Source organism: Staurois parvus, unplaced genomic scaffold, assembly GCF_062004578.1.
Source record: "Staurois parvus isolate SC_StPar_1 unplaced genomic scaffold, SC_StPar_1.0 ptg000334l, whole genome shotgun sequence".
NCBI classification, from domain to species: Eukaryota; Metazoa; Chordata; class Amphibia; order Anura; family Ranidae; genus Staurois; species Staurois parvus.
In genome coordinates, this window is record NW_028318130.1 from 9,174,041 (window position 1) to 9,246,129 (window position 72,089).

General features: G+C 42.3%; 1 protein-coding gene across 2 annotated transcripts; it reads right to left on the reverse strand.

The window, feature by feature from the left end:
• Positions 1–9,995: 9,995 nt before the first annotated feature.
• AGA (aspartylglucosaminidase) lies at positions 9,996–58,612 on the reverse strand. 2 transcript variants are annotated; one of them, XM_089684065.1, is made up of 9 exons: positions 58,458–58,612; positions 56,126–56,279; positions 50,827–50,939; positions 39,402–39,514; positions 28,801–28,918; positions 28,630–28,705; positions 25,749–25,856; positions 21,276–21,409; positions 9,996–10,318 (listed from the first exon to the last, which is right to left on the reverse strand). In XM_089684065.1, the coding sequence occupies exons 1-9, from the start codon at positions 58,576–58,578 to the stop codon at positions 10,218–10,220; spliced, it is 1,038 nt and encodes a 345-aa protein (XP_089540191.1). In that variant the 5' UTR covers positions 58,579–58,612; the 3' UTR covers positions 9,996–10,217. The 2 variants fall into 2 exon arrangements, with proteins under 2 accessions (XP_089540191.1, XP_089540192.1); XM_089684066.1 differs by lacking the exons at positions 9,996–10,318; positions 21,276–21,409; positions 25,749–25,856; ... (2 more) ...; positions 39,402–39,514; positions 58,458–58,612 and adding an exon at positions 42,556–46,739 and having other exon boundaries at positions 56,126–56,149.
• Between the last annotated feature and the right edge of the window lie 13,477 nt (positions 58,613–72,089).

The following is a 72,089-nucleotide window of genomic DNA, read 5'->3' on the forward strand; positions in this document are numbered from 1 at the left end:
CCACCGAGAATTTGCACACAGGCCCGTAGAGCCCCTAGTATCCTTCTGAATGTGCTTGCAAATCCCGATTGGCATCCCACAAATTCTGCAGCACCCGTACTTCCCCTATTCACTGCCCAACCCGGAATACAGGAGGAAACAGCAAATTTAACTACTCCCCTTGATTTTTTGGAGCCGTTTTTCACAGAATGTCTGTGTGCATAGATTGTGGATCAAAGAAATTTATAAGCACAACAATTTATCGCCACCAACCCAAATTTAAACCTTGCCAGACCATTTGCATGGAAACCCAATATGGTTTTCGAATTTACATTTTTTTTAGGCCTAACTCTCAACATGGTGTCACGGATCCACGCCCACAGCGACTAGCTAACCGAGGCGCGCACGTCCGGCCATGACTTGGGGTAAGAGGGAGTAAGGGGGGGGGGGGTAACGTACTTTGAATATATATACGTATATATTCAGGCAGTGATATACACACACAACCCGCACTACCACTGGAAACCACTAGAGGGAGACTCCACTCCAAGCCAACTGGCTGACCACACACACGGGCAGACATGAATCTTATATACAATCTGGTGCACACTAAGGGTTGAGGAGCAGCCAGACACACCACAAACAGTAGCTTGCCACCACCCAACAGTTTTATCTGCAGACTGGCCTGCTGGGCTATCACACACACACACACAGATCTCCGTCTGGCAGATCTGTTACCTTTACAATCTGCATGCAATCTGCCAACACGCTGTGCAATTGCATACAGATTGGCAATGAACTTGACCGAGCATACAAAGACACTGCAATACAATCTCTATAGATATGAGCCCAAGCTTAAGTACCCAGAAGTCACTTATTAATTTTATGATTTAATATCCCGAAAGTGGGCAGTGCATAAAATATGTACAAAGTATAAAAAGTTACAGAAAATACAAGAAGACACACAATTGGCTGACTATAAAATAAAAGGGAATAGAAAACTTTTACCAAGAGTTATTCTGCGACTGAAGCAAGTCAGAAAAAGTCCACAATCCGCCAGTCGATAGAACTGGCTCCATACGAATCAAGCCATCCATATCCCAGGTCCTCAATTTATGGGAATATGGATGTAGGCTGGACATTATCCCTTGGCCAATTGACTCTGGGGGTGTTACTATACCAGCCCACAGGACGTTATGGGTACTGAAATGCCCAAAGTCGATTGGACCAGGAACTGTTTGAATCACCAAGTCAGGGATTGAATTTCCGACACCAGCACATCAGTCCGATTGCAACAGTACCAATCCCTGTTCAGCTGTCACAATCAGGCGCCATATAACCATTTTCTGCATATCTCTGGGATTCTACAGAGGCTTCAAATACAGATTTACATGCAGGTGTAGCCTACAGTGTGTCCAATCAGAAGGAAGTATTTTCATCTCTCTGCAACTATTATTTTAGCTTTTATGAGAGATGAAATATATTCCTTTGATCTGTGTATATATGTCAAAGCTCCCAGACACATCAGAACCACCTCTGGTCTCCTGCTGTGTCATGAAGCCGAACTGTCTAGAGCCTTTTCCTTCCAGATTTCCAGAAGGTGACAAATCTTATTGGCATCCAGGTGTCACCTCCCATCTAGAGGATGCTCTGTCCTTTCAGATGCTAATTGGTGACCATATGTCTCTGACTTAATTCTGAACAAATCACATTATTATAACATGGACTGAAGCTAAACCTACATTGTCATATTTCTACATATCACATCTCAGCTACTCAAATCTTACATGTACGTTACATCTCCCCCCTTCTAGATGACGCATAGCTGAGCCTAAACTAGTCGGCTAACGCGTCTGCCAGGAAAGTTCCCTAGGTTGGGGGGGAGAGTTCTCCCAACTAAAGCTTGACACCGCTGACATTTCAGCTTGTCCCCCTGCAGTTAGGAGATGACTACTGTACAGCTCTCTGAATGATCCTAAAGGGTTTGGATCACAACTGGCCAGCAGATCCCCCTGTGGTTCCACTTCATCCGCTGGCCACCGACGACCTACTGGAAGGGTACAGGCAAACCTGTCATTGTGTGCTGTCATCATATTCAGCCACTGCCCATGGTCATCTGGTGGTTCTCTATTAGCTACAACACCCAGATGCTTGAGCCTGGCATAAGGTCGTTCCTGGGTGATCAGGACCTGGTTCCATGGCTTGAATACCAGAGCTTCCACCCTCTGACCTGTCTCCCACACTTCTGCTCTTTCTCCTTCAGAAAGAGACTGGTCAGCACAACCCCTGAGTTCCTCCGGGCTGACATTAAACCCATCAGCCTGCAAGAATGCAGTGTTGTCAGATGCAGTCTCTGAGAAAGCAGATTCAGAGGGGGTCAATGTTCCCCCATTATCCTGTGATCCTCCCTTTGCTGTGCACAGCAATGAATCCCCAATCATGATACTCATGGCTGTGGGGACAAAGGATAGATCCACAGAAGACTTTATTCCACCAGGGGTCATCCTCTGACCTGTGCCACACCCTTCTACTCTGTACTCCTCAGCAGAACATCTGTCAGCACAACACCTGAGTTCCTCTGGGCCAACATCAAACTTATCAGCCTGGAAGTGCTCAGTGATGTCAGCTGCAGCTGCTGAGGTGGAAGACACTGATTTGGCTGAATTTGCCCCAACATCCTGTAGACTTCCCTCTGCAACACACAGAAATGAGTCTGCACTGGCAGCACCCGTGACTGTGGTGACAGAGGGGAAAGTTACAGGAGAAAGGATTTCACTAGGGGTTGTCCTCTGACCCACGTCACACAGTTTTACTACGTCCTCAGCAGAGTGTCTGTCAGCACACCCGAGTTCCTGTGGGGTGGCATCAAATGTAACATCCTGTGGAAACTCAGTGCTGTCAGCCACAGCTACTGAGGGGGTAGAGTCATATTTAAACACTCACCCTGTAGTCCCTCCTCTGTGCTCCACAGCCCAGGATCCAAAAATGGCATTATTGGTATCTGTGGGGACAGGGGAGCAAACAAAAGAAAACTTCATCTCGCAAAGCGATTGAGGCACACAACACCGGTCTTTATCAAGACTTACTGAAACACGATGTGCCTTTTCACCAAGAACTTCAGAAGAACATTGTTTCTTTACATATGGGCACAAAACAAAATTCCTTTTGCCTTTACAACCTTATCCTGCCATTCACCGCTAGCGGTCCTTCAGCCAGACCCCTGAGATCCTCTGGGCTGCCATCAATTTTTACAGCCTCAGGGGACTTAGAGCTATCTGCCACAGGTGCCAGGTGGACAACAGTCTGAGGAGACCTTAGACCCTCTGGGCCAGGTTCACAAGGGTCCAACCCAGCTAGATTGGGCCCTTCCACAGACAGTTCCTCTGTAGCAGTGGGCAATGACTGGTCTGGGGCCCACTGGTGGGCACCCCGAGTCACCACTGCAGCAGAGGGAAGGTCTGCTTTGCGCATGTCATTACATTTGGCATCACATAACACATTGTCAGTTGCAGAGTCCTCTGTGACTTTAAGCTCTTCTCCAGGCCTTGACTCCAGAGAGCCACTAGAACTAGGCCCTGGTACACAGTCATTCACCCCCTGACCCTCCCCAGAATTCCCAGTCTGCACTGAATCACTCAACAGAACATTACGTGAATCTGAGGCCTCAGGTGGAAATGTAGACTTAAGGGGTGCTGACTTTGACTTGTTCTGGGTTACCAACTGCCCCAGGTCAGTACCCGATAGTATGTTAGTGGTATCTGCTATGCCCACTTCTCTCACTTTGCTCTGGATCCTTGGGGCAAAGCAAGACAAGCTGTAGGTAGTACAGGGGTGATTCCTCCAACCCCTACGATAACTGGCTTTCTTTGGGACCACATCCTCACGACTCCTCAATCCTGGAAGAGCTAGGACATCCTCGGGTCACTTATCTCGGAGTCCAACTGAAACTGTTGCCTGCGGTAACTGGCTGCAGGCTATCCACATGGCCTCCTTTAGTGGGATCTGTTCTGCCCACTTCTTTCACTTGACTTCCAGATTCCTGGGTCAAAGAAACACAAGCCATAGGCACAGCAGGGATGGCTCCTCCAACCCCTGTGACAGCCATGGCTTCCACTGGGATCACATCCTCACAGCTCCTCAATCCTGGAAGAGCTAGGATATTCTCTGATCCTGTACCTTGGAGTCCAACTGTAACGCTGTTACTTGCAGTAAATGGTGGCTGGTTATCCACCCGGCCTCCTCCATTTTCTCCAACGAAACACAGTAGAGGGTACATTTTCCACACTTGCTGGTGGGCTAGATATCCTCATCTTTGGACAGGGCCATGAGTAATGTCCCACTTGGTTACAGATAACACACTTCCAGGTCTCCATAAATGTAGGTCTGGCTCTTGTAGTTCTTGATGTAGATGGAGGTAACAATGCATTCCCCTGCTGGATTTGGGCCCTCTTGGGTTTGTGCCTTCTCACAATTTGCTCCATCCACTGCGATTTTTCAAGGTGTAGTAACACGAAAATGAGCTGAAACTGCAGCTCGGGGTCATCACTTCCCAAAAGCTGTAGGCTTGTTCCCAGAGAATAATCCTCTCGGCGTGCCGATTTCTTGTGCAGAGAGCTGGTACCTCGTCTTGCCAACTGTATTGATGTTCTTTAGATCACAGAGGTCAATCACAGTCTCATCGGATTGTCTCAGGTACCAACGTATTAACTTATCGCCACGGGTTACCATCTTCACGTTTTTGCCCAAATTAAAGATAGAAAAGAAAAACAAAAAAGTGGGGGTAGGGAGCAAATAGCCAAGTATGTCTTCTACAAAACAAAAATTATGCATTGAGTGAGCTTCTGTAGGTCAGTCACTTCTACCAAGCTTCCAACCTTTAGTACATGAGTTAAATGAATAAACCATGCACTAATGTACTAAGCAGATCCCGCACGCTGCCGCCAATCTGTCACAGATCCACCCCACACGCCCACAGCGACTAGCTAACCAAGGCGTGCACGTGCGGCCGTGACTTGGGGTAAGAGGGAATAAGGGGGAACTAATCTGAATATATATACGTATAGAAGACCGGCCGTGATATACTTTCACAGCCCGCACTACCTCTGGCCACCACTAGAGGGAGACTCCAATCCAGCTGGCTGACCACACACATGGGCAGACACGAATCTTATATACAATCTGGTGCACACTAAGGGTTGAGGAGCAGCCTAGCAATCGGCACACCCTTCAAGGGTTCCTCCAGCTATCCTACAAGCTAGAACCCCAGTGTTAATCACTCTTCCACCGTCCACACACCCTCACACCAGACAAACCACAAACGGTAGCTTGCCACCACCCAACAGTTTTATCTGCAGACTGGCCTGCTGGGCCACCACACACACACAGATCTCCGTCTGGCAGATCTGTTACCTATGCAATCTGCCAACACAGTGCAATTGCATACAGATTGGCAATGAACTTGACTAAGCATATAAAGACAATACAATACAATCTCTCTGGAGATATGAGCCCAAGCTTAAGTACCCAGAAGTCACTTATTAATTTTATGATTTAATATCCCGAAAGTGGGCAGTGCATAAAATATGTACAAAGTATAAAAAGTTACAGAAAATACAAGAAGACACACAATTAGCTATTGACTATAAAAGGGAATAAAAAACAGAAATAAAACTTTTACCAAGAGTTATCCTGCGACTGGAGCAAGTCAGAGAAAGTCTGCGATCCACCAGTCAATAGAACTGACTCCGTACAAATCACACCGTCCATATCCCAGGTCCTCAATTTATGGTAATATGCACATAGGCTGGACATTAGCCCTTAGCCAATCGACTTTGGGGGGGTGTTCCTGTACCAGCCCACAGGACGTTCTGGGTACTGAAATGCCCAAAGTCGATTGGACCAGGAACGGTTTGAATCACCAAGTCAGGGATTGAATTTCCGACACCAGTGCATCAGTACGATTGTGACAGTACCAATCACTGTTCAGATGTCGCAATCAGGAGCCATATAACCATTTTCTGCATTTCTCTGGGATTCTACAGAGGCTACAAATACAGATTTACATACAGGTGTAGCCTACAGTGTGTCCAATCAGAACGAAGTATTTTCATCTCTCTGCAACTAATGTTTTAGCTTTTGTGAGAGATTAAATATATTCCTTTGATCTGTGTATATACGTCAAAGCTCCCAGACACATCGGAACCACCTCTGGTCTCCCGCTGTGTCATGAAGCCGAACTGTCTAGAGCCTTTTCCTTCCAGATTTCCAGAAGAAGGTGACAAATCTTATTGGCATCCAGGTGTCACCTCCCTTCTAGAGGATGTTCTGTCCCTTCAGATGCTAATTGGTGACCATATGTCTCTGACTTAATTCTGAACACATCTTATATTATTATAACATGGATTGAAGCTAAACCTACATTGTCATATTTCTACAGATCACATCTCAGCTACTCAAATCTTACATGTACATTACACATGGGCATTACTAAAAAAAAATTAATTGCGTTTGTATTGGTCCACAGACCCGATTCATCATATGCCCGTGTTCTCTGCTGCCATGGCCAGGCATAGATAAGAGTGTATAATGTGTTTTATGCATTTCAACGACAATACACTCTGTCGTCCTCTGGGTGACCCTGAATTTGATAGGCTCCACAAAATTCGGCCGCTCGTAAATCACCTTAACCAAAAATTTGCAGATGTCTATACTCCCCAGCAAAAAAATCTGCATTGATGAGTCCCTCAATTTTTCTGGCTGCCTTGCATTCAAACAATTTCTCCCCAGCAAGCATGCCAGATATGGGATCAAGATGTAGAAGACCTCTGAGAGGGCAACAGGCTATACATACAAGTTTCGGATTTACGAGGGAAAAGATAGTCACGTGGAGCCCCCGGATGCCTAGACTACATGGGGAGTAGGGGCAAGATAGTTTGGGACTTGGTGTCATCCTTTTTCCATATGGGGTACCACTTATACGTGGACAATGTTTATTTAAGCGTGCCACTATTTAGACATTTGTACAATCTTGAAATTGGCGCATGTGGCACCGTGTAACCTAATGTGTGCCCACCATTAGAAGTGGGTGAGCATACCACACACTTTCTGGCAGAGATTTCCTCTCTTTTACATTCAGCCTACAGGCATCATCCTAGTATTTTTTTCAGCCATCGATAGACTCATGTAAAAGCAATCCTAGTGGCTAATTAGCTGCAGGATTGTTTTTACAAGCAACGGAAGATGATGCCCCCCCTCCCCCACTGCCTTCCACAACCTTCTCAGGCAGTCCCGTGCCATCGGGGGAACCTGAGAATGCAGCCGGTGTTTCTGCCAGCTGACCATGGAGCTGATTGGAGACCGGAATGGTGCCAATCATCTCTATAGTCTAAGAAATCAGAAGCTACGAGCATTTAATTACCTCAGTTTCGCAGGATATAAACCACCATTTGTAAATTGGAAAAGCATCTGATCACACGGATCTTGGTTTGATTAGATAATGTAGGGCAGAGGAGATATCTAGAGTCTGATAGACCCCAGACTTCTCAAAAAAGATTATATGACAAATGCCCATTGATGTTATAGGGGATATTTGCATTCCCTGTGATAGCATTAAAAGTGATAAAAAAAAATTAAAAGGGACAGTGTTAAAAAAAAAAAACCTGCGTGCACGAGCGTTGATCCTGTACCGGTATGTAAACAGCGGTTGCACCATGCATGTGAGGTATCACCATGAATGTCAGATGAAGGGCAGTAATTCTAGGCACTAGACCTCCTCTGTAAATCTAAAATGGTTGCTTGTAAAGGCTTTTAAAGCGTTGCCTATGAATATTAAAAAATGTATGCAGATTGTTGCCATTGCACGGGGTATGCGCAGTTTTAAAGCATGTCATGTTTGGTATCTATTTACTTGGCCTACCATCTTTTATATTTTACCAAATAATTGGCCAATATATTGTGTTTCTGTGCATTAAAAGTAAAAACCTTTTTTTTTTTAATATTGCGTTTGAAAAATCGCTATGCGAGTACTATGTGACAAAAAAATTGTCCATTTTATTCACTAGGGCGTTTGCTTTAAAGAAAAAATAAAGTTTGGGGGTTTAAATTAATTTCCTAGCAAAAAATACAGATTTTTTTCATGTGAACAAAAAGTGTCAGAAAAGGTTTGATCTTTTGGTTAGAAGAGTGAGTGATGTGTGGCATAAACTTCTAATGCAGGTAATAAAATGCCCCCACCCACCAAAACAACCCCTTTTTGGAAAGTAGATACCCCACAACTATTTACTGAGAGGCATGTTGAATCAATAGAAGAATTTATTTTTTTTGCCACAAGTTTTTTTAAAATGACGCATTTTTTTTTTAAGTGACAAAATTGTCACTTAAATTTATTGCTCACACATGCTATGTGGTATCCCCATACTTGGTAGAAGTACCAGAATGTATTTTGGGGTGTAATTCCACATATACCCATGCCTTGTGTGAGAAATATATCATTTAAATGACACCTTTGGAAAATTACAAAAACATTTTTTTTTTTCTTTTACACAGAAACTTGTAAAAAAATAAATAAAATCTTCCATGGACTCTAGACACCCTAAGATTTCTGCTGAGAGGCATATTCTTTCTGAAAAGGGGTCATTTGGGGGTGTTTGTACTATCCTGGTATCTTAGCACCTCAAGAAATGTGATGGGCAGTCAGAAAGTAAAAGCTGTGTAAATTAAATTATCTATACCATAGTTTGTATATGCTATAACTTTCACACAAAGCAATCAATATACACTTATTGGGATTTTTTAACCAAAAACATGTAGCAGCATACATTTTGGCCTAAATTTATGACAAAATTTGAGTTTTTTTGTATATTTTTTTATGACAGAAATGAGAAAAGATTTTTAAAAACTTTTTTTTTTCTCAAAAATTTTTGTTTATAGTGTCAAAAATAAAAAGCGCATAGGTGATCAAATACCACCAAAAGAAAGCTCTATTTGTGTGAAAAAAAGGACATAAATTTCATTTATGTACCTTATTGCATGACCGCACAATTGTCAGTTAAACTAGTGCAGCGCTGTATAGCAAAACAATGGTGTAAATTGCAGTAACTATACCATAGTTTGTAGACGCTATAACGTTCACACAAAGCAATCAATATACACTTATTTGGATTTTTTTTTTTACCAAAAACATGTAGCAGAATACATTTTGGCCTAAATTTATAACTTTTTTTTTTATAGCTGAAATTCAAAAAATAGGTTTTTCTTCAAAATTTTCGGTCGGTTTATAGCGCAAAAAATAAAAAGCACACAGGTGATCAAATGGCACCGAAAGAAAGCTCTATTTGTGTGAAAAAAAGGACGGAAATTGCGTTTGGGTAGCAAAAAGAGGCCTGGTGATTAAGGGGGGAAAAATCCTCTGGAGGGCAAGTGGTTAGGCAGAGGCCCTACAGAATAAAATGGTCAGTGTTGTCACACAGTATTTGTGCCATGGGTTTTCCAATGCAAGGTTTTGAAAAAACACACTAATGAATTTTAATGCTCAAAAACACAATATAATACAAAACTATAAAAGATGATGTTACTCCAAGTAGATACCCAACATGTCACACTTAATTTGCATATGCCTGTTGAATGGCAACAAATTACAGTACAGGGGGGGGGGGGGGGCGGGGGGATTAACCAGCACAGTTCCTATTTCTCTACAAAAAAAATAAATAAATAAAAATCAGTAATTTATGGACACTGGCTAATTTTATTTCTTTTGGATGTACTTGTGATCTGATACATTAGTCATTTTGCATGTTTGTTAAGGGGCTGAGGAGCAATACCAGTTTCTGTATTATTGATGACTTCTACCATGCAACAGATTTCTAAAGATGCTACAGATGCGATTGGCAGAAAAGTGCCTAAAGTGTGTGAATGACTCAGTTTAAGTCTCCTTCTGCACCCAAGGACAGTATATTTTTATGGATTTTAGTCTATTAAACATAAAACAGAATACATAAGCCAACAGACAGAATGCCAACTACCATACAATATTTTCTTTTTATTATTCAACCTGTTATAGAAAAAACATGGACTACTTTCTGAAACAGACTTTTCAAGTACACTTGCAACTTTCAGTAGCTTTTACATTCAAATGTGACATTTGTTGGTTTAGAAAACAAGCCCCCCTCATTTTGGTGTGATGATTCTTAATATTTATAAGAAAATTTTCTGCGGCAAATGCCTGCCACATGTTCCAGCTTCTATAGACAATCCACTACCTCTAACAGTGGCTGTGAAAGGCCAGGCTTGAAAACGGTGTAATGAAATTGAGAGAATCCTGGTGCTTTACAGCAAGCAGCACCTAAACAAAAACAAAAAAAAACAAATGTTATACTGAGGATTTTCATTTTACTCAATATTTGTCTGGTATATTTAGGTACACATGGTGCTAGCTATGCATCCAATTATATGACACTTTCTGACCACATTCTGCTTTGCCTTAAAACATTAAAAGGATAATTTCAGGGTGTGGGTAGCAATATTAAGATTTGCATCAAACATCACCTTGCTTTAAAAAAAAAGCTGCCAACATAAAACTATTGCTAAATGCTTCTGTGTACTATGTCAACTAGCTTTAGCCTGTATACAGATGGCAATGTAGAGAATGCACTGACAATCCACCTTCCCTAGTCCAACATACAGGACTATAAAACTTTATTTTGTTAGAATATACTGTTGTGTACAATGCCATTATTCCTAAAATCAAACCCTGTCTTAGAAGAATTCTATGATTATACAAAGGCCCTTGCACTGAGCAAACCTACATATTTTTCCAAGTTGAGATTATTTCACCATGCCATAGTTTGAGGGCATGACTGTCATGGGTAAGTTAGAATTACATAGTGCAAATGTGGATGCATTTGTTTTTTTTTTCTTGCAAAATGTGTACTTTGCCTTTAAACACAGATCTTAATAAAGTGTTGTCTGTCAGTTTACTCAAGCATTAACCACTCTAAAACCAAAAGATGGCTACATCGTAGCTCTCCAGTTCTGCTAGGATGTCCTCCCACATGGGGCATGCTCTGATTGCGGTGTCCTTTGGACACAGCTGAATCACTTGGTAAAGGGCCACTGTGATTGGCCCTTTACCGCGATCTGTGATCAGCTGTGTCCAATCAAAGCTCGTCACATGTAAACAGACTTGCCAGTTATAAGCATTTCCTTTCCTTACACGTCTGCGTGAGGAAAGGAGAGCCAATAACCAGCCAGTCTGACAGGGCACAACGAGTACATTGTTAACAATAATAATCAGGGCATTTATAATCAGTGCAGCCTCAGCAGCACACGTCAGTGAAGAAAAACATATTTATTTGCAAAAAATTTATAACAGAAACGAAGAAAAATGTTTTTTTTTGTTTATATCATCACCATTGGGGTTTTAATTTTTTTGCTAAACACTAAAAGAAACCTCTGTCTCAAAAAAAGAAAAACAAAATGTAATTTGGGTACAGTATTGATCACGTAATTGACAAAGTGTGACAGCACTAAAAATTGGCCTGGGCAGGAAGGGAGTGAAAGTGTTTGGTATTGAAGTAGTGCTAAAGCCTGCTAGCTGCTTGTTTAACTAGTTGCCGACCGCAGATAGCCGAATGACGGCTGCACTGCGGCCGGCCAGTTCTGGGTGGACGTCATATGACGTCCCCCCAGAACGCGCTCTCCTGCGCGCCCCAGGGGGCGCGCACCCGGCGATCTCCGTGAACGCTGTGTCCTACGGACACAGCTGATCACGAGATGTGGTAAAAGGCCAATTATACCGGCCTTTTACCACGTGATCAGCGGTGTCCAATGACACGCTGATCACAGGAAAATGCAAGTGCCGGTTCTCGGCTGCACTTTCCTCACGCTGTCAGATCGTGAGGAAAGTACTGCCGAGAACCGGCAGTTGTCAGAGCGAGGATCGGCACCGATCATCAGGGCACTGATGATCAGTGCCCTGATGATCGGTGCCCAGCAGTGACACCCACAAGTTCCGCCCACCTGTGCCCAGCAGTGCGCCCACTAGCTCCGCCCACCTGTGCCCAGCAGTGCACCCACCTGTGCCCAGCAGTGCACCCACCTGTGCCACTCTGCAGTGTCACACACCTGTGCCCAGAAGTTCCACCTACCTGTGCCCAGCAGTGCCACCCACCTGTGCCCACCCACCTGTGCCCACCAGTGCCACCCACCTGTGCCCACCAGTGCCACCCACCTGTGCCCACCCACCAGTGCTGTCCACCAGTGCAGCCCAGCAGTGCTGCCAGTCAGTGCCACCAGTCAGTGCCCAGCGGTTGTGCCAGTCAGTGCCACCAGTCAGCGCCCAGCAGTGATGCCAGTCAGTGCAGTCTATCAGTACCCATCATCAGTGTCACCTATCAGTGCCGCCTATCAGTGCTGCATATTAGTGCCGCCTATCCGTGACACCTCATTAGTGCTGCCTATCAGTGCCGCCTATCCGTGCCACCTCATTAGTACTGCCTATCAGTGCCCTTTAGTGCTGCCTATCAGTGCTGCCTCATCAAACGCACATCAGTGAAGGAGAAAAATTACCTGTTTGAAAAATTTTATAATAGAAACAAAGAAACTTTTTTTTTTTTCAAATTTTTTGCACTTTTTTAATTTAAAGCGCAAAAAGTAATGTGCCCAGTGGCGATTAAATACCACCAAAAGAAAGCTCTATTTGTGAGAAAAAAATGATCAAAATTTCATATGGGTACAATGTTGCATGACTGCGCAATTGTCAATCAAAGTGCGGCAGCGCTGAAAGCTGAAAATTGGCCTGGTAAGGAAGGGGGTATAAGTGCCTGGTAGGCAAGTGGTTAAAGGAACAGTCAGATCTTCCATCAAGATAGTACTTTAAGTGCTTGTTCACACTGGAATGTGGTTCAGGAGAGCTTTCCGCACCATATTCCTTTTGCAATGCCATTGCGATCTGCTGCGGAGGTAAGTTCAAGTTAACGTCAACCTGAATGCAGCTTGCAAATGCATTGCGTTTGCCCGCATCAAACCGCATGGTACAAAGTACTATGCGATACAGTTGGCATGCGTTTACAAAAAAAAAAAGAAAAAGGAAAAAAAAGTAGTGCATGCACTTCTTTTAGCGTGGTGCAGTGATTTCATCCTATTAAATTGAATTGACATGAAACTGCACCGCATAGAGCCGCATATGAATCACACAGGAACGTACATCGCATTCCTGCACAATTCACATCAGCGCATAGTGTGAATCAGCCCTAAAAAGGTAGATGCACACAACCCACAGAGATAGAACGTTCGGTTTTTCTCTTTGTGTAGTTTTTTTTTTTATAAAGTGACATTCTATTCATTATTTGCATGGCAGGTCATCGTTGAACTGCATATGGAGCATACAGAAATCCACGGTTTTCGGTTTGCCCTTGCAGAGAGCTCTATTTTTCTTCTACAGGCACTAGCCCTACAAATTTCAACTAAATTTGTCAAAAGCTCTGCAAATTCTTTGTAAATGTTTCCTGTTCATGCTGCTTTTATACAAGCTGAATATGGTCATGTGAGCAAGGCTTTAGGCTATTTATTTCAGGTACAGGCAGTCCCCGAGTTAAGTACATTCGGCTTACGTAATACTCATACTTACGTACACTTCCCTCGGGACCGGAAGTCAAGCTGTCAGCATTCTTGTGCAGCAAGCTGATAAGAGACTAGCTGATAAGAGACATCAGAGAGACATAAGAGACAGAGACATCCATTGCTCGTTACTTGTGGGGCTAGCAGTGTCTGCCCACTATCTCCAAAGTGATTTAAGACTGTCTGTCTGCACCTCCGGGGAGAGGAAAGGAGAGGCTGTCAGGCTGCTCACTGAAGTGATCCTCCGTCTGTGCAGGGGGGAGGGGGCAGCGTGTGCTGTGTAAAGGAGAGCAGAGTTCTCTCATACAGTACATTACAGTACAGTGTATTTTTACCCTGCAATAATGCCTCCAAAGCAAAAAGCTGATGCAAGTGCTGGCACAGCAAAGAAAAGAAAAACAATCTCCTTGGAAGATAAAGTAGAAATAATAAAGAGATCAGAGAGTGGTGAAAAATCATCATCCATTTGCAAAGCATATGGTTATGCTCCGTCAACAATTTCAACAATTTTAAAAGATAAGAGTAGAATAATGGAGCATGTAAAATGTAAAACATAAAAGTTAAATATGTTAAGGCAAACATGTGTCCAAGCTGCAGTTCTTATGCAAAACACCAGTTTAGAGCCTCTTGAGGTTTTACTGCTTTCTGTAACCTTATTACAAAAACGTAATCTAATATCCTGTCGTTTGGTTAGTAGTTAGTGCTTATAAAAGTGCCTGATTCAACTTATGAACAAATTCGACTTATGAACAAACCTACAGTCCCTATCTTGTACGTAACCCGGGGACTGCCTGTACTTATATAGCGCCATCAATTTTATGCAGCGCTTTACATATACAGTGGGGCAAAAAAGTATTTAGTCAGCCACCAATTGTGCAAGTTCTCCCACTTAAAAAGAGGAGAGAGGCCTGTAATTGGCATCATAGGTAGACCTCAACTATGAGAGACAAAATGAGAAAAAAAATCCAGACAATCACATTGGCTGATTTGGAAAGAATTTATTTGCAAATTATGGTGGAAAATAAGTATTTGGTCAATATCAAAAGTTCATCTCAATACTTTGTTATATATCCTTTGTTGACAATGACAGAGGTCAAACGTTTCCTGTAAGTCTTCACAAGGTTGGCACACACTTACTGGTATGTTGGCCCATTCCTCCATGCTGTTCTCCTCTAGAGCAGTGATGTTTTGGGGCTGTCGCTGGGCAACACGGACTTTCAACTCCCTCCAAAGGTTTTCTATGGGGTTGAGATCTGGAGACAGGCTAGGCCACTCCAGGACCTTGACATGCTTCTTATGAAGCCACTCCTTCGTTGCCCGGGTGGTATGTTTGAGATCATTGTCATGTTGAAAGACCCAGCCACGTTTCATCTTCAGTGTCCTTGCTGATGGAAGGAGGTTTGCACTCAAAATCTCACAATACACGGCCCCATTCATTCTGTCCTGTACATGGATCAGTCGTCCTGGTCCCTTTGCGGAGAAACAGCCCCAAAGCATGATGTTGCCACCCCCATGCTTCACAGTAGGTATGGTGTTCTTTGGATGCAACTCCGCATTCTCTCTCCTACAAACACGACGAGTTGTGTTTCTACCAAACAGTTCTATTTTGGTTTCATCTGACCATATGACATTCTCCCAATCCTCTTCTGGATCATTCAAATGCTCTCTAGCAAACTTCAGACGGGCCCGAACATGTACTGGCTTAAGCAGGGGGACACGTCTGGCACTGCAGGATCTGAGTCCCTGGCGGTGTAGTGTGTTACTGATGGTAGTCTTTGTTACGTTGGTCCCAGCTCTCTGCAGGTCATTCACTAGGTCCCCCCGTGTGGTCCTGGGATTTCTGCTCACTGTTCTTGTGATCATTTTGACCCCACGGGGTGAGATCTTGCGTGGAGCCCCAGATCGAGGGAGATTATCAGTGGTCTTGTAGGTCCTCCATTTTCTAATTATTGCCCCAACAGTTGATTTGTTCACACCAAGCTGCTTGCCTATTGCAGATTCAGTCTTCCCAGCCTGGTGCAGGTCTACAATTTTGTTTCTGGTGTCCTTTGACAGCTCTTTGGTCTTCACCATAGTGGAGTTTGGAGTGTGACTTTTTGAGGTTGTGGACAGCTGTCTTTTATACTGATAAGTTCAAACAGGTGCCATTGATACAGGTAATGAGTGCAGGACAGAGGAGCCTCTTAAAGAAGAAGGTACAGGTCTGCAAGAGCCAGTAATCTTGCTTGTTTGTAGGTGACCAAATACTTATTTTCCACCATAATTTGCAAATAAATTCTTTCCAAATCAGCCAATGTGATTGTCTGGATTTTGTTTCTCATTTTGTCTCTCATAGTTGAGGTCTACCTATGATGCCAATTACAGGCCTCTCTCATCTTTTTAAGTGGGAGAACTTGCACAATTGGTGGCTGACTAAATACTTTTTTGCCCCACTGTATATTGTACATTCACATCAGTCCCTAACCCTCAAGGGGTGTACAGTCTAAGGTCCCTAACTCACAGTCATATACAGTATATACTAGGGCCAATTTAGACAGGAGCCAATTCACCTACCAGCATGTCTTTGGAGTGTAGTAGGAAACTGGAGTACCTGGAGGAAACCCACGCAGACACAGGGAAAACATGCAAACTCCAGGCAGGAGGTGCCATGGCTGGGATTCGAACCAACAACCCGAGTACCGCCAGGAGGAAGTGCTAACCATTTAACCACTGTGCTGCCCTAGGCTCACATTTGTGATGTGTGTAAAAATCGCACATGTTCCTGCAAGCAGCCACACACAAGCACGCTGCTTTTAGGAAAACATGCAGATGTGCCAATAACGGTTAGTGGTACCCCAATGCACTGAAAAACCTATGCAGTTTCTTGCATGCAGAAACGCATAGTGCCAAAACAATATGCAGTTTCTGTATGGCTGCATTTTAAAAAATGGTTCAGGTACTTTTTCCTGTGACAAACAAATGGTGCATGCAGAACCCCTCACAAGTGAATCTAGCCTCAATGTAGTTTTCTTTTTTCTGTAGGAACACAGAGAAAATAAACACTGCATATGGTGCCTTGTATGCAGCAAACCCATTACTATATTGCAGGGGTCTCTAATCTTTCTAAGCAAAGGGCCAGTTTACTGTCCTTCAGACTTTAGGAGGACCGGACTGTGGTCAGTAGGAGTAAAACAAATGCCACATTAGTGGGCATAAACAACGCACCATCACTGGTTTGAATGGAAGGAATAGTGCCCCATCGACGGGGTCAGTGGGAGGCATAGTGCCCCATCGACGGGGTCAGTGGGAGGCATAGTGCCCCATCGACGGGGTCAGTGGGAGGCATAGTGCCCCATCGACGGGGTCAGTGGGAGGCATAGTGCCCCATCGACGGGGTCAGTGGGAGGCATAGTGCCCCATCGACGGGGTCAGTGGGAGGCATAGTGCCCCATCGACGGGGTCAGTGGGAGGCATAGTGCCCCATCGACGGGGTCAGTGGGAGGCATAGTGCCCCATCGATGGGGTCAGTGGAATGGGAGGAATAGTGCCCCATCGATGGGGTCAGTGGAATGGGAGGAATAGTGCCCCAAGGGCCAGGTAAAGGCAAAGGGCCACATCCAGCCCCCCCGGGCCATAGTTTGGAGACCACTGCTATATTGTTTAGCTTTAGCGTTATATAATATTTTTATGCCTTCATTTGACAGACAATATTTTAATTTCAACTTTTCTTCAAAGGAAAAGTATCATATAGAACATTTTATGCTAGTGGAAATATTTTGCTTACTAGAATGTTTCTTCTATTGGAAAGCAAATGCCCTCTTGACCCACACAACACCCATACTGTGTATAGCATATTTAACCATAAAATGCAACTCAAACTATTCATGTATTTCGAAACAAAAAAAAAAAAAAGATCCTGCAACTTAATGATTAAAGAGTAATGAGCTTCTCCAAGTCTAATCTCACATACACGTATCTGTGGGAAGTAAAAGATCAAAGTATGAAATAAGCAGTCTAAGCTAATAAGTCTTATTGATCGGTAAATTGTACTACTGCTGAACTAAACCATACTAATGAGACATCCTGCACAATGACTGATCTTTGATTGCTTTGAAGTTTGAGGCCCATCTATATATTTATGCAAAACAAAGCTAGAGTCAAACGCCATGTTCCATAATTATGCATCGTTACAGTGAGCGATTTGTAATAGGGATTTCTGCAGATTTGCTAAAGGAACTTGTTAAACATAACTCTTTGTAAAGGAACTTGCAACAAACTTAAATGTCTCCTCTTATATGAGAAATATATAATCAGATAATACGCAGACAAAATGGTTGCAATACAGGCAACAGTATTGATATGTGATGTATTGTTTAGGACAACGGGCCTTAAAAAGGGTTTTACACTTTAGCTTGGCACTTGGCATGACCTGGACCTACATATGGACATTGCTACATACTGATGGACATTGTATTATCCATCCACTGAGAGTATATGCAAGGATATTTGCTGTCTTCACATGGTGAGATTGTTTTACATTCATTACTACTATGCTGGTACAAGATTTCTAAATAGCAGTTTATAGGCACACAGAGTCAATCAGCTATCCGTCATTGGTAGGCTGGATCTGGATTGTGCCTGTCAGATGACCAGCTTGCAAGGGTTTGGAGATGTTACTGAGGATAAGGAGCATATCTACACCAGCTACGAGTTACACATATTTGGAGAAATTCAGGTTGCCTTTTCTGTTGCTCTCTCCTCCTGCTGTAAAGCGATACTCAGTGCATACATACTGGGACTTCTCCTTTCAGCCAGATCCACATGTCCACATATACCATTCATCTTTTATAAGCACAGCTACAGAGGGACTTTCTGGGGGAGTTGATCCATTCTCATAGGATAGGGGGACTTTAGGGATTATAGGGAGGGGTGGCGCATTACCCCTCAGTGTTCTGGTTTAGGGAGGGATATGTGGGATGACATTGGGGGGATTGGGGGGGGTAGAGTGCAGGGAGGGGCAGATAGGAATAGGGTACGTGCATTGTATGATTATACAATACAGGTTATATAATTTTTACATGCTTGATAAATTTATACTGCGGATTAGCCTTTGAGGTGCTATATCCTTTTTTGGGTTTTTTTTCAGTGGAGCATTGGTTTTTGGATGCACCCCCCTTTTAAGGGTTAGGCATCGCCAGGTATACCATTCCCGGGACTAGGCCATTGGCCGTGAGGGTGTTTCTACACTTGTACTGTTATCCAAAAGATTACTTGAGAACTCCTAGGTAGTATCATTGTTATCTGTGCGTGATACTGAAGCAGAGGATTAGTATGATAGCCAGGCAACTACCATTTTCAGAACATCAGTGATGGTGGTAATGGTGCTGACCAATCAGAATGTGGTCTGTGCTGTAAGTGCTGATGGAGAAGTGGGAGAAGAGTGGAGATTTCAAATGACCAGACCGCTGGAGCAGCTGCAGGTGTGCTGACAGCTCAGCAACCCCAGAAGTAGTGGGAAGGGTGTTTATCCAGTTTTTTCTGTAAAGATGAACTAACCCATTAGTGTTATATCTGGTCTCCCACAGTACACAGAACATGGAAGTGCAATTATTTTAGTAAATATAAACTGCTAAATACCTTTTCTCATCAGCAGTATATAGCAGTCTTGTGACTTCTAGCAGTGTCCAGCTGAGCACTGGTTGAAGCTTGTAGGAGGATTTTTCATTTTGCTCTAGAAAAATGCAGAACCCCTGACCTCTGTCTGGACAGTGCTGATTGGCCCTGTGCTGAGCACATGCACTCTCCCCAGGGAAAAAAAAAACAAAACAAAAAAAAAAACTCTAGCTATACACACCAAACTAAGCATGCTCAGAGTGTCGCCACACAATATGTCTTATCAGAAGATAAGAGGGGGACACTGGAAGGGGAGGATCAGAGAAGTCAGGATCAGTTTTTACACAATGCAGACGATTAACCCCTTAGGTACCACAGTGAGTACAACAAGCATGCTTTACTGCATATACAGACTGATTTTATGGTTGTGTGTTTGTAAAGCCATTACTATTACTGTTGTGTTTGTAAAGACATTAATTTAAAGTGTTACTAAACAGTGGAGTCCAACAGGGATAAAAGAAAAAGCTAGCCATATACCATTATTTTTTTTTATCATTCCTCCAACCACACAAACGAGATGGAATGAGGAATTACCCATTCTGGCACATTGTATTCTAATAGCTGTACCAAATGCTGTAAAATATAGGTGTGGAGATTATGGGGCTGGGGTGAAAATAGATCTCTATCCCAAGGAGAGTGGCCATGGAAGATTATGGAATGGCTCTAGATGTAAGCCTCAGGAATGAAATATGAACAAAGCATTTTCATATATAATGTGTACTTGTCTCAATCCAGAGCACCAAGTGTCATTTCTGTCTGCTGCTTCATTTCCGCTACTATCAGCATGAGTCACTTCTGACAAGTTTTCCTGACACCGAGAAAAAAATGGTGACAGGGAGGGCATAGCCTATGACTGACAGCCTCAGCTCTGTTCCTGTAAGCTGTGTGAAGGGGGTGTGTATCTTCCCTCCAATCAGCTCTCAGAGCTCTCCTCACTGAACTCTGGAGAGGGAATTCTCAGTTCCCTACTACATCCCCCCCCTGCATTTCAGATCTGAGATATCCTGTGTAAATTCTGCACTTTCAATGGATGTAGAGAAGAGAAGACTGCAGATAAATAGGTACAACCTACTGTATGTAGGAGGATGTGTTTCATCACCGTGTATCACCTGAGGCTAGTCACTTCACTAGGCATGTGTAAGTATACCACTATAAGTAGACAATTGGCAACTTGCACAATACACGGTGATAACTGCCATCTAATTGTGAACACATGTCAGCCTCTGGTGGTAAATCATCTCACAGCAGTACATGCTTCCTCAAAGGAATTCCAGCATCTGGTCTTGTGGTCTTCCTTTGCTGTACTGCTACACCTAGTCTGCTGTCCCTGGCTTCCATTGACTTCAACAGGAACCTAGCTGTTGTGTAACCCAGCCTGGCCTTCCTGTTTCTGGAGGAGGTGCGAGACTGACGGACCAGTGTGAGGCTGATTCATCCATGTTATAACAAGCCCAGATGCTAGAAATAACTTGAGGAAACATGTCCTGCTGTGAGAAGATTCACCCCAGAGGCTGACGTGTGTGTTCACACTTACCTGCCAGTTATCACCGTGTATTTTGCAAGTTGCCAATTGTCTACTTTAGTAAATGTTTTTAATAACCACTACACGGAGATGCGCCTACCACTGTCCATAACCAGCTGCTGAGAAACTACACACATCAGCGGCTACTGCCGCTGATCAAAACAGATTTACCAACATGTGCCTTCATCAGAAGGTGCTCAAACAATTAAATTCTGGTGAGCAGGGAATGGCTGAAGTTTGCGCAGTGTATGGCCAGCTTTAGACCCATTATCCTCACTGGGAACTGTCATAAAGAGACACAGCCAGGATCAGAATTTGGCAGAAATAAAAATATAGTTAGTAGTTGATATGTTAGGCAATATTCCATTTTCTAATAAATGGTATGAAAAAAACCACCCCAGGAGGTCTGTAAAAACTTCCAAGCTGAAAATGTAAAATATGAACATTCAGAATAGGAGACTTGAACTTTATTTTATGTAAAACCCAATGAGTATACGGATAAACTTACCATAACTCCCTGTGTGGTTGGCACATATTATAGCTCCAAAAAACACTGGGACATGTTTCTGGATTCTAGCAATAGCTTTGCGGCAGGCAGTGGTGGGATCAGCTCCCATTCTCATGTTCTCCACAGCTTGGTAACTAAAAACAAAAGAATACCAAATGAATGCTTTATTCTTTTTTTTAATCACAGAAGAGGTATACTATTCTACCCTGCTCAAAAAAAATAAATAAATAAAGGAACACTTTTTAATCAGAGTATAGCATCAAGTAAATTAAACTCCTGGGATATTGATCTGGTCCAAGAAAATCTTCTGTTAGCACACTTTTTGTGCATAAGCCCCTGGATCTATACAGATGTGAGTCAAAAGGAACCATCATTTTATAAATGGGTAGTTACCACTACTATATTCATGTAGAGATACACGAGCAACAGGTTAGTCTTTAAGAACCTGCTAAGGAGAATGTATTAGCATCAAAACATGAAACAAAAGAGTCACCATTGCTGACATTTAGTGCAAGCACCAGGTCTGTCCTCCTTACCCCTTAGTCATTGACCAGGCTGCTTGTTGCCGATTATTCAATGACAGCATGCTAGTTCTGTGTGTGTGACTAATAGTGACCGACAGACCTCAAACAAGCATGTTGCCAGTGAACTAAGTAGCATAGAAAGGATACGATTACAGACCTGGAGGACTAATCTTGCCTTCTATGAAATCTGTCATGAATGATAGTTGCATTAACAGAGTTCTTCTCCTATTTTCAAAAGGTAAGCCAGCAATGGCAGTCCTAACATTTCTATTGTGATGGGTTCCCATTAAATAACTTTCATATATAACATATGCTTTGGTTGCCTTAAGTATCACTTCAGAATCCACAATTACTTTAAATACCTGAAACCCGGCTTTACAGTATATAGAATAGCTACACGGCAACTGAGAGCTAAAACCAGTCTCACAGTTGGCACACTGTGGGTAAGGGAGGGAAAGGAGCTTTCATGAAGATAAAAACTCAAGTCTGAATTACCAGCGTAGTGATCTTCACTAGTAGTCCAAAGAGCAGACAAGAGGTGTAGCAATGGTACCAAGTCTCCAGAACTGTTGTCTGAAAAGTACCATCATCCTCACACTGCAACACTATTTAGAAGCAGGAAAAAAAAAAAAAAAAAGCGTTCCTTATTTTACACTAAGCAAGTTTAGTAGTTCCTATGCAGCATATCGGTTTCAAAATGTGCTGCAATTTAAAAATCAGGACACATGTAATTTACATCAAGTCATATGGGAAAGCAGTGCAGCATAAGGAATATCTTAAGGTAGAACTATAGGCAAACCCCTCCCCCCATTTTGGATAGAGTAAGCAAGGGTTATGACCACAGTTTTTTTGCCATCTGTGTCCCATTGGGGAACTTACCCTTCACTTCCTACCCCATTGACAAGAAGTGAGAGGAAATACCCTCAAATGAAGGGAATCCCTTGGGGACCCCAGGCCACAGAATTAATGTCCCCATTGGAATATTTATCTTCTATTACTTTTCTGGGGACAACCCAAAATTTGGGATTTTCTTTTACTTTCAATAATGGTAAACAGGACAAAGAGGGTGGATCTCCCTAATGGGGGCACAGACAGCAATAACTGACAGGTGTTCTAATACCTCCCCTCTCTATCCAAAAAAATGTTTTGCCTTAACCACTTCAATACTGGGTACTTCCTGCCCAGGACAATTTTCAGCACTGTCCCTGAAAGATAGAGCTTTCTTTTGGTGATATTTAATCATCAGGTTTTGAAAAAAAAAATTTTTTTTGCAAATAAGTAATTTTTCTCTTTCACTGATGTGTGCGGATGAGGCTGCACTGATAATCAGGGAACTGATCAACATTGCAGCCTATCAGTGTAAATGGCCCATGTGTGAATTGCCGGTTACTGACTCTCCTCTCACTGAGACAGCACGTGAGGTAATGACTACTGATAACCGGCAAGTCTGTTTACAATGAGATCACAGTGATTTGCCCTTTACCGCGATCAGGAACGCCGTGTGCGTACCCCTGGGGGGTGTGTCAAAGTAAGTGAGGCAAGAGGGTTAGTGTGATAGCCATGTATTCTGGCCACAGAGGTCATAAATGTTTCTCCTATGATAGGTTTATTTAAAAATATAATGGACAGATATTCATTGATTTGCTATATGACAGACACACAGTAACCATCCAGTATGCTTGGGATATATTTGGTAGATCCTGTGTATCCTCAACTCATCCAAAGGCTATTATAGAAAATCCCTGCTTCTACGGGAGTTGTGTTTTGCCTGTAGAAGCAGCTCAGTGTTATCCTATGTGTCCATGCACATTATGACGATTAGATGCATATCTTAAACTCAATGTATAAAAGTTAGGAAAAAACCTTCTGGTTAGCGTCTATTGAACTTCCTGGCAGAAAAAAAAATGCTAAACTCTCCTAAATTGTGTGCAAAAACTCCATATCAGTGTTTTTTTTCTGCTAAGGGAATTGGTGTTTTATTTAAGCCCAGTGTGTATGGAGCCAAATAAGTATGTTTACAATCAGCTGGCAACACTAGTTAATGGTCATAAAAGCCTGTGGAACAGAAAGAACAGATAGTAGGATGTACTATGCTTGATACAGTGATAGCTTAACTTTGTATGTATTGTCTGTATTTGTTTGCCTTGTATGGCAATTACCTGCAGAACATAGTGAACTGCTTCCACTCAAATACAAATAAAATACCACATTTCAAAGAAGAGATTTCTGGCTCTTCACCAGTTTAAAGTAGTATATATTCAAATTAATTTAAAACTAAATTATCAGACTTGCTGGAATGTATTGAAAAAAAATATTATTAGAAGTCCTTGCTTACAAATCCTGGAGAAAAAGCTGCACAAGAATTCCACTAGTAATACTTGTTTAACTAGCAATCCAAGCATCTTGTCACAAAACATCTGCTTTAAAGAGACCCTGTCTCCTGACATTATTTCAACATTTTCCCCATAGTATATGGGCATTTAAATCCATTTTATGCATGTTATTCACCTGTAAAAGCCTCCCTTGTATGGCCATCCAAAAACCCTGAAACTGCTGCTGGGCGCCGCCATCTTGGATGTGATGTCAGCAGACTAACCATGCCCCTTCTCTCTTTCCTGACTGTTACTTAAATAAATATGTAGGGAGGTAATGGGAGGGATGGAGAATATGCATCATCAAAGAGCGTAATTTGATACTCCTAGAAGGGGATGGCAAGGCTGTGCTATGAACATGATGCTTTTGAAATAGTCACACCTGCTAACAAGGTCAGAGGGACATTGCAAATCAAAAGAAAATAATTTATGGAAAGCGAAAACACATGGGAAAGGGTAAGCATTTCAAATATATTTCCCATGCCAACTGAGAAACTGCATTCCCTGCATTAGCTTTTTATGTTCTGTATTTTGCATTCTGCTGTAAAGGTTTTAGTTGTGAACCTATACTGTGCCTCTACTGCAGGGGTGGGCAAACGTTTTGACTTGAGGGCCGCAATGGGTTCATATATTGGACCCGGGGGGCCGGACCAAGAGTAGATGAATGATGTGTATGTGTCATCCATAGTAAGTATAGTAATATTCCCCCATAGTAAGCATAGTAATTAATCCCCCATATAGTAATTCATCCCCCATAGTAATTCATCCCCCATATAGTAATTCATCCCCCATATAGTAATTCATCCCCCATAGTAATTCATCCCCCATATAGTAATTCATCCCCCATATAGTAATTCATCCCCCATAGTAATTCATCCCCCATAGTAATTCATCCCCCATATAGTAATTCATCCCCCCTATAGTAATTCATCCCCCCTATAGTAATTCATCCCCCCTATAGTAATTCATCCCCCATATTAATTCATCCCCCATATTAAGTCCCCAAGTCCCCCCTGTGTCAATTCACTTACCTTTGCTCCGCGCGTTCCTCTCGCCGTGTTCCCGCGCCGTTCCGGTGTAGCATGAAAATCTGTCTCCTATGAGGATCTGCCCCCCTCGACGTATCTGCGCATGTGCCAGTTTCAGGCATTAGCAGCCGATCGGCGATCTCCGGCACATGCGCAGATACGTCGAGGGGGACAGATCCTCATAGGAGACAGATTTTCATGCTACACCGGTCTTCAGGGCGGACTGTGAGAGCAGCCTAGCGGAAGCCTAGCTCCGCGGGCCGGATTAAAAGGTCCGCCGGGCCGTATACGGCCCGCGGGCCGTAGTTTGCCCATTGCTGCTCTACTGTATATTTGTCTGTACTCAAAGTCTTCAATAATATATATAAATAAAAAAAAAAGTTATGGAATAAAACAATTATATGCTTTTACTCAGTAAAGGAAATACAGTTCATTAACAGCATTAGCCTATTCAGTTTGGCACTCTAATGTATTGCCATTCAACATCTCTACATGAAGAGTTTTACAAGTCACTACAATCTACTATAATTTTAAAACAACCCATATTACCTTGGTAAAAATCTCATCATGGTATCTCCATCTCCTGTAGCAGCTGCTCCTCCCACTGAACTGTCTGCGTAGGATCCTGCTCCAATGATTGGTGAATCACCCACACGTCTAAAATTGGCACAAATGTATTTGTCATTTAAAAACCAAACCATCCCTGGACATCTTTGGAAATTAATTTCAACATACTGCAAATGGAAAACATGTGTAGCTGTCCATAAGAGCGGACAAAACAATTCAGACAGACATTTTGGTTAGAATTTAGTGACAATTTACACCGATTAATTACAGATGTGGGGAAATTTACCAGATTTTATTGTCAAAACGTAATTGAACAAGCTGAAAGCTTAAGCCCCCGTTCACATCAAGCCAGAGTTTGAAATCGTGCGACTTACAGTGAAGTTGCATGATTTCAAAGTCAGGGGACCCACCGATATCAGGACGCGATTTGCAAGACATCTGATACAGATGTCTATGCAAATCACACCAAAAGTAGTGCGTCTACTACTTTAGAAATCGGTGCAGCTCAAACCAAGTTGGAACTGCACCGATTTGGCCGCTGTAATTGTGGACAATTGGGTGCAACTTGGCATACGATTTGCAAGTTACCTGGCATGCAAATCGCATGCCAAATCGCACCCGATTTGACCGCAGGCTAAAGCTCAATGGTGCAGCTGTGCATGGTAGCCAGATTCTGAGTGTTCAAGCTTTAGTAAATCCCTGTGGTGTTACTCTTTAAAATATAGCTAGCTCTCACTGGCTATAAATGTGAGATTCCATGATGTATCTACGGAGAGGAGGTAAAAATCAATTCCAGGTGATAAAATCGATTCATGTTCAATACCTAAAGTAAACCTAAATCCAAAACCTTTGTAAGATTCAAATTCAGAGTAGGGAATAATTGAAATTGCTCTCAGGTGTTCACTTGCCATCAGTTTTCCTACTGAGAGATTTCCTGTCTCCTAGAAGTGAGGAAATATTTCCAAATGGGGAGGGGGGTTGGGAAATATCCTTTTAGACACAGTTTTCACCACAACAAGTAGCCTTATTGTAGGATTTTTGCTTTATTCATGTTCTGCTGACAGCTCAAGATTTAGTATTTTCCTTCCCTTTCAACCAATTTATATTCTGTTTTACCTGCCAAATGATTTTTGGTTTTGTACAGAATGTCTTATCGCCTTATGATTTTAGGACACCAGCACAGCTTGGTAGGTGGCATAGTTATTTCCTAGTTCAGCAACTTCATGATATCACTGCTCTGCCTCTAGTTGACCTATAAATCAGCATCATCATTGACGGTGGAGGAGCAACAAAACTGAACAAGGAATTAGTAAAATTGTATCATAAAATAGAGTGGATTTCAAGGATGAACAATGAAATGAAAAATCTGGCAAATTAGAAGGTTGGTTATATAAAAAAATAAATAATAATTCGGAAAACCACTGGTAGTGAATAAAAAAGAAAACATTTATATATTTTAAATCATATATTTAGCAGATTGCCAGGAGTTCTGCTTTAAACACTGGGCTATTCAATCCTGTTTAGCACCTGCTGGAAAATGTTCACCTGGATTTTAATTTATTTTTGCGGACATGTGCCTGCTGTTCCATGTACTTGTATGAAAATGTCTCCAGTTCTCTTTGTATTGCTTCCTTTGTGTGAAATCCCTGATGTTCCTGCCAGTCCCTCTTCCTATTAAAAACAGACTACACTAGGCATGAGAGCTGTGCTGGGAACTCTGTGTGCTCTCCTCCAATCATCAGACTTGTCCTGACACCCCCACCTGCACAGCCTTTTACTGGCAAGTTCTCTATAGTGCCGTTTCTGCTCCCCCAGATCTGTTCTCAGCTGCATAAGGAGCTTAGAGGGTATGTGATCTTTTTTTGTCATAAAAAAAAAAAAAAAAAAAAAAAAAAAAAAAAAAAAAAAAGAAGAAGTAGTTATTTTTTTAGATCTATAAAACAAATATATTTTTGCCTTTAATCTATTTTAAACTGAATGGGTTGTTTTACAAGGTTAGGGCTTACATATACTTTAACTGCTTCCCATCCACCCTATAGCAGAAGTATTGCTACAGGGCATCACGGGTGTGCAAAATCATGAATGCGCACACACACACACACACACACACACGATTTTGCATTTCCGGGTAGGGGGCACGCACTCCCTACATGCATGGCCATTCGCTATGCAAAACAGTGTGCTTACAGTGAAGCTCACAGACCCAGCCCCTAGTAAAACCACACACAGCTAACCCTTTGATTGCCCCACATGTTAATCCCTTCCTGCCCATTGCCATTAGTACAGTATCAGTGCTTTTTATTACCACTGATCACTGTATTGGTGTCATTGGGGATGTTAGTGACACCAAGTCAGTTCCCCTCAGTGTCAGAATGCCCGCCACAGTCCCGCTATAAGTCACTGATCGCCGCCAATACTAGTATAAAGAAAAACAAAATCCCAGTATATATATATATATATATATTTTTAGCAAAGACGTAGCAGAATACATTTTGGCCTAAATTTACGACAAAATTTGATTTTTTAAATTTTTTTTCTACTGGACATGTTACATCGCAAAAAGTCAAAATTGTTGTTTCTCAAAATTGTCAGTTTTTTTTTTTACTATAGTTAAAAGAAAAAAAAAAAAAAAAACGCACAGGTGATCTAATACCACTGAAAGAAAGCTCTATTCGTGGGGAAAAAAAAAAAAAGACATAAATTTAATTTGGGTGCAACGTTGCATGTCAGTTAAAGTAACAGCGCCGTAGTGCAGAAAAAAAAAAAAAAAGCCTGGTCAGGAAAGGGGGTAAATCATCTGGAGGGCAAGTGGTTAACTGCGCCTGCGTTGGGTAGGACTACTGAAATGTCGTCAATCACTCACCCAGGAATTTTGTGAGATGCTCCATTGGTTGAAGTTCCTGTTGCAACATTTCCTTGTTTGTCCACAGCAATCATTCCTCAAAAAAAGAAAAAAAAAAAAGTTTAAATATAGATATACCATAGATAATGAATAAACATGTTAATATTTGATGGACCTCCACAACTTTCTTACCAATAGTATCATGGCTGTGCACATCAACTGCTTTCTGAAGAGAAGGTGGTTTATCATTTTTAAATCCTTTCAAAGGCTTATAAGGACCACAACATGTGCTTGGGTCTGGCGTCACATTCTGTAAATCAAAAACAGCACACTTTTACAGTATGTGCCATTACTTCCAGACTTCTAGCATGTTTAAATACAGTATGTTAATAATTACATGGGCCTCAAATATATGTATTGTAAAATTATAGAACCAGTTTTCCTCCATTATTTTTATTATTTTCAAAAAATAGAATAGTATAAATGGAGTACAAAATAGCAAGAATAAAGAGTCAATAAAGGGCATACAAAAGAGTAGGTCTGAAATGAAATCTGAAAATCATAATTCAGACAAAGAAAATAGCAAGTGTCAAACATTCAACAAACATTGAACAATGGATCTGACAGGAATGTTTCAAAGGAAATGGATGGTATATGGTACAGTCTGGTATCAAAACGGGTATACAGAGCTTATAATCCTACACCCTCAGTTGATCCAGAGGAAGGCAAAAAACCCAGCAAAAGCATGAATCAAATTGCTCCTGCATGGTAAAAAAATTCCTTCCTGATATTCCCTGGATTGGAACTTTACCTATAAATGTTAGTATCCAGTTATATTCTGGATATCCAAGAAACAATCCAGGCCTTTTTTGAAGCAATCCACTGAGCTGGCCAGAACCAACTCTTGAGGGAGTCTGTTCCACATTTTCACAGCTCTCACTGTGAAGAAACCTTTCCGTATTTGGAGATTAAACTTCTTTTCCTCCAGACATAAAGAGTGACCCCTTGTGCTCTGTGATGACCTCAGGGTGAATAGCTCTACACCGAGTTCACTATATGAACCACTGATGTATTTATACATGTTGATCATATCCCCCCTTAATCTCCTCTTCTCAAGAAAGAATAAATTCAGTTCCTCTAATCTTTCCTCATAGCTGAGTTCCTCCATGCTTCTTATCAGTTTGGTTGCCCTTCTCTGTACTTTCTCCAGTTCCCCAATGTTCTTTTTGTGAATTGGTGCCCAAAACTGAACTGCATATTCCAGATGAGGTGTTACTAATGATTTGTACAGGAGTAGAATTAGTGGTGCACCAGAATGAAAATTCGGGTGCCGAACCTGAAAATTCTAAATGAATATTTTTTGGAAACAAATACACTTTAAAAAAACAAAAACAAAAAACAAACAAACAATATATACCCCAAATGTTTTGTAAAATATGTAAGAGGATGTTACGGCGAGTAAATAGATACCCAACATTCACGCTGTAAAATTGCACATGCTCGTGGAATGGGGTGAAACTGCGGTACTTAAAAATTTCCATGGGTGATGCTTTAAAAATTTCTACAGGTCAGCAGTGTAAAGTTACAGAGGAGGTCTAGTGCGATAATTATTGCTCTTGCTCCGATGTTCATGGAGATACCTCACATTGTGTGTGGTTTGAACACCATTTACATATGTGGGCATGGCCTACATATGCGTTCACCACTATGTGCAAGCACAGGGGGATGGGAGCACTTTAACCACTAGCCTACAGGGCACTTATACCCCCTTCCTGCCCAGGCCAATTTCCAGCTTTCAGCGCTGTTGCACTTTGAATGACAATTGCGTGGTCATGCAACACTGTACCCATATGAAATTTTTATCATTTTTTTGTGACAGAGCTTTATTTTGGTGGTATTTAATCACCTCTGGGTTTTTTATTTTTTCTTAAACAAACCAAAAACCACTGAAAATGTTGAAAAAAAAACGTTTTTTTTCTTAGTTTTTGTTATAAAATTTTGTAAATAAGTGATTTTTCTCCTTCACTGATGTGCGCTAATGAGGCTGCAGTGATGGGCACTGATAGGCTGCACTGATGGTGTCATGGAAATTTTGTATTACAGGTTGAACTTTAAATGTGTCATATATGAGTGTTATTCATATGTCTCTCGTGTGGCTTAATTAAAGCTCTGAAGGCTGCAATTAGGCCATGCGCATTTACAATGTATATATTACAGTACTCAGCTCAGTAATGGATGAGATGGCAGATCTGCGCTTATAGACCGGTGTGTATGCCACCACGGCATTCGATGCAAATGCCGCCGGTGGTAGGCCGTGGGCCTGTATTCACATATCAGCAGCATAGTACCACATGGACTTCATATGGGCAGGAGCCGGGCAGTGCGAACTCCGCATGTAGGCTCATGTATATCTTACAAGCCACTACCGACCTGAACTGTATCTGGTTGGATGTGTTTTAATAAAGATCGTATTGGGCCCATTCAGATACAGACTGGCACTGTTTAATCTAAGGGATGCTTGTACAGAGAGTGAACATACTACTAGGAGCTGATAGCATGTAAAGGATGGGAAGCTTGCTCTCCACAGAGAGCTTATGGGGGAGGGGAGGACTGGTTTAATTGGTTTTCAGTATAGATAAGAGGAAATGCTACACTTCAAACAGGATGTACATTCTCATGTATGGAAACCCCTATACATTGTTCTGTGAGAGGGGATTGACCTGACCCCCCTTGTGGGGGGGGGCGTGTGTGTGCTTTTAATAAAACAGGAGTCCGGGGTTAGAGCCGGACAGAGTGAATTCAACCTCCAACCTGAGAGTGTCATCTGATTATTCCTGGGTCACGGGAGCTCCATTTTCCCCACATATCAACAGAGCTAAACCAGTTGGAGGCGCAGGAATCGTGGAGTTTAGCTGCAGTCGCGGTAAGCGAAGTTCGCACAGCTTTATGGGGGATTGCTGCGCATCCAACTGCGGACACTCACGGTAAGGAGAAATTCGTTGAAAGCGAATTTCCAAGACAATGGACACTGATAGGTGGCACTGATGGGCACTGATGAGGAGGCACTGGTAGGTGGCACTGATGGGCACTGAAAGGCAGCACTCATATATGGCACTGATTGGCACTGTTAGGTGGCACTGACAGGCAGCACTGACGGGCACCGATAGGTGGCACTGAAAGGCAGTCAGATGGGCATGATATGAGGCATTGATGTGCACTGATAGGTGGCATGGATGAGCAATGACAGCTGGCACTGATGGACACTGATGATCAGTGCACATGTCCCCTCTGAGGGATGCAGATTACCAGCTCTCCTCTGCTCTCGAGCTGTCATCTTCAGCTCTTTCCGTTGATCGGTGATCCATTGTGTCCAAGGGACACAGCGCACTACCGATCGCCGCGCTGCATGCTCCTGGAGCCGCGCATGCACGGTTAGAATGGGAGGATGTCATAGGACGTCCTCCCAGAACGAGAGAACCGCCTTGCACCCGTCATTGTACTATATAGCGGGCAGGAGGCGGTTAAACTTTAAAAAAAAAAAAAAAATATTTAAAAAAATTGTAATCACTTTTATTCCTAACATAAAGGAATGCATGCATCCCTTGCGATAGAAATAATTAGTGACAGGTCCTCTTTGTGGGGAGATATGGGGTAAATAAGACCCCACATCTCTTCTCTGCAATGTAAAGCATTAGAAGAAAAAAAAAAAAAAAAAAAAAAAAAAAGGGCGCTGATCTAGTGCTTTAAGATAAATTTAAAAAAAAGTCCAGAACCGCTCCGGTCCTCCAAGGGCATAGAGATGTGTGGCAGCCATCTTTCTTTAACTCATCTTTCATTCATCTTTATGCCAAACACTGGGATCAATGGTTTCTTAGGTAAGACTGAACTACCGAGAGGCAACCGAGTGGCTTTGAGGGCCGGGGTTTTTTGGCACCAGTATCAGTGCTTTTTTTCATTTCAGCTGACAGCCGAAAGAAGTGTTTTCGGCCACCGGAATTTCAGTGCATCCCTAGGTAGAATGATATCTCTCTCTCTTGAGTCTATACCTCTTAATACAAGAAAGGATTTTGCTCCCTTTAGAAACCAGAGCTTGGCATTGCATGCCATTACTATTCTGGTCTCTCAGTGTTACAATACACCTACCATTCGATTTTTAGACTGATCATATCTTTGCGAGTGGGCAAACATTCAAAATCAGCAGGGGATCAAATACTTATTTCCTTTACTGTATATTTCTGCATCGTATATTTTGAGAAATCTGCATAGAGTTGGATGGCCGCATATTTCTCAGGCATCTGCGTGGATTTCTGATAGGCTAACATGAATTGCTCCTTGAGGTGGTAGAAATACTCATGAGAACATCTCTAGGGATGTTGTCAGGGAGATATGTTGGTTTAGATAAATGATGAATTCTATCCATCACCAGCTCGGATTCAGAAATAAAGGCAGTACAGTTCTCATAAGATCATGTGCATGTTGCTGTAGCTGTGCTGGTTGAATAGTCTCATAAATCCCACGAATCTTCACATTGTTTCTGCCTGACCTGTCCTCCAACTTAGCCTTTAGCCATGTTACCTCATCATCCTGTTCATTGTGTACATCTACTAATGTAATGTATGTGGATGCAAATTCACCCATCATCTGCTCTATATGATACACTCTCCCTCTCAACTCATTCACTTCAGCTTTAAAATTTTACATGCATGTCATTATATCGTTATGCAGAGAACTGCACAGCAAGACAAGCATGTCCTTTAGGGTTCTATTGGAGATGGGTTGGTTGCTGGTGGGGAAGAAGTTAATGGCATCCGCCAGCTCCCTGCTGTCATCCTGGGAGTTGTGGCCTGTGTTCACCTCTGATTCTGACTGTCAGACGGGGCTTAGATTAGCAGGGCTCCTGGAGAGTGGTGAAGAAGCCTCAGGAGATTGTGGCTGAGACCCTGGGGAGTTTCCTGCAGAAAGCGGGCTCAGAGAAGCCGTCGGAGTCGCTGGCTGGAGCCAGAGAGCGGCTGCCAGCACCATCTTGCTTCCAGCAGCAGTTGAGGAGAATCGTGTTCAGGGTCGCCTCGAGAAGATAGAATTCCCGGCTCTGAAGCGAAGCTGTAGGATCAAGCGGCCTTTCAGCAGCGCGGTAGCCACCCCCCATAGAGCCCGTTTACGTCTTAGAACATGCAGCCACAATCTGGTGGCCTTAAAAGAAAAAAATGATAGATCTTTCTTGTGAGATTTCCAAAATAAGCTCCTCAGACTTCCTTACCGTGAATGGAGCAGAGAGCAGAAAGCATGGAGAGGAGGATTTCCCTCCTCTCCATGTTGGTTAACCTCCAAGTAAAAAAGCAAGGTAAAATACAACTTGGCCAATCAATTCTTCCTATGAGAAGGATTTGCCATAGAGTGTCTGCAGAAGTCACAATTTACAAGTGTCAGACATAGTTGATCAGAGTCAGTTACAGTAAGACTGGGAACCAATCACCAATCATCCAGGACATTTTTAGACATTGGTAGACATAACCATTAATTTTTCATTACTTTTCCATCTCATGTTAAACAGAACTATGGTACTTATTCTTCAAGTTAGGTACCTGAGTGGCTGGTGTCTGATTTAATAGCTGTGAGAAGACAATATCCAGAGTATGCACACATTCAGATGACTTTGACATACCACAACATTAGAAAACTATGTTAATCAGATTAGAAATTTGCTTCCAATCTCCCATTTTCTCACCTGTCAGTGCAAAGATTAGCTAGGATAGTGGTCTTCGTCATAAAACATGCTTGTAGAAAGTTCAATTTATATTATTAATAAAGCAGAAAAGTATTTTTCTGCATCGGACCATGTTCTTATGACCAGTTACTGCCCAGTGTATAAGAATCTCTAAAACAAATAGGTGGGCACTTTCCCCTGTGTTTGACATTCATATTCAATGAGAAACTGACCAACTACGAATCTTACTCCTCATCCTAATAAAAATCTGCATTCATTTATAAAAAAAAAAAAAAAAAAAAAAAAAAAAAAAAAAAAGCACCATAAATGACAAAAGACTTTGTAAGCACAGTTTTCGTTTTTATGTGCAATATCATGCACAATAAAGCACCTACTGAAAAATCCCAACCTGGCCAACAAATAGCATCTTACAAATTTTTTCTGCTTCTCAACTGCAATAATTGTTTTAGGTCTGTTCTTCTATACATTTTCTTTACTTAACCAGTTCAGTTCTAGAGAAAAATTCTTTTTTTTAAGAGTTACTGTAACTAGGAGCTAAAAAAATATTGCTTTCACTGACATTTATGGCGGTATGTCATATGTGTGGTGACTGCGGTTTATACACCTGTGCAACCTGGGTGTGCGTTTGCACACGTATGCAGGGCAATTGGGGTTACAGCCATTTTTTTAATTTTAACAACGTTTTTATTTATTTATTTTTACTTGATTGCTATTACAAAGAGTTAATAAACCTCCATGCGATAGCATTGGGCAGGTGACAGGTACTCGTTCTGGAGACATTAGGGATCAATGTCTCCCCTGCCCTTCACAGCACCTAACTGATCAGCTTGATTAGATGTGTCTCCTGGTTGTACCGTCCAGGAAATGGGGGATATGAAACCTGAAGTGATGAAATAATCGTCACTTCCATTCTTTAAATGCGAGACTGAGGCATGAATTTGCTTCTGTCTCACATTGCTCTTCCCCCTAAAGCCAGTGGTTGTGGCCCTGGTCGCCTGGTAAGAGTGAGATAGCCCAATAATCATGGATGGAGGAGGAGGTGCTGGCTTGGGCTGTGGGGGGCACCGCACTGCTGGCTCTGCATACGATTGGCAGCTAGAGAGCCGCTATTGCATCACTTTTAAGCTGAGAGCTGACTGAAGAAAACTCGCACAAGCTGACGGCTACTACAAAAGCCATCAGCTTGTGATTGAAGGTTCACTATAAGGTTCGCTAAATAGAAGGGAAGATGGGAACACGTTCACAATTCAATAGGAACAGTAGTGGCTCATGCTGGATAGACATCATTTATTAATGCAAGAATGCAGCAGTAAGCACTAAAACATACTGGGGAGGGGGAGGCTTGGTGGGGTTCAATAAAAGGAGACCAACTCTCTTTTGGCGTACTGAGAGAAACCGGCTCAGACAAATTTTGCAAAAGTGTCTCACATGCATTCTAAAAAGTGGTGCAGCATGTGTCAAATTCAAGTACAAGCTCTAGACAGGTACCTGAATTTGGTGCATTTTGCACCACTTTTTAGAATACATGAGAAAAAAAAAAATCTTTGCAAAATCTGTCTGGGCCAGTCTTTATGAATTACAGAGTTTGTGCCCTAGCTTACCACCATTGTGTGCAGAGGTTCTATAGTTCCATGTGTAACTTAAGAGAATAAAAGATGCATATCGTGTTGTGAAGGACAGTGCGAGTTTGAAATCTTGATTTTTAAAATGTGAAGGCCCCAGAATGTTCCAGAGTGTCATTACAGCCTTCAAGCGGTCAAAGCAAAAAGAATTGAATCGGGGTAATCACGACGGAGAAGACAGGGATAGCAGTAGGGTCATGTAGGATAAGGTCACTGTACGAAAAAGATAGCCCAAGCTCACTCTCATAAGCAGTTTGTTCATTCCACCATATAAAAAGGTACATAACTGTTGCGTAATTAAGGAGCATCTTCACCAGATATCTACAAGAGTGCCAACCTGCTTTTGGATACTGTCAACATAGATTTGAGTTGGTTGGGGAGATTTAAAAGCAGTCTAAGGGGATCTGTACCAGCAAATGAGGTTGAAGTTCCTCTCTTGAACAGCACTAGCTATACATAGTTTGGGGATGAGAATAAAGAATTTCAATTTGGCATTTTCTGTAAGAGATGTATTCAATTCCTTACCCCATTTCCCTATGCAGTAGACATCGTGAGTCTGTATTTTATGTGGTACTGTTGTGGATATTTCCTGACAGACATACACTATATTGCCAAAAGTATTGGGACACCTGCCTTTACAAGAACATGAACTTTAATGGCATCCCAGTCTTAGTCCGTAGGTTTCAATATTGAGTTGGCCCACTTTTGCAGCTATAACACCTTCAACTCTTGTGGGAAAGCCGTCCACAAGGTTTTGGAGTGTGTCTATGGGAATGCTTCACCATTCTTCTAGAAGCACATTTGTGAGGTCAAGCACTGATGTCGTGCGAGAAGGACTGGCTCGCAGTCTGTGCTTCAATTCATCCCAAAGGAGTTCTACTGGGTTGAGGTCAGGACTCTGTGCAGGCCAGTCATGTTCCTTCACCCCAAACTCGCTCATCCATGTCTTTATGGACCTTGCTGTGTGCAGTCATGCTGGAACAGAAAGAGGCCATTCCCAAACTGTTCCCACAAAGTTGGCAGCATGAAATTGTCCAAAATGTCTTGGTATGCTGACGCCTTAAAGCGGTTCTAAAGGCTAAAGGTTTTTTACCTTCATGCATTCTATTCATGAAGGTAATAAACCTTCTGTGTGCAGCGGTGCCCCCAGCCCCCTCAATACCTTAGCCCCATCGTGATCCATTGATGTGCACAACAGCCTCGGCTGTCCCAGGTCTCTGCCTTCTCATTGGCTGAGATAGCAAGCGGGAGACTGTCAATCATGGCCAGTCAGCCAATGAGAGAGAGAGGGCAGGGCCAAGCCATGGCTCCGTGTGTGAATGGATGCCCCCATAGCAAGCTGCTTGCTATGGGGGTATCCGACAGGAGGAGCTAGGAGAGCCTGTAAGGGACCCAAGAAGAGGAGAATCCAGGCTGCTCTGTACAAAACCACTCCACAGAGCAGGTAAGTATAACAGATTTGTTATTGCACAGCAAAAACAAAAATGAACCTTTAGAATCACTTTAAGAGTATACTTCGGTGGAACTAAGGGGCCAAGCCCAACCCTGAAAAACAACCCCACACTATAATCCCCCCCTCCACTAAAACTTTATACTTGGCACAATGCAGTCAGGCAAGTACCATTTACCTGGCAACTGCCAAAACCAGACATGTCCATCGGATTGCCAGACAAAGAAGCATGATTTGTCACTCAAGAGAACAGGTCTCCACTGCTCTAGAGCCCAGTGGCAGCGTGCTTTACACCACTGCATCTGACGACTTGCATTGCACTTGGTGATGTAAGGCTTGGATGCAGCTGCTCGGCCATGGAAACCCATTCTATGAAGCTTTCTACGCACTGTTGTGCTAATCTGAAGGCCACGCGACATTTGGGGGTCTTTAGCTATTGACTCTGCAGACAGTTAGCAACTTCTGCGCTCTGTAAGGCTCCAGCATGCGCTGACCCCGTTCTGTCATTGTACTTAGCCTACTGCTTCGTGGCTGAGTTGCTGTTCCCAGTTGCTTCCACTTTGCTATAATACCACTAACAGTTGACTGAGGAAAATTTTGTAGCAAGGAAATATCATGGGTGGACTTATTGCACAGGTGGCAACCTATCACGGTACCATGCTTGTATTCACTGAGATCCTGAGAGCAACCCATTCTTTCCCAAAATGTCTGTAGAAGCAGTCTGCATGCCTAGGTGCTTGATTTTATGCACATATGGCCATGAAGGTGATTGAAATACCTGAATCCAATTTGTTTTGGAGGGGTGTCCCAATAATTGTGGCAATATAGTGTGTGTGTTCAAAAGGGAGTGGGTGTTCGGTGTAATTGTTTATGATGGGAGATGGTTTTGACAAGGTGAGTAAGCTGCAATTACTGGAGTAGTGCACTCCTGGGTGGATTTTCTGGTTGGAATAAATGGGAAAAGTGTGAACAGTACTTCACTGCAGACTGAGAGAGGTAAGAGCATAGAAAGATGTGTTTCAGAATGCATTGATTCGCATGATATGTAAAATAACACTGGATTCTATTGTGGCCGTTCAAATGTATGTGGTGCACCTGCAGTACGAATTTAAAAAGAGTCCTGTGCGTTTTCTGAGATGTGTAGTGCGGGTCTGGTTCAAATTACAGGCTCACTGACTTAAATGGGAACGCTTGAACACAATTTGAGCCTTGCCAATTCGCATCAGAACTGCATCTAAATCGCACCTTAACCACTGAACAACTTATTTGGTAATTCGCACTGAAAACGGACCTGAAATACGCACCGCACATGTGTGAACCCAGGCTAAAATAGGAGTGAGAGGGCCATAATAAGGGGAAGTTGGATAGTGGTTATAGCCTCTGTTCTTATTTTTTGAGGGTTAAAAGGATAAGTTCACCTTTTGGACAAAAATAATAAATGCACATTTTTTTTTTTGCAGGTAAGCATGGAAAGCATTTTCCAGGGCCTGGAAAGCATTACACCAGTAGATCGCTGATGCCATGCAGGTCTCCTGCAGACCTGTCAGAATATCTGCTTGCCATGCAAGGATGTACGGACAAGCAGATATTCTGACAGGAAACTTGAATGAACTACCACGGCGCTCCACAGAACCGTGGTAATTGATTGAAAACTACAAGCCCACAGCCACTAAGGCTGTTGGGACTTGCAGTTCATGCATTCATGGAAGTCCATGAATGAATGATGCAGCCATGTGGGTGGAGCCCCATACAGCTGTGCAGTTTTCAAATCTGACAGATCGTAAGAGGAGACTTCTCCCCATATTATCTGTCAGAGGGAGGAGCAGCAGTGCGGCTGCACCAATGGGAACATGTTACATGTTCCACCCTAAAAACGGGTGGAACATGTAACATGTTCCCAAAGGTGAACTTATCCTTTAAGCAAGGGATTTCAATAAACGTAACAGGTACATGGCTGAATCAAGAAAATGTCTGTTTATGATACACTAGACTTTACCGTACGAAAGTTTGGTTGGCAGTGCTGTTCAAGCCATCCTGAATAAATGGATAGTGATCTGTTGGTTGTTAAGTCTTCACATGCAAAGCCCATACTCTCCGCAAACAAGGATGCTGAAATCAATATAATGCACAAGTTACTGTCTGGTTTTAATTGCCATTATCTTGCTATTTTTCTTACTAAAAAAAAAAAAGTATTTTTTAAAACTACCAGTTAGCAAAATTAAACTCAAAATGTCCTTTAAAATATCCTTTATTGTCCTTTATTGAGCAACAAAAAGTGTCTTCTAAAATCACTGCAAACCTCGGTCAAATTTTATAATGATCAGAAGAATCCCATTAGAAAATGCAATTACTATTCAACTCTTCCTAGAGGTACTGGTTGAAATATCACTGAACATCTGTAATATGCTCTTCTAGAACTGCACTTGTCTGATATGCTTTATTTTTCAAATAAATTTAAGCATAAGCACAAAAGTGGAACTAAACGTGGAAAAAGCCTATTAGGCCATTAGCCAAGAAGCTCTACTTCTTGTTTCTTGAAGATTCATTTTCTTTTTGCAAGTCTTTTAATAACAACACAAATCCTTTGAAATTGTTTCCTAGATTGTAAGCTCCAAGGAACAGGGCCCTCCTATCCCTCTTGTATTGAACTGTATTGTTGCTGTATTGTCTCCTGTTATATTGTAAAGTGCTGAGCAAACTTTTGGCGCTATATAAATCCTGTATAATAATATTTAAAATTCAGATTCAAATCACTTACCCTTAAGGCTGCTTTCAGACTGATGGAATACGGTTTGACCTCTCCACGGGAGCAGCCCAATATACCTGCAAGTTAACTGCACTTTCACAGAGCTCTATTAGGTCCTGCGGTTTTGAAAGCTCACCAAAACCGCAGAGCCTAACAGAACTCTATGGGAAAGAGCAGCTAACCCTGCGATGCTCCTGCATTGTGGTCAAATCACACGGCATCAGTCTGAAAGCAGGCTAAAGTGCAAGTATAGTTTATCCCTAGTGAACATATACAGTTGCAAGAAAAAGTATGTGAACCCTTTGGGATTACACAGAGTTTTGCATGAATTTGGCATAAAATGTGCTCTGAACATCACCTAAGTCACAACAATAGAAGAACACAGTCTGCTGAACATAATACTACACAAACATTAGATGTTGCCATGGTTTAATTGCACATAACATGTAAACATTCACAGTGCAGGGAGGAAAAAGTATGTGAACCTTTGGACTTAATAACTGGTTGACCCTCCTTTGGCAGTAATAACCTCAACCAAATGTTTCCTGTAGTTGCAGATCAGACCTGCACAACGATCTGGAGTAATTTTGGACCACTCCTCTTCACAAAACTGTTTCAGTGTAGCAATATTCTTGGGATGTCTGGTGTGAATCTCTCTCTTAAGGTCATGCCACAACATTTCAATCGGGTTGAGGTCAGAACTCTGACTGGGCCACTCCAGAAGGCGTATTCTGTGCTGTTGCAGCCATTGTTTTGTTGAATTACTTGTATGCTTTGGGTCATTGTCCTGTTGCATCACCCATCCTCTGCGGAGCTTCAGTTGGTGGACAGATGGTCGTACATTTTCCTGCAAAATGTCTTGATAAACTCTGGAATTCATTTTCCCATCAATGACAACAATCCGTCCAGGCCCTGAGGCAGCAAAGCAGCCCCAAACCATGATGCTCCCTCCACCATGTTTTACAGTGGGGATGAGGTTTTGATGTTGGTGTGCTGTGCCTTTTTTTCTCCACACATAGTGTTGTGTGTTCTTTCCAAACAACTCAATCTTGGTTTCATCTGTCCACAGTATATTTTGCCAGTAGTGCTGTGGAACATCCAGGTGCTCTTTTGCAAACTTCAAATGTGCTGCAATATTCTTTTTGGACAGCAATGGCTTCTTCCGTGGTGTCCTCCCATGTACTCCATTCTTGTTTAATGTTTTCCTTATTGTAGATGTGTCAACAAAAATGTTAGCATGTGCCAGAGATTTCTGTAGGTCTTTAGCTGACACTCTGGGATTCTTCTTTACCTCATGCAGCATTCTGCACTGTGCTCTTGCAGTCATTTTTACAGGACGACCACGCCTAGGGAGAGTAGCAACAGTGCTAAACTTTCTCCATTTGTAGACAGTCTGTCTTACCGTGGACACACGAACATCAAGGCTTTTGGAGATACTTTTGTAACCCTTTCCAGCTTCATGCAAGTCAACAATTCTTGATTGTAGGTCTTCTGAGAGCTCTTTTTCTGTGAGGCATGGTTCACATCAGACAGTGCTTCTTGAAACCAGTAAACCCAAAACAGGTGTGTGTTTTTTTTAAGGGCAGGACAGCTGTCAGTAACACATCCAATATCATCACACTGATTGGAGTCAAGGTTGGCTCACTCCTGGCTCCAATTAGCTCTGGGAGAAGTCATTAAGCTAGGGCCTCACATACTTTTTCCTCCCTGCACTGTGAATGTTTACATGTTATGTGCAATTAAACCATGGCAACATCTAATGTTTGTGTAGTATTATGATCAGCAGACTGTGTTCTTCTATTGTTGTGACAGATGACGTTCAGAGCACATTTTATGCCCAATTCATGCAACACTCCACGTAATCCCAAGGGGTTCACATACTATTTCTTGCAACTGTACTTTTTCTTGCAACTGTACTTTAAAGTGGAGTTCCAGACGTTTTTGTGTTTATTAAAAGTCAGCAGCTACAAAAACTGTAGCTGCTGACTTTTAATAAAATAAGTCCAGCGATGTTCTCACCTGCGCCGTCCCTTCTCACCTCCACGGCGCTGGCATCTCAACTGTGGGCACCACGCTGTTACAGATTGTGGCTTGACAGCCTGGTGCCCACTGCGCACATGCGAGCCACACTGCACCTCCTAATTGATTTGGCAGTCTCCTGGGACCTCTGAAAGTTCCCAGGAAACTGCAGTATTGAGGAGGGGGCCGAACTTCTGGTTCAATTCACCGTGGCGAACTGAGCGGGTACCTGTCAAAACTAGGTTCCCACTCCCCCATCCCCCCCAAAAGGTGGCAAATATGGCAGTGGGGGGGGGGGGTGGCGTGGGAGTCAAATAAGCAGAACCTTTGCTTTTCATTGGAACTCCGCTTTAAGAAAATACTGCAGTGTTTACCTCAAAAGTCATTTTTTATGTTCAATAGTTTTTATTGAAAAGATTGTCAAAACAAAGCATCTCAATACGGTTCATACATAAATAGCAATACAGAATAATGTGCTGGGGGCAATATTTAAGTATGTCACCTAGACATGAGAGGTATGTTGTGTTTGATCTGAACCGTGATGAGGTGGGTAGGTTATCTTGAGGGGGAAAGATATAGGAATGTAGTAGATGGTGGGGGAGTGCACCAGTCTAGGGGTGGGAGTCTTGGTAGTTAGATTATCAGGATTTTACAGAACAATTTGGGTTTTTTAGCCAAAGATATCATTGAAATTTAAATGAGAGATAGGTGGAGTTATTCAGGGCTGATCTTTCCATGTTACATTGGAAGTTAAGGTCTGTTATCAGTGAGTTGAGGGAGGGGATTGTAGAAGTATTCCACAATTTGGTAATATTAGCCTGGCTGCCGCTAATGCGTGGATAATGAGGGTTTGAGAGTCTTTCGGGAAATTATCAATTCCAATGTGGAGGAGGGCTAAAGCGGGGTTTAGGGGTTATTGAGGTTAATAATGTTGAGAGCAGATGGAAGACGTTATTCCAGAAAGATCTGACTGATTTACACGTCCATAATATATGGAGTGTAGAGTCTGTTTCACCACATTGTCTCCAGCAAGAGTGGGAATGTTGTGGGTAGTATAGCGATAGTTTGACAGGTGTTAAGTACCATTGGTGTAAAATGTTCATGTATGATTCCCAATGGGAACTGCATTTAGAAGCTTTATAGGTTATTTTAAAGGATTTTTCCCAAGTTTGTGGTGTTATTGTTTGTGAGAGAATTTTCTCCCAATTGATTAGAGAAGTAGTTTGTAGGGTGAATTGTGTATTGTGTGCGTGTAGAAAGTTGAGATACCTTTTCTTGGGTATTTTGTTTTGTTGAAAAAATGGTATGCGGTGGTAGGAATATTTGAGAGAATCGGGATATTTGCTGTTTGTAGGGAGTGCGCTATTCTCAGGTAGGTGAAATATTCAGTGTTGGGTAAGTTAAATTTCTTTTGTAAAGTCGGGAAAGAATCCAATTTACGATCTGTGAAGAGGTCTTGTATATTAGATAACCCACATTTGTCCCACTGTAGCAGGTTTAAGGAGGGCGTAGTGAAGTGTAGTGTATTGAGCAGGGTAGGTATCTGTTTGGTATCTGCAGTATTAGACAAATAGAATTCATACCAAGCTTGAAGGGAAGCCTTAATACATGGATGTTTGAGTAAGATTTTAGTTTGGGGCATTTGTGGTAGGAAAAGTATGTTACGTGGAACTAGTGGGAATAGTGGGCGTGTTTCCATGATGGACCAAGATTTTTCTTCAGTGGGATGCCACCAAAAATACATTTTGTCTAGAAGAGAGGCGTTATAGTATGATTTTAGGTGTGGGAGACCTGCTCCTCCTCTGGATGTTGGACGTATTAAGAGATTTGTGGTACATCTGGGTTTTTTAGAATTCCAGAGGAATTTGGAAAAGATTGCTTGCAATTTAGAGAAGAAAGTATTGGGAATGGGGATGGGGAGTGTGCGGAATATGTATAGAATTTTGGTATGTACATTTTTAGAGTTGCTACTTGTCCTAGTTTGGATAATGTAGCTGTGCGGAGGTTGGTAAGTTCTCGTGGTATGGTTTCAAGTAAGAGTTTGTGATTCGAGGAATATAACTGGTCTGTGGTAGCAGTGAGCTTGATCCCTAGATAAGGGCTGTTGTGTTGTTCCCAAGAAAATGGAAATTGTTTGGCTAGTATTGTTCGGGTCTGTATAGGTGTATGAAGGTTTAGGACAGAGGATTTGGTTTCATTGAGTTTATAATAGGAGACTTCCGAATAATGTTGAAGGTGTGAGCGGATTGTCTGTAGCGATTTGTGTGGGTTAGTAATCATTAGTATAATATCATCTGCGAATAAGCTGATTTTATGTTCTGTTTTCGTGTGTGTGATTCCTGTGAATGTGGAATCGTCTCTGAGTATTGAGGCTAAGGGCTCAATGAGAAGGATAAATACTATGGGAGATAGGGGGCATCCTTGTTTAGTGCAGTTTGAGATGTTAAATGGGTCTGAGAGTGTGCCGTCCGTTAATACTCTGGCTGATGGGTTGGAGTATAGGGAAAGAATTGCTGATAGCAGCCAGCCTGTGATACTGAATTTTTGTAGTGTTAGTTGCATGAAGTGCCAGTGTATGCGGTCAAATGTTTTTTCTGCATCCAGGGATAGTAATAGGGAGGGCTGTTTGGTGGTTTCTAAGTTGTGGATAAGGGATATGAGTCTTCTGGTTGCGTCTGGTGCTTGGAAACCCGGGATAAATCCTACTTGGTCAGGGTGTATTAGACTAGGGAGATAGTTTTGGAGTCTTTGGGCTATTATTTTGGCATAGATTTTTATATCTGTGTTAAGTAGTGAAATGGGTCTATAGTTTTGGACAATATGGGGGTCTTTACTAGGTTTGGGAATTGTAGTGATTACGGATTGTAACATTTCTTTGGGAATTCTCCTGTAGAGGCGGCATCGTTGAAGAGTTTGGATAGGTGTGGTGAAAGGTCAGGGGCAAATATTTTGTAAAATTCATTGCTAAAACCATAGTTTCCTGGTGATTTATTATGAGGTAAGATTTTGACGACTTTTTCTATCTCCATAGGTGATATTGGGTTGGATATAGATGCGAGTTGTGTTGGGGTTAGTTGGGGTAATTTCAAAGAGCTTAAGAATTTTTGTATGGATCTGGCTGTTGGTTGGGTTGTGTTTGGGTCTGTTTTGAGGTTGTATAATTTTTGATAATAGGCCGCAAAAGCATTAGCTATATCTTGCGGATTTGTGAGAGGTCTGAGTAGTTGGGTGTAGAATTGAGGAAATTTTAGATTTTAGGCATCGTTGTTTGATTTCGTTTAAAAGGAATTTGCTTTTTTACCTAGGGAATAGAATTGTGTTTTAGTTTTTTGTAGGTTAAAGTCATATTTATAGAGTAGGAGGGCTCGGAGTTTGTTTCTGTCTGATGCACGGGATGTAGAAATGGAGGGAGTCGGATTTTTTTTGTTCAATTCTTCTTTTAGTTTTATGGAAGTCAGGAGTTGGTCAATTTGTTGGATCTCAGTTTGGTTATACGTGAATTTAATTGTATGAGGATACCTCTCATGTATGCTTTGTAAGCAGGCCACAATGTGGTTATAGAGATACCAGGTGTGGTATTACATTCGAAAAACATGTTGTGCGCTTCTAGCAATTGCTTTTTGTCATCCGGGTTCTTCAATATTGATGAATTTAGTCTCCATATGCAAGGGATTAGGGAATGCTGATTGTTGTCCAAGGCTATGTTGATTGGAGCGTGGTCAGACCAGGTTATGGTGGCAATTTTGGAGGACTTTATATGTTGTAAAGTCCATTTGTCTGTGACGAAGAAGTCAATCCTAGAGTAGGATAAGTGGGATGGGGAGTAGTAAGTATAGTCTTTTTCTGTGCTATGTTGGCATCGCCAGATGTCATAGAGATCATGTTCGTGTAAGAAACGGTTGAAGTTTTGATTGGGGGATCTTTTGTTGGAGGAAGAGTCCAGAAGTGGGTTGCTGATGACGTTGAAGTCTCCGCAGATGAGAAGTCTGCCTTGTTTTTGAGAAGATATGGTGGAGTGAAGGTTGTTGTAGAATTGTATCTGTTTGTCGTTGGGACCGTAGACGTTCACCAGAGTGTAGGGAATATTGTTTAGTTTGCATATCAAAATATGGTAGCGCCCTAGAGGGTCTACTATTTCTGAGATGTGATGGAATTGAATAGAGTCTTTTATGGCTGTGAGGACTCCATTTTTCTTCTTGGCGTTCAGTGCTTGGTATACGTGGGGGTAACGGTGAAGATGAAACTTGGGGGTTTTACTTGATGCGAAGTGGGTTTCCTGTAAGAAGAGTACATCAGCATGAAGTGAGAGGGTTTCTTTGTGGAGCAATGATCTTTTAAAGGGGGAGTTGAGGCCCCTCAAATTAAGCGAAGATATATTAATCATTTTGAAGGTTATTAGCTGGGTTAACTGAGTAGGAACGTTGTTTCTTTAATTGTTGAAGAGAGTTGATTGGTCGTGGATGATGTCTTTCCATGTATGGGGTAGTGTGGTTTTGGTTCGGTCTTTGAGATAGAAGTTTTCCTTGTTGTAGTGAGAATTTCAGTTGAGCGGAGGAGTTGGTCGATCGACTGGTGATGCAGGAAAGGTTGAAGGTAAGAAAAGGTAAAAAAAAAAAAAAAAAACTTGTTAAAAAATGCAAGTAGAATGTGTAGCAGAACTGGCTACTTCATAACAGGGGGGTATGAACAGGTATTGATCGTGAAAAAGATCATACCAAAAAGTATCTTAACGTAGAAATATTCGGTAACGGGCCGTTTGCTAGCATGTAGTAATGAAAATTTAATGCCCAAGGCAATATGATGCAGGAGGATTGAGGGTGTTGTACATCAAGACCATTCAGCATCCATTTGCTGTGTATTGGCTGAGGTGGATTGGTGTGTCTCTACAGGTATTATTTTCCAGGACTTTAGGAGGTCGATGCCTGCTTCTAGGTTTTTGATGGTGTAGATTGTACCGTGGTACTTAACGGTGATTTTTGTGGGGAAGACCCATTGGTAGCTTATTCCATGGTTCCTCAGCGCTTTGGTGATGGTAATTCGCTTTTTGTGGTTGAGTAGTGTGGCTTTTGACAAATCAGCAAATAATTTGATATTTGCGTGTGATGGCGGGAGTGGTGGTGGGTTTCTGGCTGCTGACATTAATTTTTCCTTTATGTGGTAAAAATAGATGCGTGCTAAAACATCTCTGGGGATTAAAGCTGGGAGGAACGATGGTTTGGGTATCCTGTGTGCTCGATCAATGGCTATCTCTATGTCCGAGAGTGACGGAATGAGGTGTTTCATATACTGGTGAATATAGGGGAGCAATGCGTCATTAGTAACATTCTCAGGTATACCTCTGAATTTAATATTATTGCGTCTAGAGCGATCTTCTAAATCTGCTAATTTAAGGTTTATTTTTTCAATATCAGCATCGTGGTCTGCATGTGCGTCAATCAGGTCATTGTGTGCTGTAACCATTTCTCCCATTTTACTTTCAATGTGGCGCAGTCGGTGGTCTTGTTGCTGCAACACATTTGAGATTTGAGATATTGATGCTGTTATATCGCTATGTAATGTTTGACGTAGAGATAAAAGCATATTCTTCATGCTTATTTCGGTGATTGGTTGGTCAGCAACAGGGAAGGAATCTATCAAAGATGGTATATCGGTGTGCGGTAACATCTGTGTGAGGAGAGGCTGAGTAGCAGATGGGGGGTCCGTGTCTAGATTTGGCTGGCCTGCTTGTTGTGGGTGATGGGGGGGGGGGGGGGGGGGGGAGAAGAGGACTCACCCGGGTCTCCTGGGTAGAGAGGATTTTTAAGCCTGGGATCCAGCTGCTGGGCATTGTAGTTAGGGTTGCTGAATGGTTTAATTAAACGGTTTCTAATCAGCCATTTAGCACTTAATTCAGCTCAGGCTCTATTCACACTTGTACAACTTGAGTCATGAGACTTTCGACATGACAAGTCGCAGACCATTCTTTCAAAAAAGGTACCCATTCAAATCTATGAGACTTAAAGTCGCAGCGATTCTGAAAAGGTGCCTGCACTACTTTGATGCGACTCTGGTCCAAAAGAGTTTAAAGTTGGGATTAAAGTCACACTCAAAGCCACACTGAAGTGGCACAGTGAAATTGTGTGAATTTGGAGTTGCACAAGTGTGACTGGAGCCTCAGCCATTTAAAAATGACTAGTGTGGAAGAACAAGTAATTTCCAGCAAAGCTAACAGTCATATTATCAGGTATTAAGATGTATTTATACACCACCGAATTGCTTTAGAGTATATTCTTATTGTGATATTTATAAGGCGTTTTTTGTTCCATGCTTCATGTTCTTGAAATGCTTTTGGAATTTTTTGGTCCTCTGACATGCATAAGAAAAAAGCATCCATCCGAAAAGCTTCAGCAATATAAACCTTCATTCTCAGAGGAAATGCTGACAGCTCTTGTGTGACACAGGTATCTAAACCAATAAAAAATAAAGTATCTAGGTACCTAGCTGAATGCTAAAAGTATCATGTTTAACTAGAAAAATAAATTATATAATTAGCTTTTCTTTAATATTTCAAACTAGGTTTATAAAACATTCAAAAGGCATGATTGATGGGTGGTAAAATCTGTTCAGCCCAAGGAAAAAAAGGTGGAAGATAAGGAATCACTGTGATTTAAAAATCACTACGTGATGACTACATATTTAGATTGCATGCCCATAATGCTTAAACTGGGTTTTGCAAAGGTTGGGCATTTGGAGGGTTTAAGAGTTGAAAAAATTTTAAAGATTACTAAACAGTAAAATCAGGCTGGATATGCAGTAAAGCACGCTATTCAGTGTGGAATGTACAGGGTTAATCTTCTGCATTATGTAAAAAGGCTGTTTGATCCTGTCTTCTCTGATCCTGTCTTTTATGGTCCCCAATCCATCTGTCATAGAGCAGCAGTGACAATTCTGCACATGCTCTCTTTGGTGTGTATTGCTAGAAGATTTTTTTTTGGTTGCATGTGATCTACATAGGGGCCAATCAGTGCTGTCTAGACAGAGGGTCAGGGTCATGCAGCTTCATAGGAGAGTCGAAGGAGAATGAAAACTCCTCCTACAGGATTAACCAGTGCTTGGACAGACACTGATAAAAGTCACAAGAGACTGATACACTACTGATGAGAAAAGGTATTTAGCAGTTTATATTTACTAAAATAATTGCATTTTCATGCTGTGCGTACTGTGTAAGACTGTATATAGTGAATGCAGGGTCCTGGGTTTTGTAACACTTTAACTGAGAAAGATAATTTGGAATGGGTGTTCGTTGCTCAGGAGAAGAGGGTGGATTAGTGGTTTATGTTTTTTTTTTTTTTTTTTATAACAAGCTGCCGGCTTGTCAAAGTCAATGATATGCTGACAGCTGATGTGGCTGGACAAGGCTGGATGGTGCACCGAGTGGTACTGATGTTAAAAGCAGTTTGCACCCAGGGACAAACTGCCCAGAATGCAAGCTGTCCGCTAAACGAACAGTGGGAAAAGAATTCTGAAGAACACAGATCTGATCATTTAACCTCTAAATTATATGTGTAGGTTTAGCCGCTACATTATCCAGCCTCACAGTAGTAGATTCTGAAGAGCAGCAAAAGTAATTTCTACATAACCAGGACATTTACTGGCTGTAGCATTTGCTGGTGAAAATGAAGTAAAGCAAACTTGAACTATATACTGCTGTACTATATTAATAACAGAAGCAGGAAAACAAGGAGAAAATACTTTTTCTGGCAGATATTTAACATGTAATTAATAAGATAATTCTTAAAAAGTAGAACTAAAGCCAAAACCCCCCCGGTTTTTTTTTGTTCTTGTTTTTTTGTAGATGTAGATCGAATGGTGAGGGATTAGAACACCGATCATAATTTACTGCTGTCTGTGTCCTTGTTAAAGTGTAACTCACTGAATCTGAGCATCACAAACCAAAAAACACTATATAATTTATTTATAATATTCAAAACAAACTCACTCTTCCATCCATGTCTCCATGCTTTATTTTACTGAGAAATCACTTTGAAAACACCCCCCTAGCATTCCTGGCTGTGGCCATCTTAAGGACAGATGGAACATGCAGTACTTACTTTCTGGAATTAATTTCCCTCATCTCATGCATGCAACCAGGAGCGTGTGCTTAGTTGAAAAACCCCTCCTCCCTCTTGAAGACTCCTGGGATGTATGTCATCATTTGTCTAGGCCAGAAACAAGGAAGTATTTAAATAAACGCAAAAAAAAAAAAAAAAAAAAAAAACACATTTAAAACAAGTAACTGATACACTTTCCTATTTACTAATGCTAGCAGCACAAAAAAATCAAAATGTTGACTGAGAATGCAAAGTTCCACTTTAAGAAGAAGATTTACCTTCTCCATTTGTCTCGGTGACCGTTATCACTGAAAGTGAAAGAAAATCACAAATGAGTTCTCACCAAAAGAGTAATAGACAACTAGGGATTTTGCTCACTTTCTGTTGTGGCTCTAAAACAGGAAGCAAAGGTACTGTACATCCAAATGTGATCTAGATGACAAAAAACTGACGGTGTGATAACCCTCCCTTATTGTATCCAAAATGAAAAAAGTTTTAGCTTTAGTTATACTTTAAAAGGATATCACATGCAATTATATATTTTCTTGGAACAAAGAATAACTTACCTGATTCTCCCACTAAAAATGTATGCTTTGTGTGCTCCATGACAGCTCTGGCCACGCCAATGGCATTCTTTATTCTCCTAAGACTGGCAACAGCACCAGCTTTCATTGTGCTACTAAAATGTAGGAAACATGACAAAGGGTGTCTATAAGAACAGATGCAGCATGACTGTAAAATGCTTTCATGCCAATTATTTTCATGATGTACAGTATTTTTAAATAATTACCAAACGGGTCAGACTGCCAAATTTATTTTTTTTAAGAGCTACTTAAAGGAGTTAATTATTTATTATCTGCAAGATCCATCTGCTTGCATGAATGGCAACCAGACTTTACAGCTACAGCTGTTTTACTTTAGTAGTGGACAGTGAATGTTGGGCTACCTCACTACAGCATACTGTTGGCTTAGCCCTACTTATTAAGCAGGAAACAATTGTGTATCCACAAATATTTATATTACAGGCTTTCTGAAAAACTTTTGCCATGACTACTAATTCTGAAATTAGGGACTGGAAAACCATTTTTACATTAATTTGGAGAAATATGCAACAGACCATCTTTGGGAACATCTCATAATACGAGTTACAAATATACACTACATTGCCAAAAGTATTGGGATACCTGCCTTTACACGCAGCTTCAACACTTCTAGGAAGGCTGTCCACTGGGTTTAGTAGTGTCTATGGGAATGTTTAACCATTCTTCCAGAAGCACATTGGCGAGATCAGGCACGGATGTTGGACGAGAAGGCCTTGCTTTGTGCTCTGGTGCACAGTCATGTTGGAAGAGGAAGGGGGCATCCTCAAACTGTTCCCACAAACCTGGGAGCATGAAAGTATCTAATATATTTTGGTATGCGGATACCTTAAGAGATCCTTTCACTGGAACTAAGGGGCCAAGCCCAACCCCTGAAAAAAAAACCCCTACACCATAATCCCCTCTCCACCAGAATTTACACTTGGCACAATGCAGTCATGCAAGTACCGTTCTGGCCACAGTCAAACCCTGACACGTCCATCGGATTGCCAGAGAAGCACGATTCATCACTCCAGAGAACATCTTCACTGCTCTAGAGCCCAGTGGCAGCGTGCTTTACACCACTGCATCCAATGCATTGTATTGCACTTGGTGATGCAAGGCTTGGATGCAGCTGCTCGGTCATGGACACCAATTTCATGAAGCTCTCTATGCACTGTTGCTAATCCGAAGGCCACTTGAGGTGTAGAGGTCTTTAGCCATTAACTCTGCAGACATTTGGCGACTTCTGCACACTGCTTTAGCATGCACTGACCCTGCTCTGTCATTTTACATGGCCTACCACTTCGTGGCAGGGTTGCTGTTGTTCCCAGTGGCTTCCACTTTGTTATTTTTTTGTATAAATATTTTATTTTCAATAAATCACATTTCATCATTAAGAAAAAAATTCCAAAATATTCAAACAGCAAAATATTGCCCCCCTCTGTTCCCTGAGATTTTCCCTTTTATCTCCTTGCTCTACATCTTTACCCTTCGCTCCCAAGGCACCCTTCTCTTTCTTTTCTCCTCCCTATCATTCTTTAAATTCCTCTTTGATTTTATCCCATTTCTCCCACCTTTCTCTAAATCTCACCATTCTGTCTTCTTCCTAATGGTAGAGTTCCTCCATCCTATATACATCTTTTTTTTAGTATTTCCTGCTCTTGCCAAAATTTAGGTATTAACCCCTTTGCTGCATTTATCAGATGAAATGTCAATGAGTTTATATTTTTCAACTTTAATCTCAGTTTTATGGAATAAGCATATGCCTGGATCTTTCGGGACCTCAACCCCCTTTATCTCCTGAATTCAATTATTTCTTCCTAATACTCTTGCATTTTGGGGTACTCCCACCATATATGTGCCAATGTGCCATTTATCCCACATCCTCTCCAACATAAAGGTGATTTATCTATTGTTTATGTGTCACACTCAGTGTAATATACCATCTTGCCAAACACTTATAATTAATTTCTACCACCCTCATATCTACTGCTCCATGTGCTAATCAAAAAATGTCTTTTTTTGTTGCTTGTTAAATGTTTTTCTTAACCTTTTCCCATTTCTTCATGTACTCAGGAGAGGCAACCATTTCAGTAAGTTTTACAAATCCAGGAAGTACCATTTCCATATTTTATTTGTTCTAGTGAGTTCAAATCAGTCATTGGTCTTAGGGGCTTAGGAAGCGAACTAGCAAAATGTTTTAACTGACATCTCCACTCGTTTAACGAGGAAAACAACGTTATTTTTAAACTCCCGAAATGTGTGAATTCCCCCGTCCATTATATCCTTTAACTGTGCATTCCCTTTTTTTTTTTTTTTTTTTTTAATCCATTTACCTAAAATATTTTCCCTCCCTGGAGGGAAGAGATCTGTATTTATTAATGTTATAAATACAGAATTGAACTCCCACTCCATTTGTTTACAAATCATATCCCATACCCTAATTACATTCCGTGTGTAAGTGCTTATACTTTCTTTGAACATACGATATTGATGTGGAATCCATACTATCTTATCCAATTCTGTCCCACTTAATGCGTTTTCTATATTCACCCAATTTTTTTCTCAGTGCATTATATGTCCAATCAAAAATACGTGAAAGTATCGCTGCATAGTAATCTCTCTTAAAATCAGGCACATTTAGGCCCCCCTTATCTTTGTCCCTACATAACAATTAATTACTTATTCTCGGTTTTTTATTCCCCCAAATATATCTCAATATAATTTTTCTAATTATTTTAAAAGTAGGCTTCTGGGAGTTGTATAGGCAACATGTGGAATTCATATAGGATTTTTGGGACGATTATCATTTTTAGCACATTCGTTTGTCCTATCCAAGAGGATGGTCCTACCGATAATCTTCTCAGTGCCTCCTTTTTTCTCATTTATTAATGAGAAAAAGTTTATTTTATATATGTTCTTTAAAAGGACAAGGTCAATTTAATACCTAGATAATTTAATTCTCTTTCCTTCCATAAGAAGGGACATCCTCTTTGCAAGGTTTTTTCCCCCCCCATTTTCAGGACATTAATATTAACATCTCTAACTTTACCAGGTTAATTTTTTAAGTTTGACATCTCTCCATAGCATTTACTTATTTTCATTCAATTAGTGTCAGGCTAGGATTAGCCACATAGAACAGCATATCATCAGCATATGCTGCCACTGTGTTCTGTTTCCCCTATCCAGATCCCTTTTAGATCTATACTGTTTCTTACGGTTGCCAAGAGGGTTTCTAGAGATAGAACAAACAGAGGCGGAAGCGGACACCCTTGTCTTGTCCCGTTATACATCCTATAGAACTCTGATAGCGACCCATTGACCTTTACTGCAGCTGAGGGTTGACTATAAAGCTTTCCTATCCATTCTCTTACCTTGGGCTCAATACCCAGGATCTCCAACGTGTCTAACAAAGCCCCATCTACCCCATCAAAAGCCTTCTCTGCATCAACTGAAAACCAGGACAGGGTTTTTTTTCTCTACTTTGCTGTATAAGGAGTAATGACCTTAACCCATTATCTCTTCCCTCCCTCCTGGGAACAATTCCCAATTGGTCCAAATGAATCCAATCGGGCATTAGATCTTTCAATCTAGTTGCTAGTACCTTTGCAAACAGTTTAGTATCTGTACTTAACAGTGAAATAGGCCGATAACTAGCACATTGGGTCCCATCTTTTCCCTCTTTTAATATGGACGTAATATATGCATGGAATGACTCCTCCCTCATCTCCATCCCTTCTCCTAATATATTCATGTATATCCTTAATTTGGGGACTAGTTCTTGGAATTTTTTATAATATCTCACTGTATACCCATCCAGCCCCGGGCTTTTCCCAGCAACAGTCTCCTTCAATGCCCTTTGGATTTCCTCCTGCGTTGTCGGATTTTCTAGATGTTTTAATCGGTCTTCTCCTAAAAATCGGTAAAATTTGCCTTCTTTAAATATATTTGCCTCTGTCTTGTTCTCTCCTCCTCTCCCCCTCCTGTTTCCGATTTATGTCATATAAAATTTACTATAGTATTTTTTGAATACCTTAGCTTTATCAGTGGTTGAATACGCCAGTTCTCTATTGTCATCCTTAATTTTCTTGATATAATTCCTGGATTTCTTCTTTGTGCTCTCATTCGATATTTACTTGGTTTATTCCCCCACTGATATCTCTCTCTTGCCATCATATTGAAAGTTTTTCTCACTTCTTCCTCCATCAAATTGTCTAATTCCTCTCTCTTTTTTATTATTTGCTGTTGTATGTCTGCTGCTATTCTCTTTTTAGGATACTGTTCCAGCTCATAATTCCCTTAGTAGCATATTGATTTTCTTTTGCGGTTCCTTTTTTTTTTTTTTTTTTTTTACTCCAATCGCTATCAATATTCCCGATATATGCCTTATGGGCTTCCCAGACCGTGGCCACTGACACTCCTTCAGTCTCATTTCTTTCAAAGAACTGCTCAATTTCCTTTTTATTCTATTTTGCATGTCCTGATCCTAAAGGAGTGTCTCATTTAACCTCCACATGTTTATCCTATCCTGCTCCCTTCCACACTTCCACTTTGTTATAATACCACTCATAGTTCATTGTGGAATATTTAGTAGGAAGAAAATTTCACGTATGGACTTATTGTACAGGTGGCAACCTGTCACGGTGCCACACTTGAATTCACTGAGCTCCTGAGAGTGACCCATTCTTTCACAAAATGTTTGTAGAAGCAGTTTGCATGCCTAGGTGCTTGGTTTTATACACCTGTGGCCATGGACATGACTGGAACACCTGAATCCAAGGATTTGGAGGGTTGTCCCGATACTTGAGGCAATATAGTGCACATTCCATACATGAAGAGTAGAGTAACACAGCAGATCTATTCTTGAACTTAACGGGAACATTTGAGTAATTTAAATTTTTTACCAGTAGATATCACACAAAAACCAGATGTGAAGTGCCTGTGTCAAAATGGAGCTGCGGGTGAGCTGCAATGCAACATGGAAAACTGCAGATATGTTGAAGATTTCAGCATCACAGCTCACCTGAAGGCTGAGTTCAAGTGTAAACAGGGCACACAGAAACAACTGCTTTCTGTGTGCCTCTGCAGAGACCTAGATTTTTCTAGTGTATCTGCACAAGTGTGAATGAACCATGAAGCATTACCAACCGCCTACCCACCTCTAACAGATAAATGAATTTTAATATAAATACCAGCAACTTATAGTGTAACAGCACACATTAAACCATTCCATTTGATGTGAGCAAAATATATGCTAAAATCTGCATAAGTAATGTGAAAATACCCATTCATAATCATAGCATCCAGTGTAGTCTCTCCAGCTTCATTGGGGCTTCCACCATACCCTACAGTGCCATCACACTGATCAATTTCACACTGGGTACATCCTTTTTCAACTGCATCTAAAGCAGATCTGCCAGCAGCAAGGACATTCCAGGCTGAAGAGAAAAACAAATTTTTGTTAGCAAAATATTTGTACACTAACTTGTTTTTTGCTGATCACAACAGAACGCTAGCAGTGGCTTCAACTTTCTGGCTCCACTTTAACCTACTTGCTGTTAACTGCCCCCTCTTAATATGAAAGCTTGCATGCCTTCTGTGTCCTACATAATCATAGTGGCCAGGGAGGCAGTCCTTCCAAGTGCTAAGTCACAAAGGCAGGTTATGAAATTTTGATTCCCTCATCAACACTGACTTTGTTGATGGGGGAATTCCTCCCGATGAGCTATTGTATTCTGGTAGTGGTAGGTTGTCACGCCGTCAGAATACAAATGATCACTGCTGGCGTCTATAGCTGGTCGCAGTAATCGTACACCAAAAATGCAACAAGCTGGTTGTACTGAAGTTGATTGAGAACCAGCTTGCCCATAGATGGATCAAAATTAGTCTAGTTCCTGCTGAACTGGACAAATTTCAAATCTGGCTTTGGCCAGCTTAATAATGTACGGGAGGAAGCCGATAGCAGGCAATCTTTAAAGGATAGGTTGTGACATGTTACACCCATATTCAGGGTGTAACATATATCATGTTGCAAAAAAGACCAGCCCCCGCTCCCCCATTGTGACAGCTAGCGGGTGATCTTCTCACTAACTGACAGTATTCTGTGAATGGGAATACTACAATTTCAGCTGTCGGCTTGTAGTTCTCAATGAAGTTCATTGATTTTTCCTGTCAGTGTGTATCTGCTTGCCTGTACGAGGTATGAACACACAAATACACTGACATGTCTGCAGGATTCCTGCATGGCACCAGTGATCTGCTGATCGCTGGGGCAATGCTTTCCAGTCTCCCAAAACAAAAGAATGTTAAATGCACATTTTTTTACCTGAAAAAAAAAATGTGCATTTATTATTTTTTGTTAAAAGGTGAACTTATCCTTTGAACACGAGTTTTGCTAACCAGAATATTCCTGCATTTGAGTGTTACGGCATATCTTTGCACTAATGGGTACTGATGAGGCAGCACTGATGGACACTGTTGGGACTGGGGACTGCACTGGACTACCTCCTATTTTTTTAATACACTTGCCGATTACTGGCTCTCCTCTGTCCTCCGCTGTCACAGCGCGAGGAAAGTGCAGCTGTTAACCGGCAACTGTATTTACATCGTGAGCAGCTGGGTCATTGGACACAGCTGATCAAGTGTTAAAGGGCGCTGTGATTGGCCCTTTACCATGTCATGTGATCAGCTATGTCCAATCATAGAGTTTGATGGGAGGCGTAGTTCTGGAGGATGTCATATTACGCCCTCCTAGAACTACACGACCATGCTGTAGCGGTCATTTGGCTACAGCCCAGTCATCACGTTGCTAAAAAAAAGGTATGGGCGCCAATTTGGTGAAATTGCAGTGCGATTTTGGCCCTATAGATTTCAATACAAATGTACCAAAAATGCACGTAAAATAAATGTACTTGTGGTTTTTTAGTGCATTTCTGGCAGAGCTGTGTATAAAATCCAATCACATGAAGCATTAAAGTCATGTCCAAAACACAAAAGTGGCACTACAAAAACATACCAAAAAACGCATTATGCTGCACTAGTGTGAACCAATAGGAAGAACACATTAAGGGCCCACTCCCGTGTTGCAGGAACATTTCTGCATAGCACCCCAATGTGTCTTGCTCAAAGAATGTGCATAACATGTGGCAACACACTTGTGTGTTACACTGCCTGAAATCCTACATATATGTTCTGGGGTGTTAGCCTGTTCAAATTAACAGACTGACAATTCACCACAGCAGTGTGATTGGTCCATGATGCTGGTATGTCCTACAATGCCAGCTGACTGTGGGCTGCTATCAGTCTCTTTACTGCAGGGCAGAGCCCAGTAAAAATGCGCGTTCCTGTCTCTCCACAAAGGGACAGAGTAGTAAACCGCGCGCTCTCTCATCTCCTTACAGCGAAGAGGCTTGAAATACTGTACTCCCGTCACCCGCAACCCTAGCAGAGCCGCGCACTCCCGTCACCCCGCAACCCTAGCAGAGCGGCGCGCTCCCGTCTCTCCGCAACCCTAGCAGAGCCGCGCACTCCCGTCACCCCGCAACCCTAGCAGAGCGGCGCGCTCCCGTCTCTCCGCAACCTGGGTGTAATGCGCGCTCATGCGGCCCTGCGTTCACCTGCTTGTGTGGCGCTTCGGAAGGGCCAGGTGTTGACGACCAGAGGCAGAGCGGGCAGGGAGTAGACCGCACACAGCTGTGCCGCCATTACGTACAGCAACGGGGAACCAGCCGCTGCCATGGCCTGAACGGTGCCGGAAATAGCGTGCACAGTGCTGGGGGAGGGCTCAGTACTGGGTGTGCGGCCTCTAGATGTAGCAGGGACGACGGTGCGGTTGGTCGCTGATTATACCTCATTGATACACTAGGGAAGGGCATACTTATTCACAGACTTCCGTACGTTAACCCTTTTGTTGTCAGAGCCATTTTTGCATTTTTTTCACACCTTTAAAAAATCATTTTAGGCCCTCAAAAACATATATTTTCTGAAAGCAGACACCCTACAGATTAAAATAATGGAAGTTCCAATTTTTTATGTTACACAATATAACTGAAAAGTTCTAGGAAATGCAAAATTTCAGTCAGCCCCAGTGCACACTGATGTGCGGAATTTGCACCATTTTCTGTGTGATTTCTGCACCACATCCTAATACCCTGTTTATGTGAACTGCTGCGGGCGTGTATTTTAAGTTAACAACATCCCAAAATCGGTTAGCAAAACGCGGCGTACGATGTGCAGAATCGGATCACGTGGGTGTGAACACCCATACAATCCGATTATACTGCAGACAAAAAAAATGATCACGCACTATTTTGGTGCGGATGCAGTGCGATTTTAGCCATACAAAATATATGCCTCAAATTGCACTGCACAGAAATCGCATGTGATTTGCCTCACTGCGTCAGTGTGAACCCAGGCGCAAAAACACAAACAAACGCAATAAATGAGTAAACACACTATATTGCCAAAAGTATTGGGATGCCTGTCTTTATACTCAGATGAACAATAGCATCCCAGTCTTAGTCCGTAGGGTTCAATATTGAGTTGGCCCACCCTTTGCAGCTATAACAGCTTCAACTCTTCTGGGAAGGCTGTCCACAAGGTTTAGGAATGTGTCTATGGGAATGTTCAGTATGACCATTCTTCCAGAAGTGCATTTGTGATGTCAGGCACTGATGTCGGACGAGAAGGCCTGGCTCATAGTCTCTGCTCTAATTTGTCCCAAAGGTGTTCTTTCCGGTTGAGGTCAGGACTCTGTGCAGGCCAATCAAATTCCTCCATCCATCCATGTCTTTATGGACCTTGCTTTGTGCACTGGTGCGCAGTCATGTTGGGACAGGAAGGGGCCATCCCCAAACTGTTCCCACAAAGTTGGGAGCATGAAATGGTCCAAAATGTCTTGGTATGCTGACACCTTAAGAGTTCCTTTCACTGGAACTAAGGGACCAAGTCCGACTCGTGAAAAACAACCCCACACCATAATCCCCCCTCCACCAAACTTGAGGGGATTGGAACACTTGAATCCAATGATTTGGAGGGGTGTCGCAATACTTTTGCCAATATAGTGTATATTGTATTTGTTTTAAACTTTTATACATTTCTTTAGTTACTTCCTAGTTTCCATGCCTAGGCAAATGATGCCATACATCCCAGGATTCTTCAGGAGAGGAGGTGGGGTTTTCTCAGCTAAGTACACCCTCCTGCCTGTAGCATGAGCTAACTGTGGGAAACCAGCTGTGACTCATTGAGGCTTCAGAGCTGGCTCCGCACTGCACATGCATGAGCCATGCTTCACCCTGTGAATGGTAGACATGCACAGAACAAAAAAAATGTGTTTAGTTTCGGATCGATTCTTTTAGTTACTAATTTCGTCTCGTTGCATTTGTACAAAATTTGTTTAGTTATTTTATCTGCATTTATTTTTTTTTCAATCGGATTAAAATTTTCCCAATATATTAAAAGTATTCAAATCGAAAACACTGAATTGATTAGAATTCATTGTGAAGAGTAGCTGGTTTATTTCTATTTGAATTTCATAAGACGTTTATATTCTTTCTAAGCTATTCTGTTCAATTTTCTTTTATGTTCTATTCTACTCTTTTCTATGCTTTTTTATTCTTTTCTGTTCTTTTTGAATTTCCGAAGACTGCTATATTCTGTTTTATTCTATTTTATTTATTTTTTTATTCTTGTCTATTTTTTCTATTCTATTCCTTTATACTATTCTATTTTATTCTATTGTTTTATTTTCTATTCTATTCTGTTTGATTCTTTACTTTTTTATTCTATTCTATTCCTTTATTTTTATTCTATTCCTTTATTTTCTATTCTATTTTGCTTTACTCTTTTCTATTCTATTCTGTTTTATTCTATTTTATTCTTTTCGAATTTCGCAAGATGGCTATATTCTATTATTTTCTATTCTATTCTTGTATATTCTATTCTGTTTTATTCTATTCTTCTTTAATTATGGCTATATTCTAGCACTAATACACATGCTGTAGTCTTTAAAGGAAATCATTTTTTCAGATGCGTTACTATTGTAATTTGAAAATTCAGATACATATGAACTACATATGTTTAGTGGATGGTCTCACAGCCTCCTGGGAGCTCCTAAGTGATATGGGCGGAAGTGAGAGTGGGTACCTGTCAAAACTAGGTACCCCCCCCCCCCCCAGGTGCACCAGGTGAAAATTAGACACACCGTATTTAAATGCTGCAGGATGCCTCAGGTCTCGATATTGTCAGATGCATTGGGACTGTACTGGCAGCTACTGTATTTCGCAGTGCAGCCCAAAGCATAGGCATGGAAAAATGCTTTTTCTCCCCATGATGTCAATTCACACCACACCGAGAAAGGTAGTGCATGCAGTACTTTTTTCAGTGCAGTGGGTTGTGATGCAAACCAGAGCATTGCAATGCCACTACAGTGAATAGCAGTATATTAAAATGTAATTGTGAAAGTTCTGTGAAAAAGGAGTAAGACTTTGTTCACACGAGGCATACATGGACAGCCGTGTTTACCTGCACAGGAATACACAGATGTTCCATGAACACCCGAGTAAGTAGTCCTAATGCTGGCCATAGACGGGTCGAAAATCGGCCGATTTTTGCACCGTTAGTGGGTTAATTGGTCAGCCGTTTTTTGGGCTTTTTGCAAATTTTTTTTTATCGGGCATGTTGGAAAATTTGCTGCCGATTTTGATGATCAACCGATTTTCCCGGCAATGATAGGCAAATCGGCTGATCGTTTTACTGATAAAAAATCTGCTCATGAGCCGTAACCTGCAAGAAGAAGAAAAAGCAGAAGAATTCCAGTCCGCTATTATATTTTATATGAAAAAGTCTTGCGGTTGCAACAATGTATCCATTTGTATCTGAATAAAACCATCTGTATCCAAAATTGATACATTGTTGCAACCGCAAGACTTTTTCATATAAAATATAATAGCGGACTGGAATTCTTCTTCTTTTATTCTTATTATTATTCTTATGTATTGCTCCCCTGTGTGCTCCCCTGTCTCTGTAAGGGACAGAAGTAATTATGGGGTTAAATGCCGACCATAGACAGGACGAAAATCGGCCGATTTTTTTACCGTTGGTGGTAACGTCGGCCGATCGAACGACCGATTTTGTGTTTGTTTTTTTTAAATTGCCGATTTTCGACCCGTCTATGGACTGCATAATACTGTCAATTGGGATGCAGTGGCTGCTCCCAATGTGCTTGTAAACACAGCCCTCCATGGACATATGGTTATGTATGCCTCGTGTGAATAAAGTCACTCTTTTTTCACAGAATTTTCACAATGACATTTTAATATACCGTATTTCCCGGCGTATAAGACGACCCCCTACTTTTCCTGTTAAAATATAGGGTTTGGGCTATACTCGCCGTATAAAAGACTACCCCTCTTCCAACACACACCAAAAATTTAAAAACAGATTTGATTTCAATATGGTATGGTATTCCAATGATGGGGCACGCTTCCTCGCTCTGACACCAATGATGGGGCACTATTCCTCCCATTGACACCAATGATGGTGCCCCATCATTAGTGTCAGTGTGTGAGGAATAGTGTCCCATCATTTAGTGTCAGTGGGAGGAATAGTGCCCCATCATTTAGTGTCAGTGGGAGGAATAGTGCCCCATCATTGGTGTCAGTGGGAGGAATAGTGCCCCATCATTGGTGTCAGTGGGAGGAATAGTGCCCCATCATTGGTGTCAGTGGGAGGAATAGTGCCCCATCATTGGTGTCAGAGCAACGAATCGTGCCCCATCATTGGTGTCCGTGGGAGGAATAGCGCAACATCGTTGGTGTCAGTGAGAGGAATCGTGCCCCGTCATTGGTGTCAGAGCAACGAATCGTGCCCCATCATTGGTGTCAGTGGGAGGAATAGCACCCCATCATTGGTATCAGTGGGAAGAATCGTGCCCCATCATTGGTGTCAGTGGGAGGAATAGCGCCCCATCATTGGTGTCAGTGGGAGGAATAGTGCCCCATCATTGGTGTCAGTGGGAGGAATAGTGCCCCATCATTGGTGTCAGTGGGAGGAATAGTGCCCCATCCTTGGTGTCAGAGCAACGAATCGTGCCCCATCATTGGTGTCCGTGGGAGGAATAGCGCCCCATCATTGGTGTCAGTGGGAGGAATCGTGCCCCGTCATTGGTGTCAGAGCAACGAATCGTGCCCCATCATTGGTGTCAGTGGGAGGAATAGCACCCCATCATTGGTATCAGTGGGAAGAATCGTGCCCCATCATTGGTGTCAGTGGGAGGAATAGCGCCCCATCATTGGTGTCAGTGGAAGGAATAGCGCCCCATCATTGGTGTCAGTGGGAGGAATAGCACCCCATCATTGGTGTCAGTGGGAGGAATCGTGCCCCATCATTGGTGTCAGAGCAACGAATCATGCCCCATCATTGGTGTCAGTGGGAGGAATAGCACCCCATCATTGGTATCAGTGGGAAGAATCGTGCCCCATCATTGGTGTCAGTGGGAGGAATAGCGCCCCATCATTGGTGTCAGTGGAAGGAATAGCGCCCCATCATTGGTGTCAGTGGGAGGAATAGCGCCCCATCATTGGTGTCAGTGGGAGGAAAAGCGCCCCATCATTGGTGTCAGTGGAAGGAATAGTGCCCCATCATTGGTGTCAGTGGGAGGAATAGCGCCCCATCATTGGTGTCAGTGGGAGGAATAGCGCCCCATCATTGGTGTCAGTGGGAGGAATAGTGCCCCATCATTGGTGTCAGTGGGAGGAATAGTGCCCCATCATTGGTGTCAGTGGGAGGAATAGTGCCCCATCCTTGGTGTCAGAGCAACGAATCGTGCCCCATCATTGGTGTCCGTGGGAGGAATAGCGCCCCATCATTGGTGTCAGTGGGAGGAATCGTGCCCCGTCATTGGTGTCAGAGCAACGAATCGTGCCCCATCATTGGTGTCAGTGGGAGGAATAGCACCCCATCATTGGTATCAGTGGGAAGAATCGTGCCCCATCATTGGTGTCAGTGGGAGGAATAGCGCCCCATCATTGGTGTCAGTGGAAGGAATAGCGCCCCATCATTGGTGTCAGTGGGAGGAATAGCACCCCATCATTGGTGTCAGTGGGAGGAATCGTGCCCCATCATTGGTGTCAGAGCAACGAATCATGCCCCATCATTGGTGTCAGTGGGAGGAATAGCACCCCATCATTGGTATCAGTGGGAAGAATCGTGCCCCATCATTGGTGTCAGTGGGAGGAATAGCGCCCCATCATTGGTGTCAGTGGAAGGAATAGCGCCCCATCATTGGTGTCAGTGGGAGGAATAGCGCCCCATCATTGGTGTCAGTGGGAGGAAAAGCGCCCCATCATTGGTGTCAGTGGAAGGAATAGTGCCCCATCATTGGTGTCAGTGGGAGGAATAGCGCCCCATCATTGGTGTCAGTGGGAGGAATAGCGCCCCATCATTGGTGTCAGTGGGAGGAATAGTGCCCCATCATTGGTGTCAGTGGGAGGAATAGCGCCCCATCATTGGTGTCAGTGGGAGGAATAGCGCCCCATCATTGGTATCAGTGGGAGTAAAAGTGCCCCATCATTGGTGTCAGTGGGAGGAATAGTGTCCCAACATTGGTGTCAGTGGGAGGAATAGCGCCCCGTCAGTGGGAGTAATAGTGCCCCATCATTGGTGTCAGTGGCAGGAATAGTGTCCCAACATTGGTGTCAGTGGGAGGAATAGTGTCCCATCATTGGTGTCAGTGGGAGGAATAGTGCCCCATCATTGGTGTCAGTGGGAGGAATAGTGTCCCAACATTGGTGTCAGTGGGAGGAATAGTACTCCGTCAGTGGGGGGAGGAATAGTGCCCCATCGTTGGTGTCAGTGGGGGGAGGAATAGTGCCCTATCGTTGGTGTCAGTGGGAGGAATAGTGCCCCATGATTGGTGTCAGTGGGAGGAATAGTGTCCCATCATTGGTGTCAGTGGGAGGAATAATGCCCCATCATTAGTATCAGTGACACCAATGATGGGGCACTATTCCTCCCACTGACACCAATGACACTTGCTGACTCCTGTTCTAGTATGGTACTGCTGCAGCCAGCATATGTGGTTGCAGCAGCACCTCTGCACTGCACACTTACCCTCACTCGATTTTCGCGGGTCCGCTCGGCTCCGCCTCCTCGCCCATGATTGGCTGCCTGTGTGCCTTTCCTGAGCTACAGTTCTGGCGGCCAATCACCGGTGAGGAGGCGGAGCCGAGCCACAGGAATGAGGGAGTGGCCAGAGTGACTGAAGGAGCAGCGCTTCCTGGATGGATCGTCGTGGGAGCCAGGTAAGAGACTGCAGCCCTCTGCCCACCCCTGTACTTGGTGTCCCTTCCGTCGGAAGGGGGGGACGGCGGCGGCACCGCGCCGCCCCCCTAAAAAGTGCCCCCTGACGTGTACCGGCGTATAAGACGACCCCCGACTTTTGAGAAGATTTTCAAGGGTCAAAAAGTTGTCTTTTACGCCGGCAAATACGGTACTGTTATTCACTAGCAGTTCACATTGCTATCGGATGTACATTTATATGCACTCTGTGTGAACAAGGCTTAAAGGGGTTCTAAAGCCTAAATATTTGTTACTCTAATGCATTCCTTGCACTAAGGAAAAAATGTTTAGGTATCAGTTTCACCCCCTCATTCACCTTATACAGTTAGGTCAATATTTATTTGGACACAGGCACAATTTTCATACTTTTGGCTCTGTATGCCACCAGAGTAAATTAAAATGAAAAAAAAAATCCAAATGAATTTGAAGTGCAGACATTCATTTTTAATTCAACATAAATATCAAGTACAATTTTTAGGAACTGCAACCATTTTTTTTTATACACAGTCCCTCCATTTTCAGGGGCTCAAATGTAATTGGACAAATGAATATAGTCATAAATAAAATGTTAATTTTTAATATTTTGTTGAGAATCCTTTACTGGCAATGACTGCCTGAAGTCTGGAACCCATGGACATTAACCCCCCTGGCGGTATTCCCGAGTGTAGCTCGGGGTAAAGTTTCAGCACCACATGTGGTAACCCCGAGCTACACTCAGGATTACCCTGGAGCGTTACTCCGGGATCCCTTCTGCACTTACCTTGTCCTTCGCTCCCGCGATGTCCCCCCTGCAGAGTCCCATCTCCTCCGGCCGATGTCGGCATCTGTCTTCTGGGTTCTGTTCCCTGCGACGTTTAGACGTATGGGGGATGGAACTGGCGGGAAATTAAAAAAATGTCAAAAAGTGACATTCACTAAATACGCTAAAATCACACATTGACACACATATGACATTACTGTATCAAAGCATTTCACATACATTTTGTCCCTAGTGCTTTGTCCTGTGCCCTGTCTGCATTTTTACTGTTCTTTCTGCCTGTAAACTGAGAAACGTCTATGATGTCCAAAAAGTGTCCCTTTAGGTCAAAATCGGTTTTACACCAGCTAGAGAACAGCGATAGTAAATTAGAACTACTTGCAGAATTGAGTGATAATGATTCGTGGGGAAATTTGTCATCAGACACTGCAAACGATTTTGCACTTTATTTCAAATTTCAGTGTTTTTGGTTTGATTATATTATTGAAATAAATGTATTATTATTATTTATTATTATTATACAGTATTTATAAAGCGCCAATAGTTCGCTCAGCGCTGTACATTACAGAGGGGGACAGAACATGTGACAGAACAATACCAATACAATGCAAAACATGAGGGGATTGAGGGCCCTGCTCTTTCGAGCTTACAATCTAGGAGGGAGGGGATGGTGGCACAGGAGGAGATAGCTGTGGGGGATGGAGTGGTAGGAAGAGTGGAGAAGGTCGGCAAGTTAGCAGGGGATGGGGTAGGCTTCCCTGAAGAGATGGGTTTTCAGGGTGTGCCTAAAGGAGAGGAGAGTAGGTGATAATCTGATGGGTTGGGGCAGGGAGTTCCAGAGGATGGGTGACACCCTGGAGAAGTCCTGGAGGCGGGCATGGGAGGAGGAGACCAGGAAACTAGAGAGAAGGAGGTCTTGTGAGGAGCGGAGTGTGCGTGCTGGGCGGTACTTGGATATTAGGTCAGTGATGTAGTTTGGGGCAGTATGGTGGACAGCTTTGTATGTCAGTGTTAGGATTTTGAATTTGATCCGTTGCGCAATCGGAAGCCAGTGGAGGGATTGGCAGAGGGGGATGGCGGAGACGGAGCGGTTGGAAAGGTGAATGAGTCTGGCAGCCGTATTCAGGATCGACTGAAGCATGGATAGCCAGCGGCGAGGCAGGCCAGTGAGGAGGGAGTTGCAGTAGTCGAGTCGTGATATGATGAGGGAGTGGATGAGCTGTTTAGTGGTTTCTGGGGTTAGGAACGTGCGGATTTTGGCGATGTTGCGGAGGTGGAGTCTGCACGAGTTTGTTAAAGAATGGACTTGGGGCTGGAAGGATAGGTTGGAGTCCAGAATGACACCAAATACTCTGGCCTGCGGGGAGGGTTTGATGGTGGCGTTGTTGGATGTGATGAAGAAGTCAATGGGGGGTGGTGTGCAGGCTGGGGGGAAGACAAGAAACTCGGTTTTGGAGAGGTTCAGTTTAAGGAAGTGGAGTGACATCCAGTCTGATATGTCGCTCAGTAGGTGTGTGATTCGGGCAGAGACCGAGGGAGTGAGGTGGGGGGTTGAGAGATAGATTTGTATTATTATTATTTTTTATGATTATTTATTAAATTATAATTTATGATTTAGTGTTTCAAATTTTAACATACCCGTGATGTTTACTAGACTCTTGTTCGGACAGATTTCAGTGAGTTATTCCTAAAAATTGCAGGCCTACAATAAAATAAACAACATATTTCCATGCAAAAAAATGTACCACGTTGAGCACAGAAATAGTGACATAATCAAACCGCTGCGATTATCCACCACTGTTGTCTTGTGTGGACATCCATGCCTTTTTGTGTTGCTAAGCTCACCAGTGCGTTTTTCTTTCCTCAGAATGTACAAACAGTTGCTTTGGCTACTCCTAATGGTGCTGCTATCCCTCTGATGGATTTGTTTTGTTTTTGAAGCCTTACAATGGTCTGTTGCACTTGCATGGACAGCTACTTTGAAGGCATGAGGTAAGTTCACAGCAATAGATTCCAAATGCAAATACCACACTTAGAATCAACTCCAGACCTTTTACCTGCTTAATTGATGAAGAAATAATGGAGTAGCCCACACCTGGCCATGAAACAGCTTTTGACCTAACTGTATTTACCTCACTTGATCCAGAGCTGGAAAGGGAGCGTGGGACGGGGCCAAGCCGTACTGCCTGTGTTTGGGCATAGGCAGCATGGCTCAGGATCATGCCCACACGAGTGCCCCCATAGCAAGCCCCCAAGGCGGAGGAGGAGCCAGGTACACTAGCATGGATCCCAGGAGGAGGAGGTTTGGGGCCACTCCGTGCAAATCTTTTGTACAGCGCAGGTAAGTATATCACGTTTGTTATTTTTAAAAATCTTTTACAATCACTTTTAACAGTGAGATGTCCTTGGATCAGTGCATTGGCACTGTAACACCAAGCACACACTAACAGATGTGTGGTCACCATGGCTCACTGGTGTGAACGAGCCCTGGAGCAGACCTTCACTCTCAAATACCCCTTTGTTCCATTGCATTCCCCACCTTAATCCGGTCCACTGCCCTACTAACCATCCACTACCCTACTGACACCATCTACTGCTCTGCTGAGACTGTCAACACACGATCCACTGTCCTAATGACACGTCCACTGCTCTGCTGACACGGTCCCCTGCTCTGCTGACATGGTCCACTGCCCTAATTACCTAATGCCGAGTTTCTCACTGAAGCTACAGTGCCTTGAAAAAGTATTCATACATTTTGAAATTTTCCACGTTTTGTCAAGTTACAACTGAAAACGTAAATGTATTTGATTGGAATTTTATGTGATAGATCAACACAAAGTGGCACATAATTGTGAAGTGGAAGGAAAATGGTAAATGGTTTTCAAAATGTTTTACAAATATCTGAAAAGCATGGCGTCACTTGTATTCAGCCCCCTTTACTCTGATACCCCTAACTAAAATCTAGTGGAACCAATTGCCTTCAGAGGTCACCTAATTAGTAAATAGAGTCCACCTGTGGGTAATTTAATCTCAGTAAAAATACAGCTGTTCTGTGAAGCCCTCAGGTTTGTTAGTGAACAAACAGCATCATGAAGGCCAAGGAACAAACCAGACAGGTCAGGGATAAAGTTGTGGAGAAGTTTAAAGCAGGATTAGGTTATAAAAATATATGCCAAGCTTTGAACATCTCATGGAGCACTGTTCAATCCATCATCCGAAAATGGAAAGAGTATGGCACAACTGCAAACCTACCAAGACATGGCTGTCCACCTAAACTGAAAGGCCGGGCAAGGAGAGCATTAATCAGAGAAGCAGCCAAGAGGTCCATGGTAATTATGGAATAGCTGCAGAGATCCACAGCTCAGGTGGGAGAATCTGTTCACAGGACAACTATTAGTTGTGCAGTCTGCAGCAATTGTACGTACAGAGATAGACGCGGTCATCCATCTTGCTAAAGACCCTCCATCTTGTATCATTCTCTCTCCCTCCAATCCCCCTCCCTCAGGAATGTGGCCTGTGTGCATGGTGAGATCAAAAGACATTAGGCACAGCTGGGTAGCTTCATGGTTATAAACCCCAATTAGCCTGGGCCCAGTATGTCTGTGAGATTCTTGCTTGGAGGTGATCGTAAAGCTATAAACCAGTCCTTCACTGGACATGAAAGACATTCTGAGATAACCGTAAAACATACATCCCATTTTAAAACCACTTTTCCATACAATTTCATATCTTAAGATAGGAAATACTTACAATGAAACCAGGCATATATTCAGACTGGTCACTTTAATACAAGTCACCTGATACCTTACACCCCTAGTTAAAGTCTACAGGAGTAGAAAGCCATATAGTTCTAGCTGAAATAGTAAGATATGGCATATTTGATGTCTGGACATTCAGGATATCATTCTGCATATTAATCTACTAGTGGCTAGGCTGCTACATGTACCTAGGGAAAGTTATTGGCCCTGGTATAACTTGGGAGGAATTTTGGTTCTAGCTTGGGTCTCCGCCTAGACCCCCCCTCCCCAAATGAGGCCATTGGGCCTTGGCTTCAGAGACACCCCCTGCTGGTGGACTACAAAATAGGCTGTCAGGCCTAAGAAAGATAAGTTGAAGACTTCTCCCTTTTTAACATCGGAACCAACTTTGGGAGAAAAGGCACCCTTTTGCTCTGACACTTGAACGCTGCTTAAACCAAGGCTGACGGCAAGTATTCTACCTCTCTAAACTTCTTTCTGTTATCTCTCTGTTGTGGTATTGCTCTCTGTATTTACATATATATATATATATTGGCTACATCTTTTTCTGTAAATACTTTGATTGTACCATTTTGACCTTTTTAGTAATAAATCTTATTGTCTGAAAAGTGTTGAACTGTTTCTAAAGCTCTTTAATGCAAACTAAGAATCCCTGTCTATGAGGAGCGCTACTGTGTGTTTTAAACCTCTATATACATCTGCCTGCAGTGACAGTGTGTATACAGATGATTATTCAAACATCATAGTGTTACTGCTAATATTGGCAAGGTTCCTCCTTCTCCGTACAAAAGGGGGTGGTGGCAGTGTGAAGGGTTAATTGCGTAATTAACCTGACTCAGTAACAATTGCTCCCAGGCTATGGTACATAAGATTGTGGTCCAGTGCGCTGGAAAATCTTTGTGCAGGGTGCAGCTGAGCATGGCATTGTTACGCACGTGACAGCGCGGTTTTAGATTGGCTAGTCCTTCAGTCACAAGTTGGTGAGAAGGGCTAGGGTCTGACGCCGTGTCCGTCACACACTCCACAAATCTGGCCTTTATGGAAGAGTAGCAAAAGAAAGCCATAAGAAGTCCCATTTGTAGTTTGCGGGAAGCCATGTGGGGGACACAGCAAACGTGGAAGAAGGTGCTCTGGCCAGATGAAACCAAAATTGAACTTTTTGGCTTAAAAGCAAAATTCTATGTGTGGTGGAAAACTAACAATGCACATCACCCTGAACACACCATCCCCACCGTGAAACGTCTTAAAATCATGTTATGGGGATGCTTTTCTTCAGCAGGGACAGGGAAGCTTTTCAGAGTCGATGGGAAGATGGATGGAGCTGAATACAGGGCAAGGGCAATCTTAGAAGAAAGCCTGCAAAAGACTTGAGACCAGGGCAAAGGTTCACCTTCCAGCAGGACAACAACCCTCAACATACAGTCAGAGCTACAATGTAATAGTTTAGATCAAAGCATATTCATGTGTTGGACTGGTCCAGTCAAAGTCCACACCTAAATCCAACTGAGAAGCTGTGACAAGATTTGAAAATTGCCGTTCACGAACGCTCTTCTTTCAAGCTGACAGCTTGAGCTATTTTGTAAAGAAGAATGGGCAAAAATGTCCCTTTCTAGATGTGCAAAGCTGGTAGAGACATCCCCAAAAAGACTTGCAGCTGTAATTGCAGCAAAAGGTGGTTCTACAAAGTATTGACTCGGGGGCAGAATGCAAATGCACACCACATTTTTCAGATGTTTATTTGTAAAAAGATTTGAAAACCATTTATAATTTTTCTTCCACTTCACAATTATGTGCCACTTTGTGTTGGTCTTTCACATAAAATCCCAATAAAATACATTTACGTTTTTGGTTGTAACATGAAAAAATGTGGAAAATTTCAAGGGGTATGATTACTTTTTCAAGGCACTGTAAATTGTAAGGTAGTCTAAGTTTATATTTTTACAGTGATGTTGTTTTCTTATATTTTTATAAGTTTTCTAGGTATTGCTAGTTAATTTCTGTTTCTGAAACACTAAAGATAATATATCAAAAAGGCGCTGAACCCAGGTGATTTTGATCCATCCATGTTCAGGTAAAACTCCACGTCTCAAAGGTTGCCTACTCCTCGTTTAAACAGACTATAAGGAATGTCCTTCATTTTATTGAAAATTTTCTTAATTTGCACTTCCTCATTTTTTAGACCATACATTTGAAATGAATATGCTTTCAGGTCTGTTAAGCAATTACCTCGTACTTATGGCTAGTGTAAGTTAATTTGAAATGCTATTCCAAAATTTTAAACACTTATAAGACTTAGGGACTTATCCTATCCATGCATTCCTATTACAGCTTACCTGACCATGAAAAAAATGACACCACCTTCATGTATCAAACGGCAGACATACTTCCATCCTTGT

Bases quoted from the DNA above. Each gene is read 5' to 3' on its own strand.
- AGA (XM_089684065.1), bottom strand. From the start codon at position 58,578: ATGGCAGCGGCTGGTTCCCCGTTGCTGTACGTAATGGCGGCACAGCTG. The intron at 56,280-58,457 runs GTGAACGCAGGG...TTTTCTCTTCAG, and splicing joins CCGAAGCGCCACACAAGCAG to CCTGGAATGTCCTTGCTGCT. The intron at 28,706-28,800 runs GTAAGAAAGTTG...TCTTTTTTTGAG, and splicing joins GCACAGCCATGATACTATTG to GAATGATTGCTGTGGACAAA.